Genomic DNA, 72089 nt, shown 5'->3' with positions numbered 1-72089 from the left:
TCTAGATTTCTTTTTTTTTTTTTTTTTAATTTATTTATTTATGGCTGTGTTGGGTCTTCGTTTCTGTGCGAGGGCTTTCTCTAGTTGTGGCAAGCGGGGGCCACTCTTCATCGCGGTGTGTGGGCCTCTCACTATCGCGGCCTCTCCTGTTGCGGAGCACAGGCTCCAGATGCACAGGCTCAGTAGTTGTGGCTCACGGGCCCAGCTGCTCCGCGGCATGTGGGATCTTCCCAGACCAGGGCTCGAACCCGTGTCCCCGGCATTGGCAGGCAGACTCTCAACCACTGCGCCACCAGGGAAGCCCCGCTCTAGATTTCTGTATTGACTTTTCACGACTACTGCAACCCTCCAGGTGCCAACCTATAAATACTTTTGAAAACAGGATTGAGAGTCTCTTTCATATATGTTCTTTTACTCTATTCATACCAATATCATCCAAATAAATAGAGCAGAACTTCAGTAACAAAGCATGCTTTTGACTGTAACAGTCTAAAATTTAACTTTATTATGTACCTTTATATGGTTTTGTATGGAAAGTTGGAGAGGGTTGCCATGACTGATCAATATCTTGTCTCTCTGACATGTTTGATTTATACAGATACTTTCCATAACAATTATATGATTTTTTAAAATTAAACTGCCTTTTTTTCCCAAATGATAGCCACCTTTTTTAGCCCATCTTATAATTTGTCTCTAAAATGCCTATCTTCATAATATGCCGATCGTTAGAGTAATGCATATTTGATGAAAACAGGTAATAAATAACATTTCAAAGTCTGTTTCTAGGCACTGATTGATGTACGTTATTGTTTTTTCTGCTGTGTTTAATGGCCACGTCTTACTTTTTCTAGTTTTTAGCAGCACCCGCTGAGGAGTAAATGAGAGCTGACCTGCTTTGAAATCCTCTTCCAGAAATAAAATTCTCATCCTGTTACTTCTGTGGCTGGAGAGGGAATTTGGCACACATATTGTCATTCATTTGCAAATGCAAAGTCACCACTTGACAGCCTATTCACTCTGAGGAGGACACACAGTCTATCAAATAAGATCAAGGGTACATTTTACAGACTCACAAACATCCTCTTTATGTACATACATAAAAGGAGGTGATAAGAATAGAATTACTCTCACTGGGAAAAGTCCCCTAAGTAAAAATACCCAGTTCTTTGAAATTATTGATCATAAAGGAGAAGTGCTCTAGCAAAAGAGCCACTAAGCGACTTGGGTTGGATTGATACATAACACGTATAGGGCTTGGTACTATTGAGAAACTCTCTTGTGCACCCTTTTGGGAAAAACCAGTTCAGACAAATTCTTAATGAGAACTTTACCCATTCTTACATCACTTTCAGAGAACCACTTGGCTGTTTGCCCAGGGATATTAAACCCCTGGGAAAGGATAAGGCTTTGCTTGGGTCTCAGTCTGCCCGTGCTGTTGTAGCACATGGAATCCTACATGAAGCCCCGGCAGCATGACCCTGCTCACGCTTGGACTCAGACTCCAGTGGGTCCCAGCAGCAGGTCAGTGTGACCACCAGTATGATTATATGTCAGCAAAGTGGAAAACATATCAGTCCTATCAATTGTCTGACCCAATTTTCAACTTTTTCTTTCTAGCACCAACTATTCACTTTTTCCGTATAGGAATAGTCTGTGAGTTCAAGTGTTGTACAGTTGTTGGGTTCACTTGTTTCTTCCTTTCCTGCTGATTTACTTTTTCTTTTTTTTTTTTTTTTGAAATTTAGTATATGTCAAATAGGGGAGCATCGAGATTTATGTTCAGGAAAGGAGAATAAAAAGGATAGACGAGAGGGGAAGAGAGTCAAAGCTCGTGGAAATAGATAACAAGAACGATATATAAATTAAATCTGATAAATGGTCACCTGTATACTGGATTTAAATAGATCATCTCAACAGTGCTTCAAATTCTAAAGTATCTGAAAGCTGCCAAAAATTTTCTACTTTAGTTGGCTGCCAACAATGAGATAGGCAGGTAAGCTTTTTTATTTTATTTTTTCTTTTTGGAAACATGTCCAGTTTCTTAATTCTTATTTAATCCCTGTATTAGATAAAGAATGTATTATACTTTGGTGAGCAAGATGTTGGATATTATTATTCTGGGATCCCAACACGAAATTGTTTCAAAACATGAGTTAATAATGTCCTTTGGTCTCTCTTTAGCCATGTACTATTCTCTTTTTTAGCTACTTTTACTTCTTTGGCCTACAAGCCACTAGAGATATTATAGATTCCAAGGACACTTTTCTTTTCAGCCATCCTAATGTAATGGTTTGAAACAGTCAAATTCACTCTTCGTTTGTTGGTTTTCATTTATTTGCTAACCTTTCTCAACCACAGTCAATTTCCATTATTCAACTAATCCCTCAACCAATCAGATAAAAAAATATGTGTTTACTATTAATACATGTCCAATACTAGGTGATATAATGAATTTCAGAAAAGTCTAACATTGTTCTGGTTTTTAATGGGCACATTACCATATTTGACTCTAATCTGGCCACAGAGTTGATTCTCTGCAAATCCTGAGTGTTAGACTGGAAATTCACAACCATAAGACCTATTCACATTCCTAAAGTGTGCACTATGAGGATTAAGAAATATGCCCATTAGCATATAATTTACTTTTACTGGTCGTCAGTGTGTACTTATAAATGACAGTAAAGATGCAGATGGGACATTTGTTAAAATGGATAATTGTTTTAGCTTAAATAGTGTGAAGTTTAAGAAATTGTTAATTCAGTTACCCCAGAAGAGAAGATAGAGATTTTGGAAAAGTTGGACATCTTTTTTTGTTGTTATAAATTTTAAAAAATGTTTTTAATACCTTAAAGCCCAAATCACTGAGGTTTAAGGTTTAACGTTAGTTATCTCCAGGACATTGGATGCACCATTTTGACTGAAATGAATTTGGTGGAACAACCTAATTCAGTGTGCTAAATAATTCTTTCAATTGTATAAGATTCCTTATAATTTATTACTCCTCTATTATTGTTAAGTTAGAACTACCACGTAGAAAACAATAATTATACCTGCTTACACGTATAACATATATACATACACATATATCTATATATACATATATATAACATATATACATACATATATAAAATATAATTTTATATGACAGATCTCATGTAGTCATCCATAGAAGTTGTCCCATAGAATTATACAATAAAGTTAAAACACAAAATAAATCATTTGTCATGCTGTCAATCTCAAACACTAATTTGAGCAGATGCTTCCTTTCTATCCTAAGAAGGCTTTTTTTTTTTTTTTAATTGTTACACTTTAAGCTTTAAGCATTATTGTTATTTCCACTGAGATCTTGAGAGAAGTATTGCTTTTCCTTACCTTTCGTCTTTAGATCTTGGCACTTGACCTACATTGAGTAAATTATGAAATTTGAATATGAAATGTGAACATTTAGGTATATACACTTATATGAAAATTGTCATCTTTCAGGTCAGAAAGTACATCTCTCAGGACTGGGATACTACATACAATTATTAAACTAGCTGGGGTAAGCCATGTAGAGGAAGAACTGAATACCATCCAACTTGTAATCATTGTCTGGGATAGTACTGTCTTAAGTGGTAAAAAATTACTGGCAATGTTTTCTAGAGCCATTAGGAGCTTGCTGCACCCTGGAGTGCTGTGAGCCGTAAAAGCAGAGTGGAGATAAACATACCCTGGGGTGTCATAAGCTGTGAAGCACAGATGTGTTCACCCATATTATGATAACCATTGCTTAGAGAAATCCTGTTTTCAGTAAAAGAAGACAAAGAAGGAAAAATGCATTTTCCTATTCAATAAAGATCTGTTAATTTAATCTCTCATTTTTAAAGTATGTGGGGCAGCTGGACTGGGAGTTTTTTCATAGATGTATCTTTCCCTTTAGAATCTCCTTTCAAAATTGCAAACGTTCCTCTTAAAGTGAAGTTTTAAGACCCGACTGTACATTACATTCAATGCCTGATTAAAGGAAACCAAACTTGAGCATTAGGGCTTTAAATAGTTACCTGGTTGATAACTATAACCAGACTTCAGTTACTTTCCACTTATAAAAGAAAAATAACAGAGTTCCAGTATATTTTTCTCAATATGGACTTGATGCAGCCTAAGATTTTAAAAACAAAAATGAAACACAGAGATCCCGTGGGCATTTGCCTTTCTATGCAGTGTGTTATTTATATGAACAGTATGAATCTATTTGATTCTTGTTATTTTAAATAAACAGACCTGCTACTATTACAAGCAAAAAATAAGGTGAGTCAAAATAAGGGAGGCTCGGATGATAGTGGTTCTTAATTCTTATCAGTTCTTGAATGTTCTGGCGTTGGAGTAGGTTTCTTCAGATAGCACCTGTTGGGATTTTTTTCCCCCTTTCTTTCTCTTCTTTTCCCTTTGGGTTCTACTTCCTGAGCAATGTGATATTTGTACAGATGACAGTAACCTTAGCAGATCTGGCCTTGGATTTTTGTTGAGGGAAATAGATGTGACTAGATTCAACTTAAAAGGATGTATAGAAGACCTGGGAAGAAGGGGAGAGCAATGTAATAACTACAATGTAAGGGGGGAGAAGGTCTCTAAATACCTAGAAAGTCCATATTTTTTTTCCCTAATGTAATTAGACACAAGTATGTCATCTGAGACTAATATAGCAATGTTCAATGGCCAAAAAATTCTAGAGCAGGATGTTTAAACCATGACCCATGAATCCCCCCGAAACTATATTAAACTTTGTTGTTTTTTCTATCGTGTTGCTGTTTACTCATTATTCTAGAATTTGTTCTGTGGGTTTGTCGTAAAGAGTCTGTGACCCCAAAGTGGTTAAGAACCAGAAGAACTCTAGGACAGGAGGTTTGTGTTGTTTTCTAGGAAAGCACTGTGGAAATTGAAGATAAGCATTCAAGGTAGATCAGAGAAGAGAATTTGATTGATATTTGAATGATTCATTCTATGGATCAAGGGTGTGTTGCAGTCCTGATCCTCATTTGGTCAAATTCAGAGTAGCCAAAGTACAGACAGGTATGTGGTTATGTTGTGGAAGAACATTTTCAGTTTCTTTTGGATATTTCAAATGAAAACAAAGGTGATATTCACATAGCTCTCCCAAAAACACTTCTAAAAGTTGTTGGCATTGTCAGTGTGCTGCTACTTTAATCAGAGAAAAAGTGAGCAAATTTCATGAGGTAGTCATGGTGAAAATATCAAATTTTATGGTTTGTCACAGATTAATAAGCAAATAATATTAAGGCTGTACAAACTCTTTTTCAATAACCTGAGCGATTATCAAAGATTACACGGGGCATGTTTAGCAAAAGAACAAAAACTAATAAATAGGAACATCAATCTGTGAGCTGTGCCTCATTAATTCTTTACACACCAGTAAAACTGAAGTAAAGCAAAAACTATTCATTGTATAATAACCAGGGTTGTGGGTAGAGAAGTAGGTAAAATACTATTTTTCATTAATAATTTAGGAGAATAAATGAAATTGCTATTTCAGTAAAGAGAATTGGTATTGCCTGGACTTGGCACTTAAAATAATGTCGTGCTGTGAGCAATTCACCTTACCCAAAGAGAGTTCTGGCTGCTGAGAGGTGACCTCTAGGTTCCTGGAATGTCCTGCATGGTAGGAGTATCTTTGTTTGCCTGGAGGCTTTGGTCACTGGACAGAGAAACAGTGATTTATGTTGGGGGCTTTGGGCCACACCATATCGGTTCCTTTGGAGATCAGGTATTTAGTCAGGAGCCTAAAGGTATTAGCCTGAACTCTGGGAAGGCTGGAGACCAATGGTCATCCACTTAGGCAGTATGTGATCAAGACCCTCTGGACACCGAAGGCTGGGGTGTGCTTCCTTGGTTGGCAGTATCCAAGTGTGTTGTCACACATCATAGCTGGGAGGAAGTAATGTTGTCCATGACCCCACAGGAAGAGGACAACCAGAAGTTCTGTATTTGTACCCCTCCAGGACTCTGCCTTGGCTGATTTTAACTAGTATCATTTCCCTGTAATAAACTGTAACTAAGAGTATTACAGATTTCAGTGACTTTTGTGAGTTATTCCAGTGAATTACTAAACTTGAAGGTGGTTTTTAGCAATCTCCAAACTTGCAGTTAGTGTCAGAGTGAAGGCAGTCTTGTGGGGAGTATTTCCTTTGACCTTGCAGTTTGGCTAACTCTGGGTAACTGCCTAAAACCAAATATAGAACACTGAAACAACTAGAAAAACAAGATAAAATCAAATACATAACACACTCTCGTATGTGCATACACACACAAGATAAAAATAATGAAATGTGTGTACTAATGTGTATGTGCATGTTAACATGTAGATATTTTGTACACGTGTCATTCTTTGCTTGCCCCAAATCATTTTCCCATTTTTCTGATAAAAAATTCCTTTTACTAATGGTTATCCATTCTGTCCCCACCCATCTCCCACCCCCAGAGTAGACCCATGACCCAGTCTTGGTTAATCTAAATCTTCCTTGGGGTCCTCTCTCCCATAATACAATTATTGTTTTGCAAACTAGACCAATCAAATTCTTCCCTGAGATTTGTCTGTGGGACGTATTATGGAAAAAATCTCTTTTTATCTAGAGTTCATCTGGCTGTTTGTTTCTCCTCCCTCTTGCTGGCCCAGCCCAATTGCCACAGCCCTGTGATGGGATAGCTGACTCCTTCACCCACGCCCCTCCATCAGGAAATGTTCTCCAGTCTTGAACACCATGGGGGACACCATTGGGGCCTGGGCCTGGTGAATGGAGTGTGGGGTCTCGCAGCAAGGCAGTCAGGGTGCAGTTGGAGCCTGCAGGGTGGGATGTGTGGGTAAGTGGGAGGGAGTAAGTGTTGGATCCTGATGGAGGGGCAGGGAAAGGATGGACTGGGATTTGCTGAACATTAGGTTTAGAGATGGCTCAGAGAATTGGCAGAATCAGGCTCAAAGCTCTGTTGCTGCGACCAGTCTTGTGGGATCTCAGGAATTCTATGAGGCCTGGCAGAGGAGGCGTGGGATGAGAAACACCTGGGAGCCTCAGGTGCCAGAGACCCCCTCATCCCAGACTTGTCAGTAAGGAGTCTTACTCATGTCACCTATCAAGCAAACCCCAGTCCTTGTGGGCACCTTGCCCCACCCCCTCAACTCAGAGTCAGAATGTGGTAGTACCTTGTCCCAGTGGCCCAGCCAGGTGTGGGAGTGTGTGGGCTCTGGCCCAAAGGCTGTGCCAGGGTAGGACTTCCCAAGGCCAGAATAGGGAGTGAACTGCAATTGCAGGAGAACAGGATATATATTTGGAATTGCCGGTAGCCATGTAAGCATCTCTGCTACAATGTAAAGAGGTGCTTCTTTTAAGAATGAAGTCCCCATAGAGGAAAGAAATGCCAAGAAATGAATGACATGATTTGATTTATTGGGTCCTGTACTTATTTTGTTTCCTGAATATATGAGCCTATATTTTCTTTCTGTTTTTTACCAGAGTAGGTTGAGCTTTTCTTTTTTTTCTATCACAGACTCATACTGTACACTTCATACATGTATAGGCTTTTTAGTAAGTCTTGAAGTTGGGTAGCTTCAATCCATCAACTCTGTTCTTCTCTTTCAGTATTGTGTTAGCTATTCTTCATCTTTTGCTTCTCCATATAAACTTTAGAATCTGTATAGCACAGAGAACTCCACTTCGCTGTACAGCAGAAACTAACACAACATTGTAAAACAACTATACCCCAATTTTAAAAAAAAAGAAAGAGATCTGGAAAAAAATAAACTTTAGAATCAGTTTCTTGATATCCATAAAATAACTTGCTGGGAGTTGGATTGAGATTGTACTGAATCTGTCAATCAAGTTGGGAAGAATTGACCATTGAACAATATTGAGTATTCCTATCCATGAAGATGGAATATCTCTCCATTTATTTAGTTCTTCGATTTTGTTCATCAGAGTTTTATTATTTGATTCATATAGGTATTATACACACTTTGTTAAATTTGAATCTAAGTATTTCATTTGGGGGGATGTTAACATAAATTGTATTGGGTTTTTAATTTCAAATTCCACTTGTTCATTGTTGGTATATAAGAAAGCAAATGTATATTAACCTTGTATCCTACAACCTTGTTGCCATGACTTAGTTTCAGGAATGTTTTTGTCAGTTCTTTCAGATTTTCTGCTTGGATGATCATGTCACCTGTGGGGGAAAGAAACAGTTTATTTCTTCCTTTTTTTTTCTTGCCTTATTACATTAGCAAGTGTGATGTTCAAAAGGAGAGGTGATAGGGAACTTTCTTTCCTTGTACCTGTTCTTAGTGGGAAAGCTTCAAGTTTCTCACCATTAAATATGATGTTAGTTGTAGGTTCTTTTTATTTTTTATTTATTTATTTTTTGCGGTACGTGGGCCTCTCACTGTTGTGGCCTCTCCCGTTGTGGAGCACAGGCTACAGACGCGCAGGCTGAGTGGTCATGGATCACGGGCCCAGCCGCTCCGCGGCATGTGGGATCCCCCCCAGACCAGGGCACAAACCCATGTCCCCTGCATCGGCAGGCGGACCCTCAACCACTGCGCCACCAGGGAAGCCCTGTAGGTTCTTTTTAGGTAGGGTTTATCAAATTCAGAAAGTTCCTATCTATTTCTAGTTTAATGAGAGTGTTTATCATGAATTAGTTGGATTTCATCAAATGCTTTTTCTGCAACTATTAATATGATCCTGTGTGTATATTCAAAGAATACTTACTTTGAGGGATTAAAAAGTAAGTAAGACAAAACCATTTTTCCTTGTTATGGTAGAGGCATTGATGCCACAAGTAGGAATTTTGGGTGACTTTGGTCTTTTTTCCCTGTAATATCTTCCTACCAAGTTTTCCCAAGTAAACAAAACATATGTGCTCTTGTCTTAAACTCAGCTTTAAGAGTATTCCTAGAACACTAATCCTTATTTATCACTTTGCTAAGACCCCACTATCAAGAATTTCTCAAGTTACCTGTGATTAATATGAACAAGAAATTTTTCACAAACATTCTAAAGTTTGATTTTCCCCCTATATTATAGTTGTAAATATAAAGTTTTGTGGAAGTCATGGGAGCTGGAGGTGATTTCTTCCCAGAGGTATTGGGAGATTTGATGGGATGGCAGACTTCTAGTTGAGTCTTCAAGAATTGGTATGAATTTGGAGAGAGAATTGCATAATTGCATGGAGATAGGAAAATGTCAGCCATATTTGGGGGCAGTCAGTTATTATGAACTTGGAATGTTAACAGGAAAATGGTAGAAAGATGAGCTGGACAACTGAGTTAAGGCCAAGTTACAGTGAACACTAAATGTGAAACCAAGAAATCAAATTTATTCTGCAGGCAATGTGGATTGGTTGAAATATTTTCACTACAGTGATGACATGATCAGGACTGTGCTTTAAGATTAATTTTACAGTACTTTGTATAATGAAAGACAGAGACAAAATACAGGAGGTAGAGATATCTTTGTCATGTCTGATAATATATCTTTTTTTTTTTTTTTTTTTTTTTTTTTTTGCGGTATGTGGGCCTCTCACTGTTGTGGCCTCTCCCGTTGCGGAGCACAGGCTCCGGACGCGCAGGCTCAGCGGCCATGGCTTATGGGCCTAGCCGCTCTGCGGCATGTGGGATCTTCCCGGACCGGGGCACGAACCCGTGTCCCCTGCATCGGCAGGCGGACTCTCAACCACTGCGCCACCAGGGAAGCCCAATATATCTTTTAAGTTCCTTTTCTCTTTAAATGTCACACAGCAACCCTGAGAAGTTTAACTACACTTTGAGGTTGTGATTCCAATGTCAGTAGTGACATTCACTTCTCATTTAATCTACTGATTCATGGTGGAAGCCAGGCTTCAGCTGACAGTGAGAAGAATCACTAAATATGGTCAACATGAAATTCAATTAATTAAGAAGGCAAAGGCTTCTGTTCTATATGTAATCATAGTATCTTCTGGTTATATGTTACCAGTAATAATAATAGTAGAAAGAGAGGAAGAAAGGGATGAAGGGTGGGAGAAAGAAAAGGGAAGAGAGGGGAGGAGGAGGAGAGAAAAAAGGAGAGGACAGGACAGGAAAAGAGAAGATTGTATCAAGTGAATCTAATGGTATGATCCCTGAGAGTTTACTTAGATAAAAAAATTTTCTTTATATTTTCTGTTTATCAAAGTCACAATTGGGAAGCTTTTACATGTCAACGTAAAAGATGTGAGATAATCACTAGTTCTCAGCTTTCTGAGAACAAGGTAGGATTATACTTCCAGACCTATTAAGTTAGGTGGGGCTGTGTGACAGTTCCAGGACAATGAGTTCTGAGTGGAAGTTATATGTCACTTCTGGGCTGGGACATTTGATTGCTGATGTGTGATCCTCCAGGGCTCTCTCTTTCTTTCTGGAACAGATAGTGGCTCTTCCCTCAGCCTGCATCTCTGAGACAGATTGCTTTTCCCCAATTCATATTTGCATCCACAACATAAGAGAACATTGGCCTAATTGCACCCTCCACAATATTGACTAACTTAATATTTTTCTAGTTTTGTAATTTCTATTCTCTATGATGAGTAAAGTACCTCTGCTGACCTGTGATGGAAAAGAGCAAAGAGCAAGAACTAAACATCAGTTTAACACCCTTCAGATTTAACTGTGTTTTCATTTTACTTTAATACCAAGGAGTATGATTTCTGAATTGTATGGCACAGATATGTTTAGCTTTATGAGAAACCACTAAACTGACTTCCAAAGTGGCCATTCTGCATTCCCACCAACAATATATGAGAATTCCCGTTGTTCCACATCCTTACTAGCATTCACTATTGCCAGTAGGTTTTTTTTTTTGGATTTTGGCCATTCTAATAGGTGTGTAATGGGATCTCTGATGTTTTAATTTACATTTCTCTGATGGCATATGATTTGGAACATCCTTTCGTAGGCTTATATGCCATCCATATGTCTTCTTTGGTGAAGTGTCTATTAAGGTCTTGGTTCCATTTTGTTTTTTTTTTAAATCTTTATTGGGGTGTAATTGCCTTACAATGTAATGTTAGTTTCTGCTGTATAAAAATGTGAATCAGCTATATGTATACATATATCCCTATATTCTCCTCCCTCTTGCGTCTCCCTCCCACCCTCCCTATCCCACCCCTCTAGGTGGTCACAAAGCACCGAGCTGATTTCCCCATGCGAGGCAGCTGCTTCCCACTAGCTATCTATTTTACATTTGGTAGTGTATATATGTCCATGCTTCTCTCACTTTGTCCCAGCTTCCCCTTCCCCTCCCTGTGTCCTTAAGTCCATTCTATACGTCTGCGACTTTATTCCTGTCCTGCCCCTACGTTTATCAGAACCATTTTTTTTTAAGATTCCATATACATGTGTTAGCATACGGTATTTGTTTTTCTCTTTCTGACTTATTTCACTCTGTATGACAGGCTCTAAGTCCATCCACCTCACTACAAATAACTCTATTTCATTTCTTTTTATGGCTGAGTAATATTTCACTGTATATATGTGCCACATCTTCTTTATTCATTCATCTGTTGATGGACACTTATGTTGCTTCTGTGTCCTGGCTATTGTAAATAGTGCTGCAATGAACAATGTGGTACATGAATCTTTTTGAATTATGGTTTTCTCAGGGTATATGCCCAGTAGTGAGATTGCTGAGTCATATGGTAGTTCTATTTTTAGTTTATTAAGGAACCTCCATACTGTTCTCCATAGTGGCTGTATCAATTTACATTCCCACCAACAGTGCAGGAGGGTTCCCTTTTCTCCACATCCTCTCCAGCATTTACTGTTTGTAGATATTTTGATGATGGCCATTCTGACCAGTGTAAGGTGATACCTCATTGTAGTTTTGATTTACATTTCTCTCATGATTAGTGATGTTGAGCATCCTTTCATGTGTTTGTTGGCAATCTATATATCTTCTTTGGAGAGATGTCTATTCAGGTCTTCTGCCCATTTTTGGATTGGGTTGTTTATTTTTTTTGCTATTGAGCTCCATGTCCTGCTTGTATATTTTGGAGATTAATCCTTTGTCAGTTGCTTCGCTTGCAAATATTTACTCCCACTATGAGGGTTGTCTTTTCATCTTGTTTGTGGTTTCCTTTTCTGTGCAAAAGCTTTTAAGTTTCATTAAGTCCCATTTGTTTATTTTTGTTTTTACTTCCATTTCTCTAGGAGGTGGGTCAAAAAGGATCTTGCTATGATTTATGTCATGGAGTGTTCTGCCTATGTTTTCCTCTAAGGGTTTGATGGTGTCTGGCCTTACATTTAGGTCTTTAATCCATTTTGAGTTTATTTTTGTGTATGGTGTTAGGAAGTGTTCTAACTTCATTCTTTTACATGTAGCTGTCCTGTTTTCCCAGCACCACTTATTGAAGAGATTGTCTTTTCTCCATTGTATGTTCTTGCCCCCTTTATCAGAGGTAAGGTGACCATATGTGTGTGGCTTTATCTCTGGGCTTTCTATCCTGTTGCATTGATCTGCATTTCTGTTTTTGTGCCAGTACCATACTGTCTTGATTACTGTAGCTTTGTAGTACAGTCTGAAGTGAGGGAGCCTGATTCCTCCAACTCCGTTTTCCTTTCTCAAGATTGCTTTGGCTATTCGGGGTCTTTTGTGTTTCCATACAAATTGTGCAATTTTTTGTTCTAGTTATGTGAAAAATGCCATTGGTCGTTTGATAGGGGTTGCATTGAATCTGTAGATTGCTTTGGGTAGTATAGTCATCTTCACAGTGTTGAGTCTTCCAATCCAAGAACATGGTATATCTCTCCATCTGTTTGTATCATCTTTAATTTCTTTCATCAGTGTGTTATAGTTTTCTGCATTTAGGTCTTTTGTCTCCTTAGGTAGGTTTATTCCTAGGTATTTTATTTTTTTTGTTGCAGTGGTAAATGGGAGGGTTTCCTTAATTTCTCTTTCAGATTTTTCATCATTAGTGTGTAGGAATGGAAGAGATTTCTGTGCATTAATTTTGTATCCTGCTACTTTACCAAATTCATTGATTAGCTCCAGCTGTTTTCTGGTAGCATCTTTAGGATTCTCTATGTATAGTATCATGTCATCTGCAAACAGTGACAGTTTTACTTCTTTTCCGATTTGGATTCCTTTTATTTCTTTTTCTTCTCTGATTGCCGTGGCTAAAGCTTCCAAAACTGTGTTGAATAATAGTGGTGAGATTGGGCAACCTTGTCTTGTTCTTGATCTTAGTGGAAATGGTTTCAATTTTTCACCTTTGAGAACAATGTTGGCTGTGGTTTTGTCATATGTGGCCTTTATTATGTTGAGATAACTTCCCTCTATGCCTACTTCCTGGAGATTGTTATCATAATTGGGTGTTGAATTTTGTTGAAAGCTTTTTCTGCATCTTTTGAGATTATCATATGGTTTTTATCCTTCAATTTGTTAATATGGTGTATCACATTGATTTGCTTATATTGAAGATCCTTACATTCCTGGGATAAACCCCACTTGATCATGCTGTATGATCCTTTTAATGTGCTCTTGGATTCTGTTTGCTAGTATTTTGTTGAGGATTTTTGCATCTATGTTCATCAGTGATATTGGCCTGCAGTTTTCTTTCTTTGTGATATCTTTGTCTGGTTTTGGTATCAGGGTAATGGTGGCCTTGTAGAATGAGTTCTGGGAGTGTTCCTCCCTCTGCTATATTTTGTAAGAGTTTGAGAAGGATTGGTGTTAACTCTTCTCTAAATGTTTGATAGAATTCACCTGTGAAGCCATCTGGTCCTGGGCTTCTGTTTGTTGGGAGATTTTTAATCACAGTTTCAATTTCAGTGCTTGTGATTGGTCTGTTTATATTCTCTATTTCTTCCTGGTTCAGTTTTGGAAGGTTGTGCTTTTCTAAGAATTTGTCCATTTCTTCCATTTTGTCCATTTTATTGGCATAGAGTTGCTTGTAGTAATCTCTCATGATCCTTTGTATTTCTGCAGTGTCAGTTGTTACTTTTCCTTTTTCATATCTAATTCTGTTGATTTGAGTCTTCTCCCATTTTTTCTTGATGAGTCTGGCTAATGGTTTATCAGTTTTGTTTACCTTCTCACAGAACCAGCTTTTAGTTTTATTGATCTTTGCTATTGTTTCCTTCATTTCTTTTTCATTTATTTCTGATCTGATCTTTATGATTTCTTTCCTTCTGCTAACTTTTGGGATTTTGTTTTTCTTTCTCTAATTGCTGTAGGTGTAAGATTAGGTTGTTTATTTGAGATGTTTCTTGTTTCTTGAGGTAAGATTGTATTGCTATACACTTCCTCTTAGAACTGCTTTTGCTGCATCCCATAGGCTTTTGTTCATCATGTTTTCACTATCATTTGTTTCTAGGTATTTTCTGACTTCCTCTTTGATTTCTTCAGTGATCTCTTGGCTATTTAGTAGTGTACTGTTTAGCCTCCACGTGTTTTTATTTTTTACAGTTTTTTTTTTCTGTAATTGATATCTAATCTTAGAGTGTTGTGGTCGGAAAAGATACTTGATGCGATTTCAATTTTCTCAAATTTACCAAGGCTTGATTTGTGACCCAAGATATGATGTAACCTGGAGAATGTTCCATGAGCACTTGAGAAGAAAGTGTATTTTGTTGTTTTTGGATGGAATGTCCTATAAATATCAATTAAGTCCATCTTGTTTAATGTGTCATTTAAAGCTTGTGTTTCCTTATTTATTTTCATTTTGGATGATGTGTCAGTTGGTGTAAGTGGGGTTTTAAAGTCCCCTACTATTATTGTGTTATTGTCAATTTCCCCTGTTATGGCTGTTAGCATTTGCCTTATATATTGAGGTATTCCTAATAAATAATTACAATCATTATATTTTCTTCTTGGATTGATTCCTTGATCATTATGTGGTGTCCTTCTTTGTCTCTTGTAACAAGCAATCTTTATTTTAACGTCTATTTTGTCTGATATGAGAATTGCTACTCTAGCTTTCTTTTGATTTCCATTTGCATGGAAAATCTTTTTCCATCCCCTCACTTTCAGTCTGTATGTTTCCCTAGGTCTGAAGTGGGTCTCTTGTAGACAGCATATATGTGGGTCTTGTTTTTTATCCATTCAGCCAGTCTGTGTCTTTTGGTTGGAGCATTTAATCCATTTACATTTAAGGTAATTGTTGATATATATGTTCCTATTACCATTTTCTTAATTGTTTTGGGTTTGTTTTTGTAGATCTTTTCCTTCTCTTGTGTTTTCTGCCTAGAGGAGTTTCTTTTTTTTTTTTTAATTTTTTTTTAATTAGTTTCTGCTTTATAACAAAGTGCATCAGTCATACATATACATCTGTTCCCACATCCCTTCCCTCATGCATCTCCCTCCCTCCCACCCTCCCCATCCCACCCCTCCAGGCGGTCACAAAGCACCGAGCTGATCTCCCTGTGCTCTGCGGCTGCTTCCCACTATCTATCTACCTTATGTTTGGTAGTGTATATATGTCCATGCCTCTCTTTCGCTTTGTCACAGCTTACCCTTCCCCCTCCCCATATCCACAAGTCCATTCTCAAGTAGGTCTGTGTCTTTATTCCCGTTTAGAGGAGTTTCTTTAGCATTTGTTGTAAAGCTGGTTTGGTGGTGCTGAATTCTCTTAGCTTTTGCTTGTCTGTAACGGTTTTAATTTCCCCATCGAATCTGAATGAGATCCTTGCTGGGTAGAGTAATCTTGGTTGTATGTTTTTCCCTTTTATCACTTTAAATATGTCCTGCAACTCCCTTCTGGCTTGCAGAGTTTCTGCTGAAAGATTAGCTCTTAACCTTATGGGGATTCCCTTGCATGTTATTTGTTGTTTTTCCCTTGCTGCTTTTAATATTTTTTCTTTGTATTTAATTTTTGATCGTTTGATTAATATGTCTTGGCATGTTTCTCCTTGGATTTATCCTGTGTGCGACTCTCTGTGCATTGTGGACTTGATTGACTATTTCCTTTCCCATATTAAGGAAGTTTTCAACTATAATCTCTTCAAATGTTTTCTCAGTCCCTTTCTTTTTCTCTTCTGGGACCCCTATAATTTGAATGTTGGCGCGTTTAATGTTGTGCCAGAGGTCTCCGAGACTGTCTTCAATTCTTTTCATTCCTTTTTCTTTATTCTGCTCTCTGGTAGTTATTTCCACTATTTTATCTTCCAGGCACTTATCCATTCTTCTGCCTCAGTTATTCTGCTACTGATTCCATCTAGAGAATATTTAATTTCATTTATTTTGTTGTTCATCACTGTTTGTTTGCTCTTTAATTCTTCTAGGTCCTTGTTGAACGTTTCTTGCATTTTCTCCATTCTGTTCCCATGATTTTGGATCATCTTTACTATCATTACTCTGAATTCTTTTTGTAGTAGACTGCCTATTTCCTCTTCATTTGTTTGGTCTGGTGAGCTTTTACCTTGCTCCTTCACCTGCAGTGGATTTCTCTGTCTTCTCATTTTGCTTAACTTACTGTGTTTGGGGTCTTCTTTTCACTGGCTGCAGGTTCATAGTTCCCGTTGTTTTTGGTGTCTGCCCCCAGTGGCTATGGTTGGTTCAGTGTTTTGTGTAGGCTTCCTAGTGGAGCTGCCTGGTGCCTGTGTTCTGGTGAATGAGGCTGGATCTTGTCTTTCTGGTGGGAAGGACTGCATCTGGTGGTGTGTTTTGGGGTGTCTGTGAACCTTTTATGATTTTAGGCAGCCTCTCTGATAACAGGTGGGGTTGTGTTCCTGTCTTGCTAGTTGTTTGGCATGGGCTGTGCAGCACTGGAGCCTGGTGATCATTGAGTGGAGCTGTGTCTTAGCGTTGAGGTGGAGATCTGTGGGAGAGCTCTCATCGATTGACATTAAGAGGCGATGGGAGGTCTCTGGTGGTCCAGTGTCCTGAACTCGGCTCCGCCTCCTCAGAGGCTCAGGCCTGACACCCAGCTGGAGCACCAAGACCCTGTCAGCCACACGGCTGTGGCAGGCACCCGACCCTTGAGAGAGCAGAAACGTTTAAAGTCAGAAGAACTGGTTGAAGTGATGCCTCAGTCACTTGCTGGTTGTGGAACCCTGGCATAGCCCAAATCTCCCTGTGCCTGTTTCTCACCTCCACTCAGCCCCAGGGCTGTTCCAACGTCGTCGGGGCTCCGCCTGTCACTCGGGGCTGGTGCACCTCCTCCCCAGCCCTCAGCTGACCTCTAAGACTTATTCTTAATGTAGCTTAAGAATTTTGATTAGTTTAATTAGTTTTCAACCTTGTCTGGTTCACCTTCAGTCCTATTGCGGGTTAGGCCTAGCTTTTTTACTTTACTTTAGCCTATATCACTGTAGGCAAATAAACTATATATATGTTAAAGAAAATGCTCATTCTACAGAACTGACTCTGTTAAGTATGATTTTTGCAATGAGACACTTATATGTTCATGCACTAGGAACATAATAGTTAATGATACAGCTTTGAAAATGTAGCCTCAGTCTTGGCATCAACTTTAGAGACAAAGAAAAATAGAGACTACGTATTTAAATAGTTGAAAATCCACCATGATAGGCTGAAAATGATTATAAAATTAAAGTAAAATTGAAAAAAAAATTAGTGAATTTTAATTAAATTGAATAGAGAACATGAGACAAGAAAATTGTTTTAGTTATTAATACCACTCTAGAAGAGGCTTTGGATAATATAAAAGTTATTTAGATAAGGAGTTGATCAGATTCTGCTGGTTTATAAAGTATCTTTTTGTTTAAAACAAAACAAACTAAAACAAAATAAAAACACATTTGAAAGGTACATGAATTGTTTCAGTACACTAGAGGACCCTCTTGGAATATTATGGCTGTGGGGTACTAAGTGCCATCCTAATGTTACTATACAGATAAGGCAATTTATAAAGTCTTAATGGTCATTAGTGGATATCTTACACACTGGGGGAATATGCTTCCAAATACTTTTTATGAGTGCTGAGCTTCTCTTAAGGATGGACCTATATAAGCTGGATATATTTCTCATTTGAATATCCCACATATCATGCATTTATAGTTCCCTAATGTACCACCTTACTTTTAGAGCAGGATTTATGGATTTCCCAGAGTATGTTAGACCTCAGATCTTTCATTGTAATACTTAAACCTAATACACTGTGATGCAGTAGCAATTCTAATATCTCTTCATCTTAACTGTGCATAGGATAATGCTAAAGGAAAAAAATAATCTAGTAATAATAATTACTAAATAATCTCTAGTATCTATGAATATTTTCCTAACAGCCTTTGAAATTCAATTTACTATGTTTTGGGGGGAACTAATTTTAACTGAACTATGTGAAGGCTAACCTAAATAATCTACAAAACATATATGCTTATTTGTTGTAAATTAAGTTTGAAAATAATTATAATGGGCTTGATGCATTTAGATATTTCATTAAGGCCCTTCTATAATGGGCTTTTAAGATGTTTAGGTATAAGTCAACATAATGCAGACTAATAGGGCACAAAAACATGCATAAGTGATACATTTGTGTAACATTTTTAGGATTATACTCTGGAAAAATATAGTCTATCTTTGAAAATATTGTTATCTTTGCTTCAGTGTGAGAGTAGATATACTTTGAATAGGCTTTTTATAGTTTGTTCCTTCTAGACATCTCTAAGAATAAATTAATTTATTGCTTAAAAAGGGTATTCATATGTTAACAGAAAATATATTTGTCCTTCTTTGAAAGTTAAAAAAAAAAAGAAAATCCTACTAAATAAAATTGCTTGAAAATTGGGTTAAAACTGATTTTCTCAATGGAATACTGATTTTCTTAGGTTCTGTTGAATTTGAGTAGTCTTGGGGAATTTTTAATTCACCTCCAGGAAGATATATTGTCAGATATTTCCATTCTTGTTAATCACACTTTAAAGGTCTATATATAGAAGCAGAGTACAGAGGGGTTTCTTTTTCCTTGCTGCCTCTTCCAACTATTCTGAAATTGACCTGGTTTTCCTACATTTGTGAAGATTTACAGTTGTCCCAGTCCCATGCCGATGTACTTCCTTTCATATTTGTGAGCTCTGACTCCCCAAACATGTACTTCATAATAAAAGAGGAAAAGTTTACTTGTATAAATGACCACTTTTGGTAAATCTACATCTAAGAAAGAATATTTCTGGCATAAATTTTTCTAAAATAATTCTTCACTGTGTCTTGATTCTAGTGACTTCTCATTGAGAAAGAGTTTTCTGGCTGCCTTGCAACCATGTAACTAGATGATAATAAATGTTCAGAGGTTCATTTCTTTTTTTATTTGTATAAAGAATCCAGATAGTATTCTTCTTTGAGAGTGAAAAAAATTCAGTTATCTTTGACACATCTCTGATTTTCCTAGAGGAAAGGCTGAAATTTGGTCCTTTCCAACTGCTTATTTTTTTCTTGTAGAGGAAAAATGAGAGATCTATAATAATTGGCCATCCTGCCTCCTGATAACCTTCCATCTTGGCCATGGAATATTGGCTTAATGCACAGAAAGAAACACAAACTAGTGGAGAAGTCTTATTTTTAATTTAATGTATATAGAACAGTACCTCAATCAGATGAAATGCACTAGGCTTATTAGAAACTGGTGCCCAGGGAACCAGTAAACTCAAGGATCAAGGCCGATGCTTATGGGTCCAGGTTGTATCTCGTTTCTGATTTTTTTCATGTTTGTCAATCAACCTATTATTTGTTTGTTATTTAGTCACTTACTCATCCATTTATCAAATATTTGTAGACCATCACTATTGCTTTCAGTTTAGTGCTAGATGGGAATTAAGTAATGAACAAGAAAGAATAAAAACATTAAATAATTCACTAAAGAGGTTATATATGTTTATAGGTGGCATATGCTAGATAAGCACATATCAAGGGTACTAGTACTAGTCTGGGATTACCAGGGCGAGTCTGACAGAGACCAGACCTTAGAGAGCCCTGCAAGCCAAGAAGTTTAGCTTCTTCCTGGGGGCAAATTGCCATTTCTTTGCTATTGATCATGAAAAACCACTTAGTTTCTAGTCTTCAAGATCTTTCCTTTCAAAAACCATAGCTTTCTACTCTTAGTCTTAGTTAAAATTCTCAAGAAAGAATATGATTGGCTACTGAAAAGTCAATGGATTAAATCTCATTGATACAATCAGATGTGACTGTATAAGTACAGGGGAAAGGATGAATTACAAATATTCATGTGGAATATAAACAGCTGTGAAATTTACCTCTTCAGTGGTGGTGTGTGTAAAGGCCAGATCCAAGAGAATGAATTAGGGCTGGGTGGGCACCATTACATACAACTACCAGAACTTCCTTGAGAACTTGCTCAACCTTTTTCTCATCCATTGATGAAACTCTTGTGTTAAAACTTTGAGGCCTTTGTAAATATATTATCAACATATTTTAGTCCAGTGTTTGGTATCTGAGGGCAATTACTTTAATACATTTCATATGAAATTATTTCAGAGACTAAAAATGACATTTAAAGACCCATCCCAAATCTCTCCAGTCATTCAGCTAGACACAGTGAAAACTCTACTAGCTTTAGACCCCAAATAGAGACAAATAGGAATTATGGAGACTCCGTCCTTGAAGTTCAATGAGCTGATTTATTATTAGGAGTGAGAGTGTAGGGGGAAGCTAAAGAATGGGACTTGAGAAATAGAGTTAGAGATCGCTTGTAATGGTTAATTTTATGTATCAACTTGACTAGGCCAAGGAATGCCCAGACATTTGGTCATAGATTACTCTGAGTGTATCTGATGGGTGTTTCTGGATGAGATTAACCTTTGGATTAGTAAACTGAGTAAAGCAAATTAACCTCCTTAACATGGGTGGCCTCATCCAATCAACTGAAGGCCTAAATAGATCAAAAAAGCTGACCCTCCCCCCATGAATAAGAGGGAACTCCTTCTGCCTCACTGCCTTCCAGGTGGGACAATAGTTTTTTCCTGCCTTCAGACTTGAAACATCAGCTCTTCTTGGTTCTTGATCTTGCCAATGTTTGTAATGAAGCTACGTCATTGGCTCTCCTGGGTATCCAGCTTGCTGACTATACATCTTGGAACGTCTTAGCTTCTGTAATCATGTGAGCCAATTCCTTATAATAAATCTCTCTCTCTCTCTCTCTCTCTGTCTCCAAACACACACACACACACACACACATTCTGTTGGTTCTTTTTCTCTGTAGAACTCTTAATACACTGATGGAACTTTAAGATTTGATGAATTCAAGGAGTGAAAACCTTAAAGATGCATTTCTAAATTGAATAAAGTCTTTTGAGAGTTGTATGAAAAATCCTAAAGAACTAAGGATAATTTTCAATGCAATATTGACCAATAACTTTAAATAATTGTAATAAGTTACAAGCATTTTGTCAGGGCCACCTGCTATTGTACTATTTCCTTAGGTAGCTATATTTTCCCCAGTTTCCTCCTAATCACTCTTGTTGATTAGTCAGACTGAGATTAACCTATATGTGTATTATTTTAGTCCATTTTATAAAAATCTGAATACTGGTGGAGGTTGGATTCTAACTCTAATGTGATCCGTTAATACTTTGCCTCTTAGATTTATGGCATCATTGAATGGTATCCACACCCAAATTAAGGCAAGAAGCAAGGTTTATTAAAAGCAGACACCATTTTTCTTTCCTGTCTCTATCCCTAGAACTTTAGATAGTGCTTGATACTTGGTGATGACTCAACAGATATTTGTTCAGTACATTTTATGCGTTATGCACTGTATGAAGTACTAGAATGTAGGGTCATACAAAGGGACATGATTTCTGCCCATATAGAGAAGAAGAATGAGGGAAACTGTAGTATCTGGAATATTCATTGTATTTCTAGGGCTATGCTAGTGCTTTCAAACATTTCATTTAATTCAGACAACAATTTTATGAACTTTGACACTGAAAAAGAATAGTTGTTTTCTATTTCTCTTGTGATTTCAAAAGGGAAGATGATAAAATCTCTGTTTGTTTATACCAAACTACATATTACTGCTATATTTTCAACAAGATATGGTTACTGTATTTGAAAATCTTTTAGAGTTTTACAAAGATAAGAGAATATTAGAAAAGACCGCTAGTATCATTCAATGATACTATGTTATTATAAAGATAAGCACACTGAAATAAATACCAACTGAACAGTGTGTTACATACGTAATGTGTTACAAAAAGAATATGTTAACTTCTGACAAATTTTCTAAAAAAAAACAAAAAATGGTTTCTGTTCATGGAAAAAGATATTTTTGATAAACTTAAACTTTCTCTCTTTTTTTTTTCTCTTCAACCAGTTCTCAGCTTACTTGTTTACCTTGTAAAATTAATGAGATATGTGGATTGCATAGAATATTTATTTTTAAAGGAAGAGAATAATTTATCTCAGTAAATAATGTTACTGTAAAATACTTTTCTTTTATTGCAAAATACCTTTGGTAAAGGGAATCTAAGCATTGGCATCATGTTAGTTTTGTTTTTTAATGTACAGAGAAAATGACAATGAAGTTAAAATTCAAGTAATTTCACTGAGAAAATTTATTTAAAGCTTTTCTCTTTGATATGAATATAACAGTAGTTTTCCTGTTAGAGAGTAGCTAACTTCCACAGTAGCATCTGATGTTTATAAATGCGGGAGATTTTGGTTAATCACATTTAAAGTTATTAATTACATCCTCCCAGGTATTTGAAATGTTGCCTTATTTCAGCAAATCCTCCTAATGTTTGTTTAAAAAATGGAAACGTTCTCAGTTCTGTGAGTATATAGCTTTTTAATTTTAAATTTTTCCTACACCTTTGGGTTTTTAAAATATGATGCATAGTTTTAAATGAAGAATTTATAGATCACGTAATTGCAGCAGCAGAGGTGGGATCCACAGTTCAGTTGACACAGTGAATGGGTCCATCAGATTTCTTAGAATATGTCATAGAGCATGTGAATATCTTAAAAACATTCCTTTGAAACTATCAGACAACTGTTTGATAGGGTTTTCTTATTTGTTAAGACTCACAAATTCTATTTTTTCTCAGCATGCAGTGTTGAGCACAGTATACAATATTGACTGGCCTTTATTTAGATAAGCTGGAAAAGCATTAGTTTTCCTTGGGAAGCCATGCACATGTAAAATTAATTGAGGAAACCAACTGATCTCTTCTGTCCCAGCCATAATTCAGTTGATTCAAGTTTAAATCAGTGCAGTTGAGAAAAGCCAAGCCATACAAAGCCCTACATTAAAAAGTTGCTATGCACAGAATAAAGTGTTGATTTTACAGCATTGTTAAGAAAATTAACAATTTTCAAATAGAGAAAAAAATTTCCTTTTACTGTAGACTGTTTCTCAACTAATCTGGGGTGGAACAGCCGGTTTCAAAATTCTGCATCGTTTTCTTCTCAGTGTGAATCTGTTTTCAGGAAAGTTATTTTCTCAGTAATAACAATGGTCATTCTAACAAGTTGAATGGCAATTTTCAACCACAAGTGTTCTCCAAATAGTAGTTTCTTTGCTTTAAAGTGATACAAAGCAATAAATGTCTAAGAAACATGATATTTTAGATGAATTAGGTAAACTTTTTTCTCTTTCATGCATAGTTCATGCTCCACTAATCATCAAAAATGATGTTTTGTCAAAAATCATTGAACAATTCATTGAATCCTTTATTGTATTCAAAATAATATTCCCTTTTGTGGAGTTACTCACATTGTTCACTGAGCCTCAAAATTGTTTTTCACCATCTGAAACATGGAAGGCCTATCTGTCCGTAATAATTGAAACTCTGCACTTAACCAAGATCCAGATGATAAGATCTACTATTATCTCCTCTAACCTTGTTGTGTGTGGCTTATTCTAACAGCACGTACTTGAAAAATCTAGTGACTGAATTAGAAGTCTAACTTGTTCTTTCATTTCATTGAGTTTGCTCTTTAACTCTATTTATTATCATATCACAATTTTATTTTTCAAGTCCCTGAAGATATAAGGGAATTTTTCATTCAAAATACTATTTATGTCATAATAAATGAGGTTATGCTTATTGATGGTTAATGCTTAATGCATTTCAAATGGACATATTCAATCCATTGTACTTAGATCAGCATCTTTGTAATTTCCTAACAATTCAGAAAAGAAAAATTTGCCTTTGGCTGACCTAAAGTTTGGCTAACTTGACCAATTCAGTCATTTGCTATAACTTTCCGTAATACACGATTCAGTAGCAAAGAGTTAAAGACCAAATGCTACATCCTCAGAAATGACTCACCAACACATTTCAAGGGCATTTCAACACATTTCAATGGGAACCATTGTGGGGGGGATAATAATCCTTAGGGTAAGGAAATTAGGACACAAATTAGAATCTGGGTTTGTTTCATTTTTGGAAAGAATGGTCAAAGAAGTCATCTGCCAGAAAGCTAGTTGTTTCTCTCTAAAATAACTTGATTTCTGGAGGGAAAATGAATAGAAAATTGTATTGTTTTGAGAGTTGGTTAAAAGGTGAACTCAGAACTACTGCACACTCCAAGGGAATGTTTTAGCGTTGCTCCTTCAAGTCAACTAATGGATTGAAAAAGGACTGGGAAAAGAGGTTACCAGAGGAAACATGATGATCGGCAGCTGCAGCTGAACCAGTGCCAAACTCAAATAATTTAAGATGGAGAGGAGTATGTGAAGCTACATTGGAGGCATCAAGAGCAGTGGAAGCAGCAGCAGAAGTGCCTCTTTCATTCTCCTAGAGAAAAAAGAATGAGAAAGTGTGCATTAGAATAGAGGAAAATATGTGGGAGAAAAAATAAAAACACAGTAAAAAGAGACTGATGGAAGGAATAACAGAACTCTATAAGGTATTTCACAATGAAATCAAAGCTCAGATAAAAATTAAAATTATTGGATGTTAAGCCATTGGAAAAAAGGATCGCATAAATACATTCACACATATAAGCATGTGCCACGAAGAGACAGGAGAGGAACTGAAGAAGACGATAAATATAGAAGTACTGAGACTCTGATCAAATAATATCCTGCAAGATTAAGAATTGATGGGCAACATGAAACATCTACTTATATTATTATAATATATTATAATGTTAAACTATTTGTTAATGCAGTAATAGTGTATACAATTTGCAATATTTCATTTTTAAAAGAAGAAACAGGTTTAATAAGATTAAAGGAGCAAATCTACTCAGTGTTTCTAAGTTAAGAAGGGTCTTACCCAGGTACAGCTTGGGACTTTGCATCTTTATTCAGAAATTAGCTAAGTAAAGTCAATGCAGCACCCTAAAGGGAACATGGGTTTTGGAGTCAGGCAGACCTATATTCTACTGTACATTAGCTGTGTAGCCTAAGTCAAGTTATTTAACCTTTTATGGCTTCATTCTCCTTTCCCATAACATGAGGATTCTAAACTCTTGTTTTAGGGGATTATGAGGATTGCTGTAGACAAAATGTAAAATTCTGAGACATTAAAAAAAAAAAAAGGAAGCTCTATTGTTAGTGCTGTTGTTTTAGTTATAGTCCTGGTCTGTTTGGGCTGCTATAACAAAATTCTACAGACTGGGTAGCTTATAAACAACAGAAATCTATTTCTCATAGTTCTAGAGGCTGGGAATCTGAGATCAGGATATCAGCATGGTCGGGTGAGGACTCTCTTCTGAGTTTCAGACTACTTGTATCCTCACCTGGCAGAAGGTATTAGGGTACTCTGTGAGGTCTTTTTAATAAGAGCACTAATTCCATTCATGAAGGTTCTACCCTCAAGACCTAAGCACTTCCCAAAGGCCCCCACCTCTTAATACATTGGGCATTAGGATTTCAATGTATTAATTTTAAGGGATCAAAAACATTCAGACCATAGCTGTTATTGTTATAATTGTTGAAAAGCTTGTTAAATAATGTGATTATTTGGTAAGACTCAGAGGGAGTGTGTGGAATATGAGGTCATCCTTAAATTATGAGTAGGATATGGACTCCTACAGAAGGGGATATAAAAAAATCTAGCCAGAGAAAGAAGCTTTGGAAAAGACATTGAAGTGAATGTGTATGGAAAATGTCAAGCAGTTTGGTTCATTTGCCCGTTTGGAAGCATGACCAAAGATCTTTCTTTGAGACGCATTATGTGTATTTTACTTTTGTATGGATTGCTGAACAGTCAATTTGATTGCAGTGCTTATGATAAGTCTATAGTCTGCATGTTTTGTGTTCTTGTGGTGATTTTTCATTCTCAAGAATTTTCTGGAAGCAGTGTGTAAATGCAACCTCTTTTGTATTGCAAGGTCTGTCTGTTTCTTACAAATCAGAGTGAAAATCTACATCAAAATATCACTTGACTTCAAAGAATAATCATTTTTCACTTGTTTGTATCAAGGGACAGTGATCATTTGTGAAGGCTTCTATATTTATTTCCAAAATACCTCTTATACCTAGTTGAAAGAGTTGCCCAAATCCTCTGCATATATTTGCAAAGCTGCAGATAAGCTTAGAACATTCCAAAATGATGGTCTTTAGACAAGCATGAATTCTGAATTTCAGGTGGAACAGATTCCCCAAAAGGCGACATGGTTTTTCACTAAGTGGGGCAAATTGGCTTAAAGCAGATCTTGGAATTGTGATGCTTTTGTAAATAAGCTGAACCAAAGCAAGGATTTTGAGATTAGGTTAATGCCAGCCTTAGCTGGAATAATTTGTGCTCTTGAGCATCTGCAGCTGTGAAATCACTACAACATTCTCTACTTGAGTGTGTTTCTCTTGCCCTGGTCCCTGGGACATTTCAGCTCAGAGATCCATATGTAGAAATGGGTCACTGAGGGGCATCATGTACATTTCTGATACCCTCAAAGGACTTTAGATTTACACATCAGCCAATGATTTACAATAAGGCACAGAGAAAATACAATATTTCCATCTGTGGCATGAAGATTTTTGACATTTAAGGGAAAATTGCACACATTTCCATTTTTGGCAACCCTTGACTATAGAGAAACATAAATGATATCTCTGGTAAATGCCAGGATTTGGTTTATGATTTTTCTTATCACCTGTTTGCTAGAAGAGCAAAAGATAAGAATATAGACCCCAATACATATTTTACCATTGTCTTATCCAGTGTGGACTGCTCTAACAGAATGCTAGAGACTGGGTGGCTAATAAACAACAGAAATTTATTTTTCACAGTTCTCGAGGCTGGAAGTTTGAGATGAGGGTTCCAGCATGGGCAGGTTCTGATGAGGGCTCGCCTTCTGGTTTGCAGAGGGTCACGTACATGATGCATTCTCACATGGTGGAAGGGGCAAGGGGCTCTAGAATTTCTTTTATGAGGGCACTAATCTCATTCATGAGGGCTCCACCCATATGATCTAATCACCTCCAAAAGGCCACCTCCTAATACCAACACATTGGGGGTTAGCATTTCAAAATATGAATTTTGAAGGGACACAATGTCAAAAATACTAGCATGCATTGAAAAAAATACTCAGGTTTTAGGTCAGCAAGGAGAAGTTACTAATCTATAATGGAAGGGGAAACTGGTATAGATTTTTCTTGACTAAAAATAACCAACTGAGTTTATGACAATGAAGTGAGTCATCTGTAGAACCCTCATTTTTCATTGTTAGAGTTTAAGCTTTTAAGAATCTATGATTCTGAACTGCAGCTATATGCAACAATGTGTGGATTAATCTCACACGCACACAATAGTGAGAGCTCAACACAAAAGAATATGTATTATACATGAAGTTCAAAAGCAGGGGGAAACTAATCCAAGATGTTAGAAGTTAGAAAAGTGGTTACTCTTAAGGGTTAGAGAATACTGTAGGGTTGCAGGAGGACAGCATCTGGGGGTGCAGATAAAGTTCTGTTTCTTGATCTGGATGCTAACTTTACAGAGGTATACTCATCTTATGAAATATCCATTAAGCAGTACATTTATGATGTGTGCATCTCCATGTGTTTGTTATGCTTCAGTGAAACAGTTTTTAAAAATCTAGGTCCTGTAAAACTCTTAGGTAATATTGTAATTGCATCAGGATCTACTTCAATAGTGAATCTAGTGGCTGTGAGAATATATCAATGGTGACACAGCTCTGTAACTGAAATGTACCGCAAGTCCTTATTATGCCAAAGATACTTGCCTTTCAGAGGCTTAGGATCTTTTTATTAGGAGGAAGCCAAATGTGCATGTTAATAGAGAAAGGAGAAGTAGAAAATCCAAAAGTATCCAGGACCAAGTAAAACAGCCACAAGGGAAGTTTAGGGGCCATTTGGGCAATCTTACCACCTTTCTTTGAAGCCAGAATTTTATGTTTTCTTAAGATTTACACTACAAAGTAAGTAAATACACATCTATATCAGGGAAAACATACAATTCCTTCCTAAAATAAAGTAATTATAGTAAGAACATTGTTGGGAGGCATTTTTCATTCAATACTATTTTTGTTGACAAGGTGAAATGAAAACTTATTTTTAACCTAGAAACATTATATTTGGGGAACGGAAACTGTCCTTTGGAAGCATGGAGCATGATTTTATTTGTGGTCTGCCCATTTCTTTACCTAAAGGGACCATTTCTCCCAGATGTTGAGAGAACTTATATGTATAATTCACTACGTTGTATACATGTGCAGAGAGTCAAAACCCGGTCTCCATTTTACGTTAGGAGAGGATCAAAGACAGTTCCACAGCATAACACGGGTGCTTTTCTACACACAGAATTTGTCAGCATGGTTAAGAGGGCTGTCTTTAATATCAACCCGACCTGAGTCCAGGTGCTGTCACTTACTGGCCAAAGAAAGTCACCTGCTTTCTTTCCATAAAACACCTACCTCCTAGGATTTTTCTGTAAAACTTGTAATGAATGCCTCCTGCACATTAAGTATTTGGTAAATATTTACTTGTAGGAGTAGAAGTACTACCAATGGTGATGATGATGATGATGTAGTAATAGCTAACACTTATACATGCCAGGACTGTTATTAGCGCTCTTTCTACATAGTTGTAACAGTACTGGTGGCTGTAGTTGTATGATTTAGAATCTTATTCCAAATTCAAATTAGGAATCATTTAACTTAACAATGTTTTAATTTCACTCAGTTATATTTATTTTATATAGGCATCTATATATAAAACACAGAAATATAACTTCATAATACTTAGCCCTCTTAATCTTTCCTCAGATCTTCCTTTTATAGGGAGTAAATATTTTCCCATTAACACCGATATACATGTTAAAATGTTAAAAAAAATTTTCCCACTTCTTATTTTAGAACTCTTTCAACAAATAGTTACAACATGTCTGTTACATGTGGGTCATAATCCTAGGCCATAGTGAATAATATGGGCAAGGTGCCTGCCCTCAGGAGACTTACTTTCCAGTGTGAGAGAAAAAAAATACATACATATATACAACACTTGCTGATTTTGATAATTTCTGTGAAGGGAAGACACAGGGAATTGATGGGGAGCAGCAGGCGGCAAGCACTACTTTCGACACAATGATAACCATCATCTCTGAGGGGCTGACTCTTGCATTGAGATCAGGAAAGAGGATTTCAGGAAGAAGGAACAGCAAGAGAAAAGGCCCTTATGTTGAGGCCTGCTTAGCACATCGAAGAAAAGCAGGGTCACTGGGCACGATGCCGAGTGAAAAAGGAGGCGCACTGAAGGGCATGAGGTGAGACAAGGGATGATGATCTGGGGCTTCTAAGAGCTTTACTGGAGGATTGTGAGTGGAGCAAGACACAACTGTGTCGGTTTTGAAAACACCCCTCTGGATGCTGGCTGGGGAATGCCATGTCAAGCACAAGGATGAAGCTGTAGCCCAGATGAGAAATGGTAGATGGTTGGAAGAGGATGGACTCAGTTCAGAGAAGACTATTCCCATTGCAGAATAGCCAGAAGCTGTACATCTGTTCATTAATTTCGGTGATGTGGTTATAGCAATGCAACTTTCCTGTTTTTGTGGTTAGTAACTGTACTAATAACTCAGTATTAGTGACTAGTTACTAGTAACTCTGTCCACGTTAATGATTTCACAACTATTTTCCTTTCATCACAAGAGGGGCATGGATGAATCAGCCCAAGTCCTCTTCTCTGCCAAAGAAGGAATGATAAGATAAAAATCTTTTTTTAATGAGAAAGACAGTGAAAATGAGAAGGGTTAAATAATAAGAATAACACGTTATCCTTTAGTGCAGTGCTTAACTCGTTAAAACACTTTAATATGAGTTAATTCATATAATGAACATAATAACTCTAGGAGGTAAATCCTATGGCAAAGATTACTAGATATTGTTTTCCCACTTTATAGATGAGAAAACCAAGACTCTGAGAGGATAAGTCCTTTTTCAAGTTTCCATAGCTATAAACACATTGCTGAAATTAGATATAAACATTATCTCCTGATTCCCGATATTAAGAGCATTTTCTCTAAATGATGTGTAAACTGCCTCTTGTAGGGATCTAAAGGGATTTTCAGACAGTAGGCTGTACTGTATGGCCTGCATTGGGGCTTTCACTTTCTTTCTGTCCAGGGCTAGTTCTGTTCTCCATGGCCAAATCCAGTTCTTTTCAGCCCATTGTCACTACCTTTGTTATAAAGGAAAAAGTTTGGAAATATAAATATGCACTCATTATAAAATGAGTTCTGATGACCTTTTAGTATTTGTTGTGTACTAACTGTAAGCAGCAGTTAAAAGATGAAAAGGAATTGGCATTGAGCCTTCATAATTATTGTTCCTGTTCAGACCTTTAATAGAGCTCTGGCTCTCACTGACACATCTAAATGAGGTTTACAGAACCTGGAGCTGTGAATTCAGTGCTCATTAACAGAGGACTGACAGGACTGTGGAGTTTTCCTTTTTGCCCTTTTAGAAAAGAAATCATCTCAGATCTCAGATTTAGAAGTTTTATTTTACATGTGGATTTCCTGCTGACTTGGAATTATTGTAAATGTGGTCTTCTAAAGCAAAGCCTAAAATGAGATCATGGAAGCATGGCAAGAAAGAAAATGAAGGCTGTGCTTGGTTAGGCTTTCTGAATTCTGTAAGTCATAACCATTATGACTATTATGAGAACTCAACACGCCATTGTAAATTGTTCTATCCAAGGAGTGTTAGAAGGCAGAGGTTCACAGGCAGAGGTTCACAGGCCTGGCAAATTCCACCTCCCCAGATACCATAGCGTCACCACCCTTTCTAGCTACAGATCTTTAAAACTGGTCTTCTGACCTCTAGGGTGTTCTCATTTTTCAACTTGCCTATATATCCCTGCCAGATTTGATTTCTAAGAGGGGTAGCTCTGGTCATGTAGTGTCCCCAAAATTCTGTTGCTGGTGCCCTGTTTCATAGTGAATTATATATACATTCCTTTTACTGGTTAACAGCTTTCAAATTATGGTGTCAGACCAATTAAGTCAACCAGTTAATCTCAAAAGGCAAACATCAAATTAGTAGATCTGCTTGGTCTGATGTAGTTTGCGTATCTGATGGGCATGACATTCTCATTTAATAGACTTTTACAAGAACCATCGTGGTGTCCATATTTCTGATAAATCTGGAATTTAAGTTTCCTGACAAAAGAAAGTGACTTCTTGTCTCTATTGTGTGGGTAAGAATGAAAAAGTTTATGACAAGAAGCACATAGATAAGAAGTTGAGTTCCAGGACAGAGTAAATGGAAAAAGACATCCTGACTGAGCTAAAAGTACATGGTGGCAGGTACTTAGCCAGCATAGTAGGCAAACTCTTTAAAATACAATTAGTAAAAATCATGCACCAAAAATCTTAACTTCAGGCAACTGCAAAGAGAATAAGGATTTTCTGTAATAGAGAGCTTGACATAAGGAAGCAATTAGCCCTGCACAAAACCATGTGAAATAAGAAAGTATGTGAAGGACCAAAGAAGAATCAGTAAGACTAAAATAAGAGCAATTCAGAACACAGTAAACAGAAATGATAATTTCTTGAGCATGCCTACTTCCTGTCATTAATCCGCTCTGCAGTAAGAATTGTAAATAGATGTTGGAACTATATACTGTAGTCATTCTTCTATATAACTGATGCTTAGGTTTACTCCGTAATTCTTATTTCAGGCATTCTCAACTCATTCTCTCATTCATATAAAATTCCGAGGATGAATACAAATATGGTTAAAAATAGATATTGTGCTCCAAGTGTACACAGAATGGACAAAGAAATAAAGCATGCTTCATGCCTATTACCTTATTAGAGTTTATTTCTATGTGAGTGAGCTAGATGTTACAAATGCATCCTCAATTTAATATTCTCTTTCTTTCCTGTGTGATTGATTTTATTAGGGCCTCCTCATATCTCAAGAGTTTGCCATGGTCTCCTGGCACACAGGCAATGTTCTCACCTTCATACTTCATTCTAACATGATGACCAAGAGAATTAGAGAATGGGAAAATGCTAAAAAGAGAATATTCAGTTAGAAGAAACAGTATTGAAGGTAAATTTCCTTGTCCTGAACCTCTCAAAGACCTTAAGAAGGAAAAGGTCATTTGCTTATTTGTTCACTGAATAAACAGTTTTTAGTGTCTCATATACCATTTATACTGTGCTTGGTCCTAGAGACATTTAGATGAATAAAGTAGAGTTACTGTCTCCAGAAAGTTCAGAGTCTAGCTGGAAGTAGTATGTAAATAAATAATATAATACAAGGGATAAATGCCATAATGAAAAGATGTACAACGTATTCTGATGGTAGATTCATCTAGGGCAGATTGAGAAGGAATTAGTATCATCTTCAGGAAGCAAATGACTTTTGAGTCTTAAGGTTAGACACAGGAAAGGCATTTAGGAATGCAGGAGAGCAACGTAATAAAGAGTATGGATGTGTTACACACACACACACACTCATATGCATCTAAAACATTGTTTTAGATAGTTGGTTCACAGACCATTTGTATCAGGGTCACCTGTGACACGTTAAACATGCAAAGTTGCAGACATCACATCAGACTTCTGAGAACTAAATTACTAGGAGCCACCTTGGAAATCTGCCATTGTAACCAGATGCTAGGTAATTCCAATGCACATATTAAAAATGGAGAAATACTGTTATAAGAACTTAAAACAGTTCTTTGTAACTGGAGCTTGTAGGGAATTTTACATAAATAAGAGATTATCTTAGACATATCATCCTGGCAGCCAGGCAGAAGGTATATTGGAGGTATTTTAAGTTTGTGAAATAATATAAACTGTGGATATGGACCTGGAAAAGAAATAGTAGATTTCATAAACATCTAGAAAAGAAAATGTATAAGATTTACTGCTAGATTGGATTGGGTAGGAAGAGTTCAGGGAAAAGGTATATTCTACATTCTAGGATGACTCACAGGAACCTATGTGACACAAATTATAATAGGGAATTCAAGAAGAGATAATGAGTCTCAGATGCTGATGGTTTATCCAGATGAAGATTAGCAATATGCAGTTGGATAGATTTCTACACTTAGGAGAAAGGCATAGATATTTGGAACTTATAGACCTATTAATGTCAGTTGACTTGATATATGCCTAGAAGGCATATGTATAAGGTGAAAAAGAGAAGATCAGTGGAGCTATCCAGAAGACTAACACTCAAACTGTGCTCTGAAAATCAAGATGGAGTTAGTGGGTACAACTCAAGAGCCAAAGAGAAATGGGAGTGAGGGAGTGGAGGCTTCAGCCCTGCCCATAACTCCACTATCTGCAAAAAATAACAGTAGCACCTTGACCTCGGTAGAACAAGTTGTTGGACAAATATGACTTAATCAAAATGCAACTTTATTTTTGTCTCTAATTACCTCTTTAATATGTATTAAATGGGGGTCCTCTTCTCTGGTCCCTTATTGAAAGCTCCTACAGACTGTTGACTTTTCTTGTTAGTTACAGATAACAGAGAGATATTGGTCAGTATTAAGTCATAAACATAATCTCAATTATGTAATTAGAATGTGAATTCCTTAATCTCTTTCAAAATTCCAAAGTTGATATAGCATCAAAATCTTCTCTCAGCTGGGGTCTGTTTCAGGTTGGAAGCTTGTCGTGGGAAAGGTGACTATTACTGGCTTCTATATTTCTCATCATTGCCTCCCCAAGCCGGCTTCTTGAGGTTCCATTCCCTCTGGGACTGGGAAATGGGAAGGGAAGGATGGGGAAAAAGTGAGAAAGTCTTTGGTGAAGCAATTCCTTGGCAATCTGGCTTCTCACTCTTTGGTCCTAAGACATTAAGAATGGCCTCTTCCTCTGGTCGGGAACTTTCTTCAGCGGTTCCCTCCTGGGACCCTCCAACTGCATTGTTCTCAACCTCCATTGATGCAGCTTCATTTCAGGTGGTTCATTTGCACCTCCTTACCTCAGCCCTTAGCCCATCTCTAGCTTCTTGTTTCCAGGGTTCTTTGGTGACCAGGATGCTCACTCTTGCTCTCCTATGTGTCCCACATGTGGGCAATGGAAAACACATACTCACCCCTTGCTTGCAACTTCTGCAGTTGCAGCCGAACGCTCTAGCTCCACATCTCTACCTTATGCTAGATTCTTCGCTGCGACTTGGCGCCACTCCACTATCCCCATAACTGCAGGGGACAAATGGACAACTCTCCAAGTTGTTTCTTTGAAGGTTCCCGACTGTAGGTCTGAGATGAGGATGTAGAACCCTGTCAGAGCTTTCCCCAAAGGGGTTTTTGATAGGACCTCAAAAATCAAGCAACAGCTATCTCCCCCAAATAAAAAAGTAAAAAAAAAAAAAGGCTTGCAAAAATTTCCTTTACCTTCTATTTTTGGTGATATGGCCTTGAAAGTCCATATCTATTGCATGTTGGTGTCTCAGTTGTAGCTTCAATTTTTATATCCAGTTACGAAGGTTTAGTCTAGGGAGTGCTAATAATAAGATGAAGGGAAGAGAAGATTCTTCAGACTTGTGCAGTTCCAGAACCTAAAAGATATGGCAGAATCAGCTCAGCTCAGGTGACCCTAGCTGAGGGAATACCCTAAACCTGGGTTCCCATCCAGCCTCTTTGGACTCTGAAGTTCTTGAGAGGGATTTAACAGAGATCCAATTGGTCTTCACATTGAGCCCTCAGAAGCAAGACTGATAATGCCAGGACAAAAAGACCAAGTCACAGAGTTCTGTAGGAATCTTGGAACATGTAATACTCATATGACTTGTGACTTACTTTCAATATATCACCATGTTTTCTCTAAGTGGATTGGAAGGTGATGAAGGATGGTGTGTGACACTTGACAGAACGAGCATTGGTGGAAAGTAGAAAATCATGCGGAATGTATACTCTTTCCTTTTAAGGAAAGGTAAACTTATCCCTACATGACTTTTATATACTTGTTTGTTTGTTTATATTGCTGTAGGCAAATCTAGAATATTGCATGATAATATTTTAAAATATATTTTAAGGCCTTAGTTATTGTTGTTTTTCATTCTCAAGGACTAAAACCTCAACCAAGAAATGAGGGCTCTCCCTATTTCCTCCTTTGCTATTGATGCCCTCTGAGGGAGTCAAATAGACCGCAGACTGTTTAATTTTAAGAGACATTTAATTTTCATTTATTATTGGCATTTTGTAAGCCAAGATATTTAAGTTTAGATTGAGTTATGGATTCCAAGGTGATTACTCTGAGGGAATCCTGGACAGATATAATATTTGTTCTGCTCTGAGTCTTGAAACTCTTTCCCTAGGTGTAGCTCTATTAGGGGATATTTGCTTCATGTTTTAAACTTTTTGTTTTAAAAATTAGATTAATTAAGGAGCAATCTTAGTGGTAGTTGGTGAAGTATTGTAGTGATGATGATGATGATATTGACAACTATGATTCATTGAGTACTTAACGTATTGCTAGAGTTGTTCAAATAAATTTACATGAATAGGCTTATTTAACCCTTAGAACAAACCTATTAATATCCCCATTTTACAGGTGACAAAACTAAAGTATAGAAGGGTGAATTGTTTGTCCTTAGCACACTGTGATGGGATAAAGGCAGGATACTAACCCGTAGTTGGATTCCCTGAGCCTAAGCTCTTAACTTCTATGTTATTCTGCCTGGTTTTTACAATACCAATTCTATTTACAATTTTTATTTTGAAATATTCACTATATGGATTTAGAAATTCCTTCAACTTACATTGTTCTCATTTGAGATCTAGGAAACAAAAATGACATTCATTTTTCTTCAGCTACATCTCTGATGAGCAACAAAAGATCATCTTGAGGCTCCCCCTTTCACACCCAGGAGTACTCTGTCAATTAACAGGTTACCCTCCTCCCTGCTCTTAAAAGAAATTATTCTCTTGGCAATTTGGCCAGTGAAGCTTCTGCTTCAAATGGTTTTTCATCTTTAACAATAACATGGGACTCTGGTCTTTGGATACACAGAGGTAAATACTGCCAGTCTCTACTACCATGCTCTTCTGAAGGGCACAATAATTCTAAACCCAAGAAAGGTCATATAGTTTCATAACCCATAAAATTAAAAAGGGAGAAATAATTTTTGAGTGCTTTGTGAAATGATTCCTTCTTTCCTTTTTTCTTCTTTGAAGCTGTGTTTACATAATGCTATGCTTATTAACACCACTGTAATTACCTTGCTCTATCTCTTTATCATTTCATAGTATAGTATATAAATGTCTTCCTTGTTATAATGGATACTTTAAGACCAGTTCATATTGCACAGTAATATCCTTTGGTAGATTAGAAAACAATAATAGTATATAACTGCTTAAACACATTTATATCAACGACTGTAATAATTCAGCTGATACAAAAAGCTACACGTCAATGCATGGCTTTTCCCTTCTCATCCTCTTGCATGGTTTTGTGCTTCTGTGTTATAATAATGAAGGCTAGAAAGAAAATCATCTTTCACTATTTAATACATCATAAATTTGCTACAAAATTGATGCTGTGTCATTCATAGATGGCCTGCTTCTTGGTTAGAATTTGTTAGCAAAGCAAGCCTTTGTTGAAATTTCCTTAAATTTAGTTTGTGATGAAACTTGCTCTGAGCATGGACCAATTTTTCAGTGAGTATCTTCCAATTTGGATGTTCTTTTCTTCTTTCTTGGACAACTTGTTTCTCATTTCATTCTTCTCCCTCCCCCGACCCCCTCCAAAAACAGCAAATATAATCATTTACTAGATGGCAAAAAAGGCCTAAAATTAATTTTTTTAAAGCCACATTATTTTAAATCACAATAAAATAAAACAGTATTAACTGAAATACGAGAAATTGAAAGATAAAACTCCAATCATTTGGAAGTTAAAAAACAAAACAAAGCATACAGTTCTTTCTCATATAACTGTTTTGTCAAAGAGGAAAAACAAATTGCAATTGTGGACTATAAACTTAACGTTTATAGTTTATATATTAACATTATATAGTTTATATATTTGCGGACTGCCAGAATGACTGTGTAAGGGTCTCAGTGGACACAATTAACATGAAAATAGTTAAACAACAACAGCAAAAGCAACAAGAACAAAAACAATTTAAAGTCTCTGGAAAATGTCATAAGGACATGCAGCAAATGGAAGCAGATTTATTCAAGAAAACGAACTAAATCTCTGTAAGAACAGTAAGAGTCCATTGCATTTGAGCACGGCCCTGCTCTTACTCTTCCTCCGCTTCCCTGAACTCCGTGTTATGGCAGCTCTGCTCTGGAACGTGTGGCCAAGAAGATGGAGACTCTCCCTACAACTCCCATCCAGCTCCACGTTTAATCCCAGGAGGGGTAGGCTGCTGATATCACTCATCCCCCCACCACTGCCTCACCTCTGTGTTGTGGAAATCTATTCCAATCAGGCATGGCCAAGAGGACTGGGCTCCTTCTGCCACCCCGCCAGCCCTCAGTGCTAAGGAGGAAGCTCGTTAGGGGATAGCATGTTGGCAGGGGAAGAGAGGAACAACGGTTCATTTGTTTAGGGCTTCTTCTGAGATGATGAAAATGTTCTAATATTTGATTATGGGGAGAGTTACAAAACTCAGTAAATATACTAAAAACTACTGAATTGTACACTTTAAATGGGTGAATTATATGGTATGTAAATTATATTTTAATAAAGCTATTAAAATGCCAACTACAAAAATAGTAAATATATCATAATTCTTATTTTGTCATTGAATATATTAATTAGAAACCTATCTAATCATATACAATAATAGTTATCATTGGACGTTCCTGACATAGAATGATTTCCTTTTTTTTTTTTTGCATTTTTCTATGTTTTCCAAAATTTTCACAATGGATAGAAATTACGTTAAAGTAACTTTTTAAAAACTTAAGAAAATAACACAACGCTTACATTTTCAGTTTTCTTTGAAAACATAGACCTTGTTAAATCTTGTGGTTTCCCTTTAAATTGTAATAAATGTATGACTTTGTTGTGTTGAAAAATTCCTTTTTATTTCTGCTTTAGGAATAGAGATAGTGGTGAAGCAGTGAGATTAGGCAGTCATTCCTTGGTCTGTGTTCCCCATGTCCAGGCTTAGGTAAAGGATTGGGTAATCAGGTTGTTATGGGCCCCAAATGAAGCAGCATTCAAGCCCCCTCCGTCAGGAAAACCTCAAACAAGATTTTGTGTTTTGAATATACAGGGCTCCTAGAAAGCATTAAGCTCCAACTGAGAGAGCAGAGTAGATGGGGTCAGTACTTTTCTGTTTTGAGTGTTGATAAAGAAAGAACCCCCCCACCACCACCAAATCCTACTCCTGGGGTAGGGAAAGATGAATCAGTGGCAGAAAGAGACAGAACATCTCGGTCCTAGGAGTCTGAATTCAGAATCATCCTAGGACAGCGCCTTTTCAGCGTCTGCTGCCTTGAGAAAATGGCCATGTGTTATTTAAATTGAGAGATCTAAGAATAAGGGAATGGTGACCTGGGAATCAGGAAGAAGCATGCTTGAACATTTGGAGCTCAGTGGCTGAGCTATTGTTTTCTGTTAAAGGTAATCAAGGCCTGGCTGGGCAGTAAGTCACCTCACAATATGGCCTTGTAGCAGCTCTCAGCCTCAGGCAGCCCACATTTATCAGCAATGTGGAAGGCAGTGTGAACTACAGCAAAAGAAGGTTGATTAGACATCAGTACTCTGTCTCTTGACTATGAAAATCCAACCAGTTCTTTTCTGCATTGGACTAAGGCTAAGCTGGGAGTGTGTTTTGGGGGAAAATGCAGGGGGTGGAGTTGCTCAATAAGGAGATAACAGGCCAAGCCAGCTAGTCCTGCAGGCAGGAACTTAGCAGTTTTGATTCAGAGAAATTAAAAAAACAGTAATAAAACTGTCCCTGGTGTTCTAGGCAGTGCACATGGGCTACACACACAAGATCTATGTGTAATTGAATGTTACATTTTAAATTTTGCCATTGAAATTTTATAGTGTGAGTTTACTACAAGTTCAGTTGGAAAGAGGCAAAATGAAGCAGGAAAATTGGTGATGTGAGAATGTTCCTTTAAAATTAAATAATTTATATGCACCTCTTTTTTCTTACCAAAAGTAACTATACTAAATGCAATGTGGTGTGCTGCATCCGTTCCTGGAACAGAAGAACAGCATTATTGGAAGAACTGGTGAAATCCAAACAAAGCCTGGAGTTTAATTAACAGTGATGTACTGATGTTAGTTTCTCAGTTTTGACAAATATATTACGGTAAGATGTTAACAATAGAAGAAATTGGGTGAAGGGTGTATGGGAGCTCTCTGTACCATCTTTGTGACTTTTCTGTAAATTTAAATTAATTCCAAAATACAGTTACTTCAAAAGGTAATTATGACTCATGTGTTATCTTCAGCATGCTGTTCCTTTCTAAAATTTCCAGATGAGAATTGTGAAATTTTTAGTGAAAAGCCAAAAAGATTTCATTGATGTGAAATCTTAACCACACCACAGACTCAAAATGTTGGCACATGGTTTATACTAGTGTTCAATCTTGTTGCTGCCTATGCTAAGGAAAACTCGGGAAGCTTTAATATTTCCTATAATTGATTAAGTAGGGACTACAAAGGGGCACGATTAAACCTACAGAGGAAAGGAAATTCATCAGTTAACATTGTGAAATTTGACACACACTGTCAGTTACAAATGAGCTATATATTTGCTGTTTACAATTTATGTGGGTTTCATTTTTCAACTGGAACTTTCTTCTTGTATTATTTTTTATGTGTGTTTTTAAGCAATATTAATTTTTCAGTAATTTTTAATTTAGTGGCCAATCATGCAGAGAAGAGTATCTATGCAAAGCATTCTGTCATGTACTCTGGCACTTTTCCTAAGTCATAATCCAATTCTACCAACAAGATGAAATTTCTAACCTTCAGTCTTCCAGTTTATCTACTCTTGAGGTGAACAGATGCCTCATAAAACTGCCCAGTGGTGTAATTATCACTTCAGTGTTAGAGGGACAACCAGAAAGTGCTAACATTTTACATTAGATACATCATTTTTTGGTAACTGTAAGTTCACAGTGGCCTTTAGGTTTTTGCTACAGTATTAGTAACCATTCATACTTGGCATTTGCCAAGAAATGGAAGGATGTCTTACAGTCACATTTGATAAAGCAAGTATAAGGAGATTAAGAGATGAGTTTAGGGTAAATTGTGTAAATTGTGTGAAAATATCCAGTGCCACACTTCAAGAAAGTGCTGGCAATTTAACATGTTTCATAGTGAAAGATGCTGTTCCAAGTTCAGTAGTACTACCTATTATTTTCAAAGTACATAGTGATGCCCTGAGCAGTCTTTTTAACAGGTGAGCATATGCAGAAGGCTATCTTCCCATTTTTCTATTTATACAAATAGCTCCCAAGACACTTCTAGGTTATCTGATTCAACTGAGCCTAAAAGCAAATCATTAGTATTTGCTATAACTTTTGCTTATCTAAATTATGAAATTCTTGTTTTGAATTAATTTATCCTTACTTTGGAATTTATACTCCAACTATTTCTCTTTACTTTTTGATAATATAGAAAATTACTGAAGTATAGGATTGTTTTGTGAATAAGTGAAGTCCTCATTACTCTTACTGCCATAATCAAATATACTGTTTATGTAGAATCCTTCTCACAATTTTTCCAGATTAAAAAAAAATTAACATCACTATAATCCTATTATGTATTTTGCATTTTTCAATTAATATTGATTATTAAAGTTTTCTGTTTTCACAGAGATTTTATAATTATAATTATAAAATATAAATAATGTTACATCAAGTGAGCTGCTATGCCAGAATTGATTGAACTGTTTATCTACTGTAGAACGTTTCGATTTCTTTCATAATTGTAGATAGCATTGCAACCGGCATCTTTATGTAGCTTTCTTTGTATAATTACCTTCTCTTTTTTTTTTTTGCGGTATGTGGGCCTCTCACTGTTGTGGCCTCTCCCGTTGCGGAGCACAGGCTCCAGACGCGCAGGCTCAGCGGCCATGGCTCACGGGCCCAGCCGCTCCGCGGCATGTGGGATCTTCCCAGACCAGGGCATGAACCCGTGTCCCCTGCATCGGCAGGCGGACTCTCAACCACTGCTCCACCAGGGAAGCCCTGTATAATTACCTTCTTAATATAAACTTCCCAAAAGTGAGATCATTGTCTTAAAAGAGCAGCTATATTATGGTTCTTGAGATACATTTCCCTGTTGTTTTCTAACGTGTTTTATCATTTTGCTATGCCACTTGGATGCACAGACATTCAGTGAAACATTCCATATATGTTGGCACTACTCATGTTTTCATTCTAGTCCCCCAGAATACCATTTGGACAGAGAATATGGGTATGTTTACTTATATGTTTGTTATAGAAAGTGGTGTGCTTATTTTACTTTATTTTTCTTTGAAAGATAGGATACATCTGCCTAGGATATGAGCAAACTTTTCCTTTTGCCTTTCCAGATTTTAAGAATTGTACTGTTACCAGGTTGCACATTTAATACTAGTATTTGATAATAGTAAATTTTGCTGCTTAGCTGTATACTGACATATATAACTTCTCTTTTTTTTCCCTAGAGGAAACAAAGTCTAGTTCGAATGTTTGCAGTACTCTTAAGTTATCAGCTTATTCATACCTTTTATTTTATTAAAAAAGTGACATCTGAAGGATTTTCTGCCAACATTGTAGTTTTTATTTGCTTATTCAAAGCTGTGTAGTGACATACTGAATAACAATAAACATTGTCACATAATTAGTTTAAGGAATCAGTTCAATTAAACTGGATTATAATCATAAAACATTCACGACTACTCTTCTTAGTGAAGCAATTACAGAAACTCTGAGTGTTGGATTAGTCTGATCCTTGAAAATTAAAACGGTTAGATTTGCTTTCATTATTATTAGATAATAATACATTGATACTGATTAATGAGCTGTGAACAATGCAATGATTTAGAAAAAATGTATGACAAGACCAGATAAACAAAAGCATCTATTTTAATTAGAATAATATAATCATTGATACACCCTCAAGGTGTACTTGCTTTCACTTAACTGACCTTCTTCTATCTCAGCATTGCTATATTAATTGGGATGACCTTATTCATAGAGAAAATAATATGCGAGGAGAGGGTGGATTTCTGCTCTCACTCCGCTGTTATTGAGCTGGCTATTGTAGAGGATGTCATTGAACCATTTCTTTGTGTATAAATTTGCCAGTTCTAAAATTCTATATTCATATGGTGAGGAGTAAGTATTAGTATGAAACTATGATCATGGAAAAATTGGAAATGGGTGAAGGCCCACCATTTTCTTGAGGGACACAAAAAAGTTAGTACAAAACAGCTTTCTTTGTGGAGTGATTTAGAGGGTATGTTCAGGTGTAATTTGACCACTCCCTGTGTTCTCAGAGGATTACTCTCTCATCTTAAAATAGATTGCATAATTACCCATGTAGTCACTAATTGCCTTCATTTTGCTTATTTGTTAACAACAGGAAAGATCAGCATTCATATGTAAGTCCTAAGTGGTTTGCCCCTCAACTTTTATATACTGGATAGGACTTCTGGGGTGGGGTACAATCAAAGGCATTTCTCCGTGAAATTAAGCCACTTCTTGCCAGCAAACTAATCTAACGAGGGCTCTAATAAATCCACCTGGACTGAAACTTCCCTCAAATAAAGCAATTGTGTACAATAAACAACTAAAACGTCATAAATCATTTGAGATTGAACTGTCCACGATGGAAATTGCTTGACAACCACTCCTTCCTGCGAACCCCCTCCCAGTGTTTCTACATAAGTCTTGGAAAGAACAGCGAGACGATGCTGGGAGAAAATGAGGGAAGGGTGTGCTTCTAAAGCACTTGCTTTCTCAGTGATGACCTTAGTCATTACCTTACCTTAGTATTACCCTTTTCAGTTTTCTGTGGTCTGGAAACCACAGAAAACTGAATTCGTATTCAGAAATTTTAATTCTGCCCCGTGTTAACATATATTTGGCTAATTTCTTTGTTCAGCACACATTTATTGAGTAATTAATAGATGTCGTGTTGATGGAGGGTGAGTGGGGTGGACTAGATAGGTTGGTATGGACGTTTCCCAGATGAAGCCAGAGGTTGCAGTAAATACTGGTCAGAATTTTTGCCCACAAGCATGGTGTCTTGTCTGGTAGGCCTGCGAGAGACCCCTTGAACTTTCTGTGGGCACCAAAGAACATCTAAGATCTTCTGGGTTACTGAGAATGATGTAGAGTAAAGGTCTCCGTTTCCTTGTTATAAAATGGAGAACTGATGTGAGAATTAAATGAGTAGAAAGATGTAGAATATTCCAAGCTTAGAATAGTGCCTGGCATTTATTATAGTAAGTGATCAGTATGTAGGTATGTATGTATGTATGTATGTGTGTAGTCATAGTATAGAATAGGGGAAAAAATGGACTAAAATTTACCCTAGCTCCACCTTACTATGGGCATTGCAAATACCAGGTTAGGAAAGATTATCAGCTAGCACCAAACCTGCATCTTAATTATAAGTACCTCTGTATATTTTTGTGGTGTATGTGTATGTGCATGTACACCTACAGTTCATTTCAGAGGTCAAAGGTAGCTCTTTGCCAGTACTTGTTAGAGAAACCCTTAGTTATATAATCCATTGAGTCATATTTAAATATAAGTACCTGAAATGGCTTTACTCCTCTGATACTACAGCCGCTAACTTCTTGTAGGTTCCCCAGTTGGGTAGACTCCATTGCAAAGTCTTAGTCGACCGATATCCCAGCAGAAAGCTCCCAAAATACTTAATTGGACATTATTTAATTGCTCTTCCAATTGATGGAGAATAATGCACATTCACTGTCCTTATTTAGTGGATTCCTTCTTTAAAGTAGAGGTCTGAATATTGTCCCCTGGCTATGAATCAATTATTCCTAATAGATCATTGTATATTCCTATTAAATACCTCTTGAACTATACCACAAAATATCTGTCGGTCTACAATTTTTTCTTGAAAAGAAAAATGTGGCATGCGTTTAGTCTGTAAGGTCAATTTAGGGGGTTTAAATGTGCAAAGTTACACATGTCAGGGAAAGAAGAGTGGTTTATGATCTAGAATTCCCTGTTCTCTTTTTCCCCCAAAGATCTTGTATTAGTGTTGCTCATTTTCATGCATTTCTCAAAGTGTGAAAATTCGATTACCAGAATGCCTCTAGCCTAATCATTGTCTTTGACCTCAGCAATGTGTTGTGTTTTGGGAAAGAAAGTGAGACACATTAATGGGGAGTCTGGATTAAGGCTCAGCTTCCTGCCATGTCCATAGGAGTGCCATACTCAACATTCTGCAGAGATGGCCAAGGGACTTTCAGGAGGAGACCTGTCCATGAGTAAAGGCCTAGGATGGAATATGGATGTCATCCTGAAGACATAGTATGTAGTCTGGCTGTTCAAAAGCAGAAATTAATTTTGGAGCAGTGGGATATTTGGGTGGAAAAGAACTGTGGAGGGAGAAAAAATTTAAATACCAAGAAGGTGAATGTGGACTTCCATCGGTGGTAGTGGGATAGAGACTATGGCAGAAATCTCAAGACTTTGAGGAAGGAATTAGTAGTTGATCTAGATTTACTGGTTGGCCATTCCTGTGGTGGGCAACTGAGAAGCTCTGAATATGAGGAGAAGGTAATCTATATGAAAAAATGCAGCTGTAGATTCAGATAATTCGACACTGTTTAGTACAAAATCAAAAATGAAATAAAAATAAAAATGAAACAAAAATAAAAATCCTCAGTGCTCTAGATAACAAACTACAGTAGTTGTGTCAAATCTCTCTGTATTTGCCAAAGAGATAGAGGAACTTCAAGGACAAATACCTAGTGTGTTGCTCTTAAAGGACTATAATATATATTGGCTTGTGTTATGCTTGTAAATGAGAAAGAGAGCAGCCATTTGCAAAAATAAAATGTTATAAATATGCCACTGGTTGAAGAGGAGGAGAATAATGCAGACCCACTGTTTGTTACAGGCCTGTGGCTAACAACATAGTTCTCCAAGTCACTGTGTGACATCACCTGTAAATTGAGGACATTCATCTAATGGGCTCAAGCAAAAGTAAATTGCTGTTTCAGGTAATGCTACATGACTAAAATGAAAAAGAATGAACTAAACTGCCCCTTACTTAGTGACTTGCTACTTCTTACCCCGTCCCCATAATTCTAGAAATTTCTCTATTTCTTTTGGGTTCTGGAAACAAGAAAGTATTAGGTGGCTCTATAAACGTTTAAATGCTTACAATATTCGTTGTTCATAATGCTAAAGGAGCAGTGGGGAGCAAGAATTAGGGAAGAGAGGGAAAGAAAGCCCATATATTCCACATTTCACAGCTCTAAGGAGTCAATAAAGGTGTGAGCATTTATTATACAGTTTCGGGGCAATGCACTTTTATTTGATACATTTCCTATTAAAAAATTAATGAAAGTGTTCTAGGAAAATAGAAAAAGAAGAAAATAATATCTAATCCTATCACCTCTATATTTTGATGTCTATAATTCCATTTTCTTTATCATGTGTGTATGTGTGTGTATTTACAGTGGGGTCAGATGGTACATCTTGTTCTATAATTTGATTTTTTTATATCACCTTAATACTTTTCAAAAATAGACTTTAGCTTTTAGAGCAATTTTAAGTTCACAGCAAAATTGAGTACCACCCTTACTGCAGTCTTTTCTCTTAGGCTCTCATCCTTTAAATGATGCATATTCAAATAATGAGGGCCTCATATTTTATACCAGTTTATCCTTCCCTCAAACAATATCTTCAGAAATACTCTGCTATACTCCATGTCCCCATTTTCTTTTAAATAAACACAATGCATTAATCATGATCCTCTGCTGTACAGAATCCCACCTGGAGCTGTCATTCACCCCAATCAACTAAAAATATTTGAGAGCCTTCTCTTGTGCTCTTCCCCTTGCCCCAACAATTTCATGCATAATCTATGGGTAATTCTACTGTACTTTTTTTATGACTGAATGTATCCCTGATCAGGAAGTAGCAATCACAGAATAATAAGTGTAATCACATCAAGGAGGGCTTTGTTGTTTCGTCTGTGGAGCATGCCTGTTGAAACCCACACCTGCTGCAAATCAGGAAATGCTTTCAGGTTGTCAAATATCAGTTGTCAGTGACTTCCAATGGAACTGTACTAAAAACAGAGTTAATGTGTTTCCTTAAAAAGTTATCCGAATTGGCTTGTCCATAGTTATCCTCAATTGTTTTATAGGGGAGAAATGTATACCATATCACAGAAATAGAAAAGTGAAAATGAGGATTTATATACATCTTTTGCTCCTCTTTCAGTCTAAAGAACAATCTTCTTTTGGTGGGGGGCTGTTTAAAGGAATAACTTGAATATATATGTCAATATTTTTGTCTTTCTGAGTTATTTAATCTCAATATGCTGAGGCTGTTGAAATTTGGAATCCTCACAGAACCTGAAATACTAAAACCAGAGTGGATACGTATTGACTTAATAGCTTTTCTTTGGCATTATTAGAGAACTCTTAAGTCTCATAATTCAAGGTTATCCCCAAAGAATGTTATGTTTTTGTTCTGCAGTGAAGTTAACTGTCTTTAAATGTCAAAACATAAGACATATTTCCTAGGAAAACTGGGCAAAATAACTTCTCATTCTAGTCTATGCAAACAAGACTATGAAATTGTTTTTCAACGTGTCTCTAAATCCTGTTTAATCGATAATTTATGGTACATTACCTTTTGATCCCAAAACATAGAACTATTTTATGTATCATTCACGTGAGATATATTAACGTTTGTTATCAGTTAAGAAAAGAAATGAGATTTAAAATTTGTAAAATGGTTGACTGTTAGATAAAGTTGGTGAATAAGGCAACATTATAGAAATTTCAGAGAAAAGACCCGCTCTCTGTTTAATTCTTCTTTTCAGAGTCTAACTGATCTTTTCCCCTCTTTTGCCCGCTCACATCTTCCTTCACAAAAGCTGCTGTTCAGATTGATGGGGACTCTCCATCGAGGAGACACACAAGGGGTGAAGAGTTGAACGAGGACAGGGTTGATAATAAGCAATCAGAAATCCTGCATAATTAAATGATGCTTTGCTGGCTTCAGCTGAGAGCATTTTAAATGATTCTAATGGGCATTAGAAGTCCTTGATGAGATCTTAGTTGGCTGTGATATTATCCTAAAGGAAGTCTTCTGTGATGTCTGGAGAAATACAGTTTCAGAGATCAGATTGAGTTGCAGCTATGATCATTTTTGTTAGCAGTCAGTTTGCCTCTTTAGATGGCAAATTGGGATTCTTGGACACGGGATTGCCTTTTTCTCATATGGCCTCCGGCATTTTTCACTTTTCTAGGCTGATTTCCTGAGTTTAAAGGATCAGAAGTCAGCTTTTATTACTCTTACGATTCAACAATCATTTATTGTATGCTTGCAAAGAACCAGTCATTGTCCTAAGGCTTAGAGGGTCTAAAACAAACAAACATCACCTGCAAATATTTCATACTATATTGGTAATAAATAAACACTAATTAAATAATAACAAATTATGTAAAAAGTTGGAATTTGTTCTTTACCCGTGTAAACTTGAGTTGGTTACCCATTGTCCACAGGCTGGCATTCATTTTAATGGAGGAGAAATGTGCTGACCAAAAATAGCAAGCGTGTAACTTTTTGTCTGTCCATTTGTCTCATTGCCTATGCTTTGAAAATGATCTTTTTCTATTATTTTATTATAAAAATGCATACCCCCTTAAAGATATCTCATGTATCTATTATGTATTTGAGTATCTTTACTGATAAATATTACATTTTAGTGAATAGTAATTATAATGAAATCTAGCAAAAATAGGAAAGTACAAACTCCTCCAGATATATATGCATTGGACCACTGTTCAGTGGCGGCAGCAGGTGGGAGTTGGTTAGGGGTGCGGATGCTCCACACAGTTGAAAATCTGCATGTAACTTACATAACCCTCCATATCTGCAGTTCCTCCATAAGTAACTGGGTTCTTCAGTTTTCCCAGTTCTGCATCCATAGATTCAACCAACCATAGATTGTGTAGTACTGTAGTATACAGTATTGAAAAAAATCCATATATAAGTGGACCTGCACAGTTCAAACCCATGATGTTCAAGGGTCGACTGTTTATTTGTATGTTTAAAAAAATTGAGATATAACTATAACCCCAAACTTTGCCATTTTAAAAACATCTTTATAAGGTAATATATTACACATTCAGCTTATTCTTTTATAATAGCTGCATCGTGTTTCATTTTATGGTTATATTATGTTGTATAATTTGATATCCTTTTGATAGACATTTAGACTTACTCTCATTTTCAATAACGTTAATATCATTATACATATGCAAGAATTTCTATGAAATATGAAGGGCTGCTGGATGCAAATATATTTTAAATTTAGAGATATTACCCAACTGCCCAACAAAAATTTTATGCCAATTTATACTTCCTCCAATTACATTTGAAAACACCTGTTTCCCCTACTAGAATGTTGGCTTTTTGAGGACAGAGCCTTAGTTGCATCTTCACCACTATTTCTGTTCATATTACTTGTCTACTTAAATCCCCACAGCAGCTTCTCATTGTCTTACACAATCTGCTTCCGGTTCATCTCTCCACCTCATCCCTGCGGTTCCCTTCTTGCCCTCTCTTACTCCAGCCACACTGATTTTTCTTTTAGTTTCTCAAACACACTTGCTCCCCCTTACCTCATGCTTTTGTTCATACTGTGGAATTTGCTAGAAATTACTTTCCTCTCCTCTTTGCCCTGTTTTCTCCTCATTCTTTAAAGTTCAGATCAAATGTTAATTTTTCAAAAGAAAATTCTGCCCTAATGAGGTTAGTTCTAAAATTATTAACTCCCATAGAAACCACAATATCTCCTTTATAGGCATTTTCACTATTTAAATATATATTTTGTTGTGTGTGCTCTAAAATGTTTGTCTCCTCTGCTAGAATGTAAGCCTCATAATGGCGGGAACCACTCCTGTCCTATACACCAGGGACCACCAGTCTTCAGCAAACCACCTCAAACATAGTAGATGCTCCATAAATGTTTGTTGAAGAAATGAATGTACCCTTGGTATCTAGCAAGACACCTGGAACATAGTAAACACTCATTAAATCATTACTGAGTAGAATTATTTATGCTTTTTAATATCTCTTCTCAATACTGTATATTATATTTTAAAAATTCATACCAACCTAATTAAAGGTAAAACATCACAATTTGATTTTCACTACTTTAATAATAGTGAACTCTATTTTCCTGTTTGTTGTTTATAATTACATTTATTTTCTTTGGTGAATTCCTTATTCTTGTTGTTGACCCATCTTTCTGTTAGGATAAAGAACAATGTCTATTCTCCAGCATCAGCATAGATGAAAATGTGAAGGCTGTTCTAGCCTGTAGCTTAGGCTACAGTGTTTCTGCTGCCCTACTCCCACAGCAACTCAGGGAAGAAAAATACCCTCCCATTCCTACCACTATTATAAAAATTACAAACTCTGCTTCTAAAAGTGCTTGAATGGCTTTCCAAAAACAAGTTTTTTACATTTTACTCTGTTGTCTTCATAGGACTCAGAAACAAGCCCTTTCCATGTCTTTGTCATAACAATTTTTAATATCTGAAATGATGCTAGTTATTTATTTATTTGCTTGTGTATTATTTGTTATTCTCTCCTCGCTAACACCAATAAGAAGGAATTGTTTTGAAGACAGGGACTCTATATTTCCTGTTCATTGATGTCTTCATTGGCAAAAATAACAGTGCCTGGAACATAGTAGGTGCTTGATAATTATCCATTGAGTAACTGAGTAGCTGGCCTGTCTAAAGAACATTCCAAGTTACAGGCATCATGATGGTGAAAAAAATCATCTGTCTCTCCCAATATTGAGAGTTTATCCGAATCTGTGCTCCTTGATCATCACTTTCTTTGGGATGAGTTTTCCCCTGGATGCTTCTTAGTTTTTTAGGCAAACAGAACCCATCCAGGTAGCAGACCCAGGCGAGCATAGGCCTACTGTGGTCCTGGGAGACGTTAAAGCAGAGTGGGGATGGCTGTGCCCCCAGGGGGTGAGCTGGGGCTTTCAGGCTTTGGGTCAACCCCAGAGTTAAATGTAGCTCCACTGCATGCCAGCTGAGTAACCTTGGGCAGTTTAGTTAACCTCCTGCTGCCTGGTTTTTCTCAACTGCCTAACTAACTTTACTCAAGTGAACTAACAAGAGTGCCTGCCTCATGTAGTTAGTGTGAGGATTAATAGAGGTAATATATGTAAAGCACTTAGAGCAGTGCCTGACACATAGTAAGTGCTTGATAGATGTTATTATTATTATATTAGTCTGAACTCTTAGCTAGAGTTATGTATCTGTTTCCCTCTCTTGAGGTTAGCAAGGAATCTGCATATATAAAGGTGGTGGCCAAGGTAGATAGGTTTTGTTTGCAAATTACTGCCCGGGAATTATTTTTTTCTAAAGCCCTTTTATGTAAAATGCCAGACAGTTTTAATTTTTATTTTTTTCTACAAGCGCCTGTGATGGGAATAGGTATTATCCTATTTCATAGAAAAGTCTGAGGAATAGAAAGGTTAAATGATTTGCTTAAGGACATGACAAACGAATGGTGACTGAGAGATAGAAATTATATGACTTCTAGTCCACTGCCCCAGACAAGGCTCATTCTATTTAGATGTTATGTTCATACTTAATATTATACATCCAAACGACCTGGACTCATCTCACATTTCCTGTGTCGTAGCAGTATGCAGATGGTGAACATAAAAGGAAGGTTATAAGTCAAATGTTGTATCATGGACAGAAAGACTATAAAATTGAAACACGATCCTTTCTATTATCCCACTTCTATTTGAAGTCTATTCTTTCTCTGTACTCACATGAAAATACTATTTATTCGCTTTGTAGAGAAAGTATATCCTAGTTTGAAATTATTTCTGTCAATTGCAAAATAAAGTTATCAACTATATAAAATTTAAAAAGATCACCTTGGCAACTTCAAAAATAATAAAGTATGCTATCATAAGGGGTAAATTTTTACACTAGCAGCAATTTATAATAAAACATTAAATTTATATTTATTGCGTGAAAAAATAAATTGGATCACATTTGTACCCACTCCTTTATAGCCACATACTATACTAGAGGAGAAAGCTGTAATACAGAATGGAAATACACAAATAGGGAAATATTTCCTAGAGCTGTTTTAGTGACTGAGACCATGGTGAGCTTCTTTTGTTAAAATTGCATGTTGGTATTTCATGAACGGAAACCTGGAGTAGAGACTTAGAGAAGAAAATGGCTCTGTGGGTTTTATCCAGTGCTATGGAATAGAATTAATCAGCCTGGGGGTGGGGAAAAGGAGCAGACCAGAGCACCTGGCTATGGAATCAATGCAGGGTAGCTGGAAACAGATGTGAGAAGTGGCAAAGGCGATACAGTGGGAAGGACAATGATTCAAACATAACAAACAGCAGTGAGGTCCAATAGATGAACAAAGCAAATAGCAGTGTGGGTGTGACACTGCTGACCCGGAGGAAGAGAACAACCTGGTTGTCAGCACCACTCCTGAGAGGTCCACAAAGGCAGCTCAGAGTTGCCATGTGGCAGTTGTGCAAGCAGGGACCAGAGTGAAGGAGCACTCGTGCTGAAGCTGGGGTCTCAACAGTGGGAGTTAGAGAGCCCAGCCATCGGCCTCAAGGGTGGGTAGATGCATTTGAGACATACTCCTTGGGTCTCTCGCTATTCTGGACGAGGAAGGAAATACTGAAAGGGAAAAACATCAAGCAGAAAGAAAAATCAGGTCCCACTTGTAACATAAGATATCCCAGGCTAGTAAAGCCGTGGACCATTTCAGCTCACATAATGATTTTTTTGAGGTAAAACACACACTGCTTCTGTTAATAAAAAGGATACCACCATGTTTTGCAACATACTGAACATCTATTCTATGTCAAGCACTTCTAATCTCATATAACTCTTACAAAGACCCTGCTAGGAGACGTTGTTAGTCTCATGGTAGAGTTGAGGAAACTGAGTTTCAAAAGTGTTATATTGGGCCTCCCTGGTGGCGCAGTGGTTGAGAGTCCGCCTGCCGATGCAGGGGATGCGGGTTCGTGCCCCGGTCTGGGGGGATCCCATATGCCGCGGAGCGGCTGGGCCCGTGAGCCATGGCCGCTGGGCCTGCGCGTCCGAAGCCTGTGCTCCGCAACGGGAGAGGCCACAGCAGTGAGAGGCCCGCATACCGCAAAAAGAAAAAAAAAAAAAAAAGTGTTATATTAATCCCCCAAGGTCACCCACTGGAAGCATCAAGATTCCATCAGGCCTCATGAGTTTTCCACCTGGCTCTACTATCTTTGCCACTTAGGAGACTACGTGTCTTAGGAGCTTAAAATCTAGGTGCAGTCATTAAAGCAATACAACCAATTTGAAAAGGTATCATTTTCTGGAATACAGACTGTTAATTTGTCATACTTGTCTTAAATATTTTTTTACTAATTGTGTAAGCACTTCTTTGCTTGTATCTGTTTTCCCCCTCAGGGCTGGAAATTGCTTAGCAAATTCCTTTTACTGCATAGGAGGGTGCTGACAGTTAAGGAATTTTGTATATCAAGTGAAATAAGACCAAATATACACTGACAAACACAAAAGAGACTTGTTTGTTCAGGTAATGGAATAGTCACTGGGTAGGTCTGGAGCTTCAGCAATGGATTGATTCGGAGACTTTAGTCATGTCACCTGAGCCCCGGCTCTTCCTTTCTGCACATCTCCCAGCTCTCTTCCTTTGTGTACCTGAGGGTGTCCTACTCTTATGGTAGCAAAATAGATGGAGTAGTTCCAGGCCTTAGATTCTTTATACCCAGAAGACATTAGAGTTTTTTTTGACCCTTCATCCCCAACAAGGTATGAGACTCACTGTGATTGGAGAGGCAAAAGTTATCAGAGAGTCAAATGTGGTTTGCTGGTTGGCTTGGGAATGGGCAATGTGAACCATTCCCAAGGCTAGAGTACTTGGCCATGAGCACTGACAGTGGAGGAGTATGGGGTTCCCTTAGATGGAAACTAGGTTTATTTACTAGGATGGTGAACACTGGATACTGGGTAGCAAAACATCAAACATCCCTCTATGGGGGTAAGTCACAAGAAAGATAGAGTAAAAATCTGAACTGAAAAGTCAGTACCAGGCATTTAACTTGGGATTTTTGTGTGGACACTGGAGGCTCCCTCTAATGTTGTTATAAAGAGGTTGATGGGTCCTAAAAGATATCGACAGCATGATGTCCTTTTTCTAAAGATAAAAAACTAATAAGTACATATATAGAATATTTTCAGGAAAATTTTTTATTTTTGCATTTGTGTGTGTGATCTTTCTTCTTTTCTAATATATGCACTTAATTCTATAAATTTCCCTCCAGCACTTCGCTGCATCCACAAATTTTGATAAGTTGTTTTAACTTTCCTTTTAGTTCAAAATATTTTAAAATTTCTCTAGAGATTTCTTCTTTGACCTGTGTGTTGGTTAATCTCATCACTCCACAGGTAGTGTGAATACCTTATAATAATGAAATAATCCTAAATCTTCCTTTTTTTTTTATTTTTTTTTTATTTTTTTTTTATTTTTTATTTTTTTTTAATAACAAATTTAATCAGTTATACATATACATATGTTTCCATATCCCCTCCCTTTTGCGTCTCCCTCCCACCCTCCCTATCCCACCCCTCCAGGCTGTCACAAAGCACCGAGCTGATCTCCCTGTGCTATGCGGCTGCTTCCCACTAGCTATCTACCTTACGTTTGGTAGTGTATATATGTCCATGCCGCTCTTTCACTTTGTCACAGCTTACCCTTCCCCCTCCCCATATCCTCAAGTCCATTCTCTAGTAGGTCTGTGTCTTTATTCCTGTCTTACCCCTATGTTCTTCATGACATTTTTTTTCTTAAATTCCATATATATGTGTTAGCATACAGTATTTGTCTTTCTCTTTCTGACTTACTTCACTCTGTATGACAGACTCTAGGTCTATCCACCTCATTACAAATAGCTCAATTTCATTTCTTTTTATGGCTGAGTAATATTCCATTGTATATATGTGCCACATCTTCTTTATCCATTCACCCGATGATGGACACTTAGGTTGTTTCCATCTCCGGGCTATTGTAAATAGGGCTGCTATGAACATTTTGGTACATGTCTCTTTTTGAATTATGGTTTTCTCAGGGTATATGCCCAGTAGTGGGATTGCTGGGTCATATGGTAGTTCTATTTGTAGTTTTTTAAGGAACCTCCATACCGTTCTCCATAGCGGCTGTACCAATTCACATTCCCACCAGCAGTGCAAGAGTGTTCCCTTTTTTCCACACCCTCTCCAGCATTTATTGTTTCTAGATTTTTTGATGATGGCCATTCTGACTGGTGTGAGGTGATATCTCATTGTAGTTTTGATTTGCATTTCTCTAATGAGTAAAGATGTTGAGCATCCTTTCATGTGTTTGTTGGCAGTCTGTATATCTTCTGTGGAGAAATGTCTATTTAGGTCTTCTGCCCATTTTTGGATTGGGTTGTTTGTTTTTTTGTTATTGAGCTGCATGAGCTGCTTATAAATTTTGGAGATTAATCCTTTGTCAGTTGCTTCATTTGCAAATATTTTCTCCCATTCTGAGGGTTGTCTTTTGGTCTTGTTTATGGTTTCCTTTGCTGTGCAAAAGCTTTGAAGTTTCATTAGGTCCCATGTGTTTATTTTTGTCTTTATTTCCATTTCTCTAGGAGGTGGGTCCAAAAGGATCTTGCTGTGATTTATGTCATAGAGTGTTCTGCCTATGTTTTCCTCTAAGAGTTTGATAGTGTCTGGCCTTACATTTAGGTCTTTAATCCATTTTGAGCTTATTTTTGTGTATGGTGTTAGGGAGTGATCTAATCTCATACTTTTACATGTCCCTATCCAGTTTTCCCAGCACCACTTATTGAAGAGACTGTCCTTTCTCCACTGTACATTCCTGCCTCCTTTATCAAAGATAAGGTGACCATATGTCCGTGGGTTTAACTCTGGGCTTTCTATCCTGTTCCATTGATCTATCTTTCTGTTTTTGTGCCAGTACCACACTGTCTTGATTACTGTAGCTTTGTAGTATAGTCTGAAGTCAGGGAGCCTGATTCCTCCAGCTCCATTTTTCGTTCTCAAGATTGCTTTGGCTATTCGGGGTCTTTTGTGTTTCCATACAAATTGTGAAATTTTTTGTTCTAGTTCTGTGAAAAAAGCCAGTGGTAGTTTGATAGGGATTGCATTGAATCTGTAGATTGCTTTGGGTAGTAGAGTCATTTTCACAATATTGATTCTTCCAATCCAGCAGCATGGTATATCTCTCCATCTATTTGTATCATCTTTAATTTCTTCCCTCCCATTCTTTGTATCATTGCTGTCATCCACTTCACTTATATACAAGCATAAATAAATAAATACATAAATAAATAATATATATAATAAGCATACATAATCAGATACACTGCTGGTACTATCATTTTGAACAAACTGTTATTTGTAATTAAGAAAAACTAAAAGTTTTTATTTTACCTTCACTTAATCCTTCTTTGATGTTCTTCTTTTCTTTATGTATTAATAGATCTGAATTTCTGGCGTATGCTATTTTCCTTCCCTCTAAAGAACTTCTTTTAATATTTCTTTCAAGACAGGTGTACTGGCATCAAGTTCCCTCAATCTTTGTTTGAGATAATGTTTATTTCTCCTTCACTTTTGAAGGATAATTTCACGGGGTACAGAATTCTAGGTCGGTGGGATTTTTCTCTCGGTACTTTATATATTTTACTCTACTCTCTTCTTGCTTGGATGGTTTCTGAGGAGAAGTTGATGAATTTTTACCTTTGTTCCTCTGTGGGTAAGGATTTTTTGTCCCAACTTCTTTCAGGATTCTTTCTTCATCTTTATTTTTCTGTAATTTGAAAATGATATACCTGGGTATAGTTTTTCTGGCAATTATCCTACTTGGTGTTCTCTGAGATTCCTGGATCTTGGTGTCTGACATTAATTTGGAGGGAATTCTCAGTCATTATTGTTTTGAATATTTCTTCTGTTCTCTATTTCTTCTTTTTCCAATATTCCCCATTATGCCTGTGTCACACCTTTTGAGCTATCCCACAGTACTTGGATATTCTGTTCTTTTGGTTTTTAATTTTTTTTAGTCTTTGTTCTTTTTGCTTTTCGGTTTTGGAGGTTTCTCTTGAGATATCCTTAAGCTCAGAGATTCTTTCCTTAGCTGTGTCCAGTCTACTAGTAATCCTATCAAACACATTGTTTATTTATGCTGAGGTGTTTTTGATCTCTAGCGTTTCTTTTTAGTTTCTCCTTAGGATTTCCATCTTTCTTCTTATTCTGCCCATCTGTTCTTGCATGCTGCCTACTTTATCCATTAGAGTCCTTAGCATATTAATCATACCATTTTAAATTACTGGTCTGATAATTCCAACATCCCTGCCATGTCTGGATTTGATGCTCTGTCTTTTCAAATTGTGATTTCTGCCTTTTGGTATGCTCTGAAAATATCCCAACAGGTTAGGCTCTGCTTAACTAGTTTCCTCTGAGGGCAGGCCTTGTTTAGAAGAACAGAGTGCTCTGGTATATTTCAAAATGATTCCTCCCCACTCCCCCTACCCCCCTCCACCTCTGCTGGAAGCACTAGGGCATTTTTTCTCAGATATTTACTGTAAGAACCTGGCCAAAATCCTGGAGGTAAATTTCACAAAATTGTGGGACCCTCCCTATGACTGGGTCTCCCTCTGGTTGTTGACTCTCAGAGCTGTCTGCACTGAGCATCCAGTAATGTGTCATTATAGTTCAGATTTTCCTACCCTGGCCCTGGTTTCTGCAGCATGCAGTTAACAGTTGTCGGTCTCTGTTCTGGTAGATTGTTATTCTCTATATTTACCTGTAGGTCTTCCAGTCTTGGGGGTAGTAGTTTGCTCTGTGTCCTCTCTTCTTTTATGTATTGCAGAAGTGTTGTTGACATTTCAGTTTGTTCAGCTTTTTACTTGTTGATAGGATGTTGTGGCAGCTTCCAAGCTCCTTACATGCAGAACCAGAAACTGGAAGTATTGTTGTATTACTTTTTCATGGCTGCTGTAACAAATTACAAAAAAACCTAATGATCTAAAGCAACACAGGTTTATTATTTTATGGTTCTGGAGGTCAGAAGTCTGAACGGGGGCTCACTGGGCAAAAATCAAGGTGTCAGCAGAGCTGTGTTCCTTCTGGAGGTTCTAGGGACAATCCATTTTCTTTTCTTTTCCAGCTTCTAGAGGCCACCTGCATTCCTTGTCTTACAGCCCTTTTCTCCATCTTCAAAGCCAGCAATGGCTGGTTAAGTCTTTCTCACATCACATCACTACATTAAGTCTTCCATCCACCTCTACTACTTTTAAGGACCCTGTGATTTCATTGAGCCTGCCCAGATAATCCTGGATAATCTCCCTATTTTTCAGTCAGCTCACTCACTAGCAATCTCAATTCTGTCTGTCATATAAATTCGCCCTTGCCATATAACAATATACATTCACAGGTTCTGGGAATTAGGGGATGGGCATCTTTGGAAGGCTATATCCTGCCTACCACAGCAATCACATAACTTGTGACTTTGAAGACAGCTTTTCAGAAGACCAGTGATGCTTATATAACTAGCTACTTACAATGGTAGAGATCATACTATGTCTTCTGTTCTCTATTAATATTGACATAAAGATATTCTATTTTAATTGTTTAGCTTTCTGCTATGAGTCATATGAATCTTAATTTACAAAACTGAATCCATATTTGTGTTTTAATTCATCCAGTATGGTAGCTTCTTAATTTTATTAAGGTCTCCAAAATAAGTCAAAATAGTAAATACATTGGTGGTTTTAATTATATTCACTCCCTTGGCCACATCTGTAACATTGGTCCAATTTGTCAGATGAGCAACTTCTGTATGTGGAAGTTTCACTGCTATATGTTCAGATCAAAAGCAAATAGAGAAAAGATTGCTAATACAAAACCAGTATAAAATTTAACTGGCATTCAGGTAAAGTAAGTAAATAGCAAAATATTTTTTGTAGTTTTTATTTAAATTTTTATTGTTTGATTAAATTTGATTATATTTATACTCAACAACATTTTGGGGAAAATAACTGTTAGAAATTACATTCTATTTATACATGATTGGGATATTTCTAGACACTCACCAGTTATTTCTAGAGGCAAAATCAAGTACAAATACCATTTTAAATTATACAGTTTAAACACTTAAAAAATTATTAGCTTTTGCAATTTTCTATCCTGGACATTATTTTGTTTTCTTTCATAGCTTACCCTTGTTCTCAAATAGTGGTTGCCACTGGCTTAATTTTTTAATTTAATTTTACTGAAATTATCAATACATTTTATAATTTGCAATGACCTATGTTTAACAAGCAACAAAATATATAGGCATAGCAATTTTTGTCTTAGCAGCTACCAGATGACTGATCCCAACTGCCACCAGCTGTTACAAATACAAGTCATAGGAGGGTAGCAATGACCTTTTGGAGCCTCTTCTTGTGTTAATCTCCAGGAATCCACATTATATATGTATGTTTTTATGTTGAAGCTGCAAGATCTCAAAAAGCTTTAGAGAAAGCATCTTCAGAACCAAAAAGGAGTGTATTTTATTTTAATTAATTGTCTTCCATTTGAAAACCAAATCCAGAACAGAATATCAGGACCTGAATGTTTACATAACACAAACCCTATTTCTCTCATGCTCCATTATTTATGTACTGTATTCTGCCATCACTGGTTAATTAACTCTCTTTGTCCTTGGTATCCAGGTGAGTGTTACTACCAGTCACATTTTACTGGTAGGCACCTTGAGCAAATCAGTATGTGAACCATATGCCTACACACATTCTGCATACAGATTCTGTTGAATGCCATGAAAAGGAAAGCAGGATGTAAGGCAGAGCTTCCCGAATTAGATAAGAGACGTGAGGAAATGTTTTAACCAGTGTCTTGAACTCAGTTTGTTAAATATAATTGAATGAACCTGGGTTAGAAAAGCAAATATTCTAAGGTCTGCGGAGGATACAAAGATAAATATGATGCAGTTCTATCTCTCGAGTTTAAAATCAAGAGAGGCAGGTGGATTTGTAACTAACTGTAACACAGTCAGAATGTTACAATAGAGGGAAGCGAAGAAGAGATTAATATCAGTTTTGATTTCATTTTTGAGGTAGGTTGTGAATTTTGTTGTTGCTTTTTTTTTTTTTTTTTTTTTCAGTATGCGGGCCTCTCACTGTTGTGGCCTCTCCCGTTGCGGAGCACAGGCTCCGGACGCGCAGGCTCAGCGGCCATAGCTCACGGGCCCAGCCGCTCCGCGGCGTGTGGGATCTTCCTGGACCGGGGCACGAACCCGCGTCCCCTGCATCGGCAGGCGGACTCTCAACCACTGCGCCACCAGGGAAGCCCGTGAATTTTGTTGTTTTTTAAACAAACTTTTTGTTTTGAAATAATTACAGACTCATAAGAAGTTGCAAAAATACCATGAAAAGATCCCATGTACTTATTGCCCAGCTCCCCACAATGGTACCATCTTATATAACTAATACATTAATGAAAAGTAGGAAATTGATACAATTTCATAAGTAGACTATAGACCTTACTAAGTAGTCTTTTAATATACAGAAATGGAGGAGGGAAGTAGAAAGCCATTCTAGTTGAGGAAGTAATATTTGGTTGAGGATAGGTCATGGGAGACTTTGGATTATTCAAGAAATCTGCTGAAAGGGATTTTAACAGAGGCCAACCCTCTACTTTATAAATAAACAAGTGAAGCCCAAAGATATTAGACAACTTGCTTATTTCATTTTCTTTCCTTGGTTAGTGACTGAGTTTAGGCATATTTAAAGACCATACACCTAAGTGTTGGTCTCCAGGATCTTAGTCCAGGTATATATATTCCATCCCAAACTATGTTTTCTTTGACTGCATAAACACATGATTATTCTTTTGAAACCTTTATCAGATCCCACGTTAAGCACAGTTTTTCCTCTGAGTCCCTAGAGCCTAGTGCAATGTCTGGCACACAGTAGATGCTCAATAAATATTTACTGAATAAACGAACCAATGAATTTCTTTTTTTAACTCCTAGACACTGGAAGAGAGGCAGATCAACAGAGGATAACAGAAGGATAAATCATGCCCACAATTAGCCCACTACAGTGGAAACTCATTACTAAAAGTCAGTTTGCAGTTGGGCAAAATGACAGCTGCAAGGAGAAAGTTGGGCAGAGAAACACATTTTATTTGAATTATGATGAATTTAAAATGCACACAGGTAATTACCCCTATTTCAGCTATGCTGTGCAATAAATATGTAAATAAAAGGTGTGAGTATCCAACATGCAGAACAGTATATCCTCCTATTCTGCGTTTTGAACACACACATCAGACATCCCTTCATAGGGATCATCATAGTTTTTAGTTTAATTCCAAGCTTTAAAACAGAATCATCACAAAAATGCTGCTTTCCTTATTGAGCACTCTGTAGGATAGCTTGTTGCCAAATTAAGCTGCACACATCACTTGTTAACTTAATTATCAACCTAATGGCTGAAACTCAGCCTGACAAAATGCATGTTGCCTTGGATGGAAATTGCAATGAAACTATGGCCACTTCAAGAGAAACACAATCTGCAGATATTTATTTTCCCTTTTGGGTTAGAGGAATACCTGATTGCCTGGGAATATCTCCCACTTCCTATTGAAGTCCAAACAGGGCTACCAAGAGTCAGCACCTTATAGGACTGTGAAACATGCCTTTTTCAAAGGCTGCATGCAGGAGAACTCCCAAAGGGCTAATGGATATATGTGTGCTTCCTTCCATTAATAGCACAGAAAGCAAACTAATTAATTGGAGGACCCACTCAATGAACTCCATTTATTAACAAATGGCCCAAGTGATAAATTATTTCAGAGCTTATTGAAAACAGGAACCAAGAAGGCAGTCGCCAAGGATTCAACCTAGTGTGTTTATGAATATCCCCAGGTTAGCAACAAGGCTTCTTGCTGGAAATGAACATGGAAATTTTATGTGATAGAGGGTCTGTGTAGGTTGACTCACCAAGAGATCTTAAATTTTGTATGGTTATCTCTCTTTTGATGCCCCTCTAGCTCAGATGTAACCTGATGGAAATAGTCCTCCTGTTTCTGATTATTTAAAAACAGAGGCTCAGTTTTGATATGCTGGTGAAAATGGGCATAGGCTTATTCCTGATGTTACTTTAGCATCTCAAAATGCAAGATTTTCTGCCTGCAGGCTGCTATGTACTTTGAGTGAAAATAGTTCACTTTGAATGAACTGTGAGACAGAGATAGAGAGGAGAGAGACCTTGGAGCAGTGAAGACCACTGTAATTGATTATATACTGAGAATATCTAGTTGATGGGATTTTTAGAGATTTACCTAATGTGATTAATTTCTATGACTATTTCATATATATATACACTTTTATATACATATATATATATATGTATTTAAAAATTTCTCCATCATCCATTTCCTTTTTGCCATGCCTCCAAGGACTCTGGTATATAGAAGAAAAACAATAGTACATAAGAGTAAATGAGTTTTCCTGACAGATCACTTGTTCCCATCTTCTCTCTTATTTTCTTTGACCAAGGCTCCTTTCTCTTATAACCATCATGTCACTGCATTTTGCCAGGGCCTTAGAAGCCCACATCGATTCTTTTCTCACACACACACAAAGGCTGACCGGGCTACAGTATATGTTGTACCAGTAAACACTTTGGAGACGGCTTTGTAAAGGCAGGAGAATGCTCTTGTAAGTGGCTCACCCAACCTGATTTCAAGACTTGTGTGAGAACATTCATCTGTCTATAAAAGCCTTCTGCTTGTCTTAGAAGTTACATTTGCTGTTACCAAACTTAAGAAAAATGTTCCTAATAATTTGGGGAGTTGTTTTATGATGTTTACTTATGGGGTAAACATGCTGATTTTGGTATGTATTACAACCTGAAAAAATGAGATGAGATGGTCCCTGTGTGAGGAGAACACAAATCTCCTGTGTCCTCCATTTCCTATTTCATGGCATTTTGTGTCCATCTTGATATAACCATTGATACTTTTCAGGGCATCTTCATCTCATGTAACAACTCAGCTAGAATGTGACTTCTTTGGTAATAGGGACCATGTCCTTTACATTGTATTAATTCAGTATTTCCTGGGTACCTGGCACTCTAGAACCTGGTGATAGTTTTGCTAATTAAATTAAAATTTCTCCTACTCCCTGTGTATCCTGAAAATGGCATTTGATAATATACTTTCTTTAAGTCAATTTTTATTAATTGAATCAGAGTGAAGCATGTGTTTCTGGGTATGGCAACAGATGTGGTCTACTAAACAGGGCTCCTTTGGCCATGGGTATGGGGCCAAATGGAAATGGCCCATGTCATAGCAACACCCAATTTAGCTTGTGCCTTTTTTTTTTTTTTGGCCGCACCTTGCCACTTGCTGGATCTTAGTTCCCTGACCAGGGATGGAACCCGTGCCCTCGGGAGTGAAAGCGCAGAGTCCTAACCACTGGATCACCAGGGAATTCCCACTTGTGCCTTATTTTAAGGAATAATTCTAATTTGTTTCCAGCATGCCTCATGGTACCACTAAAATTGTTTATAATGATATTACGGAGGTGACATTGTATAGTGAAAATTACTGTGGTTTAAGGGTCAGTGGATTAGGGCCCTATGATTCTGTCATACTTTAGTTTCATGATTTCGAGAAAGATTCTTAACTCTAACTTTCAATGTCTTCATAAGTCTGAAAAGAATGTCTTTGTATCTTCTTAAAGCATACCTTCTTATTCATTGTTTGGATCTTCATTTTGTTTATAACCTTATTTGGCATGTGATTTGTGGTGTGAACAATAGAGAAAAGTGAAGGAGATTATCAGCACAAAATCCAGTGTATATGGCCTCTCGTGTTTTCCACATGGGTATCAGGTTATTTCTAAAGAAAATAATCACAGATGTGTTCACAGCAGAGCTCTGCAGGAGTCATAGGTAACACTTGGATTAAGTTTTAGGCTGGATTGTCAACTTCTGAAAGGTTTAATGGTGGTTGTTTTGCTCATTACATCCCACCTCTGTCTGTACTGCATTTAGTGCAAAAAAAAAAAAAAAAAGTCTCCTGAGCTAGACAGTCTCAGAGAACCAAGGCTGACGTGGTATCAGCATCACTCTTACTTCCCTCCAAAAGACCTAATCTGAGCCCCAAGTATATTTTGAACCCAAACCATCTGGATTTTCACTCTCAATGTCAGCATCTTTTTCTGATTGAATATAAGGAAACAATGTTTGATCACCAGCAGCTTGTGTCTTTTTATAAACCAGAATTATGTACAGGCATACCTTGGAGATATTTCAGCTTCAGTTCTAGACTACTGAAAAAAAAAAAAATCCCAATAAAATGAGCCACACAATTTGTTTGGTTTCCCAATGCATATAAAAGGTATATTTACATTATACTGTAGTCTATTAAGTGTGAAATAGCATTATGCCTAAAAAACATACACACCTTAATTAAAAAATACTTTTATTGCTAAAAAATGCTAAACATCATCTGAGCCTTCAGCAAGTTGTAATCTTTTTTCAATAGTGATCTTTTTTCCACATCAAAGATTACTGATCACAGATCGCCATAAGAAATATAACAATAATGAAAAAGTTGGAAATAATGCGAAAATACCAAAATGTGACACAGAGAAACGAAGTGAGCAAATGCCGTTGGAAAAATGGCGCTCAGTTCGGGGTTGCCACCAACCTTTGGTTTGTAAAAAACACAGTATCTGTGAAGCGTAATGAAAGAAAGCACAATAAAACGAGGTATGCCTGTATTCTTTAAAAGCTGATTTCATATAAATGTTAGGGATTTACCATTTCAATCGTTATCTGATATTTTTGTATTTGTCTTTTGGATGTACATTTCCATAGATTTATTTTCTATAGATGTGACAAACTGCTGTCCTTAAATTTTTTAACCTATTCCAACAATTAAGCTATCGGTTTTTTGCCTCAAACTCACCCTTCTGTGCTCTGCTTCGTCTTGCTGGAGCTGGTACTTTGCAAACTGCATTTCTGCTTTGCAATTATCTTCTTGTAAGACTCTGCCAATCAGGGCACTAGAGGGAGACTGCAAAGCTGGAAGAGGAAGAAGGGACTTGTTCCTTTTTGGTCCCTGTTTTTAAAAAAATTCTTTTTCAATTGAGATATAATTGACATAAAACATTGTGTAGGTTTAAGGTACAAAATGAATTGATTTGATACATGTATGTATTGCAATATGATGACCTCTTTAGGGTTAGCTAACACCCTATCACATCACATAATTATCATTTCTTTTTTGGGGGTGAGAACAATTAAGATCTAGTCTCTTAGCAATTTTGGAGTTTATGTTACAGTATTGTCATCTATAATCACTATGCTGTGCATTAGAACCCCCGGCCTTATTTATCTACTAGCTGCAAGTTTGTATCCTTAATTAAACAACATCTCCCCAATTCCCTCAGTCTTCCTTCTTCACCCCAACAGCAGCATTTCTTTGGAGAAGCAGCAATTAACTCCATTTTGGAATTTATGTAACACTTGCAAAACCAGCCTCAGAGACACAGCCACCAGCCAGCCAGTGTTCCCTCCTGAAAGGTCTAGTTTTTGGCTCCTTGGAGCCCCTCTCCAGGTACCTTCTCAGCGTGTATCTGTTTCCTGCAGGCGCTACTTCCGTCCTTTCTCAGTGTTTTTGTTTTGCATTTCTAGTTTATATAGGTAATAATTCTTTATACTGACTTAGTTCTGGATATTAAATCTTCTCTGTTAAAAGAGCTATTATGATTTCTGTCTCTTGATTGCATTGTTACTGACACAGACCCTTCAGTCATTTATCCTGGCATATCCATTCCTGAGTCCCTTCTTGAAGCCAGTCCTGGAAAATACTCTGTCCTGTTTTTCTGACCTTACAAGAAGGAGGCCTAAGCAATTGCTTTAATGGGTTTTGGTAAATACCTCATGAATACATGTAATGAGTCTCAGTCCTTCAATAAAAGGTCACATTTCCCTTACTGTCAAGGCTCTGAAGCCACTCACATCTCTAAAGAAAAACACTCATCGTTGACAGCATTTCCTCACATTTTGTGTTTAGTCATCTTTTGCACAACCTCATTAAATCATAGGACTTGGAAGGAAAATTGAGAAATCATTTAGTTAATTTGCTTGCTTCAGGCAAGAACAAATCTTGATACTTGCATAATTTAGTTTTTCCATCAGAGCCTGACACTAGACATTCATAAAACGAGTAGGTGAAAGAATTTCACAATCTAGGCATTATAGATTAGAATGACTTGATAAGAAATTTCTTATCTGGGTGGATGATTTTTACCCCCCCCAAATTTCTTTCTAAATTACCTTACATTTCTACCATTTCCTTGAGTCAACACACATAGTCTTTTGTTTCTATCAAATACTCAAATATTCTAAAAGGTATGAAAGAAAGTACTGTGAAATTAATATTAAAATCTCTAAATTATTATGTGAAATAGACTATTTACATTTTGCTTGGCATTTTATAATGTACATAGGTATCTGTATTCATAACTTTTATTGTTATTTGTAGACAAGTCAGTGTAAGGACACCACAACTTAGATGTACAAAGTACAGATCATGAATTTTCCTATAATGGACTACATCTTGCTCTCAAGCACACATTCATGTGATTGTCAGAAACCACTTAATCTTTTTAATTAAAATGTCTTAGTCTCTTCTGCTTTAATAGCCTTGTCTGGGTCATAACTCAGAAGGTAACCCACTTTTCAAGGTGTCTCCCTTGCCCTTCCTCCTTCCCAAGACACTTCCTGGGTGCAGGGAGAATCTAATAAAACCTCCGGGCACGGGGAGGGGTGGCTGTGTATCTGGTCTTCACACTGTCCTCTGGTCGAGATGCTCTTCCTTCTGGTTTCTAGCCATTGGCTTTCATCCTCAATGTATCAATTTATGTGACCCGGTTTGTTTGTTCATGCCTTTCCTGCCTTGTCTTGGCTGACTTGAACTGGTCTGAACTTTGGTATATGATTTGGCAAATGATACAAGTTATAGTTTTTAACCTTGAAGAGAATATAGTTCTGTGATGAGACTACCTTCTGTTTATCTTTTCTCTGTTACCAGTCTATAAGACCATGTTATCTGCTTCCTACCTCAGTCCTTAATCCTGTAATTACCCTATGAGTTGTATACCCAGACCTAAGGTCTAATTCAGGAATTTCTGGTATTGGACTTCTAGCTATGCCAATAAGGCCTAGAGTTTTTTGATTTAGAATAGGGACTCTCCATAGGATGCAGATGTCCTGTATGCAAGTCTTTACCAAAAATGGTTGGGCTACACCCTACCACAGGTGTCCTATGGGCCTTGCTAGTATCATTGCCTCTTATTGTGAGGTTCCCAAACATGATGAGCTTTGATCAGACTCAGGCTTCTTGCCATTCGCTAGTCTTTCAGAAATTCCAGACTCTCCTTGGTTCTGGAAATTCATAATCAGTGGAACTCAATTTATTTTGCTTGCATACCCCCTAAAATAATTTTGAAAATCTATTTACTACTCACCCATTTTTAGCTTCATTTCATCATAAGTTCAAATAGTTGCAAAGGATATAAGTTTAATTGTAAATATTGACATTTAAAAATAGAACTGCTGCATTACTTTTAAAATGTATCCAGTGTAATCAAATTCATAATGATTTGATATTCACCATCATCTCCATATTAAAAACATTGAACAAACTCTTATTTAAAAATCACAAATTCTATCTTGGTCCTTTACCTCTGCAGTTTATATTTGTATTTGACTTTCCCTTTAGAATTTGTTCTGTATATTTTAATGTTTTCAATTATCACCCTGTAGTAGTGCAAAATGGTACTGATGCTTCACCCATCCCTTGCCATGTAACCTCCAGCTGGTCCAGATGAAAGAACAAACATATGCTTATTTCTGTATGATACTGAGGTTTTGTGTTGCTTTTTATGCAGCATTAGTGTCATAAAATCTAACTGATTCACTCTACCATATTTTTTCTATAAAATGAAATTAATTTTTTTTGGCTTTCTGTGACCATAGGCTCCAAATGATAAAAAACGTGTTTCTTTATGTTTATAAGTTCCAGTATTAGTAGTACCTAGTTAAAGAACCCAAATATATTACAAAATTTAGGTAAAATATTGTTTAAAATCCACTTCATAATAAGGAAGGCAGGTTTATCCAATTATTTTAAGAATTTATGGGTGAATATTACATATTAGAGAATGAAACAAGACTAATAATCAATTCTATTCATTAAAAAAAGTGTTTGCAAATGTAAGTGTTCAGAAATCTTGTACACACAAGATTTCACATTTTATGGAAATGACAGTGGTTTTATTGTAGTAATGCCATTCAGTTGTTTTATGTCTGCCCTGGTTATATGTCAGATTTCACAAAGTGATCTTTAATCAAGAGTATTTTTAATAACCTAACAGTTGACAAAACTCTATAGATTCTACCTGAATTTTTGAACATAAAAACTGGACAACCATCTGATTTACAAAATAATCTTTTTAACCCAATTATTAGAGGCATTTAGTTTCTCAACAGGAATTGCTAGTCATTCAAATTGTCTTTGTTTTGTGTCCCATGAGTTTTTACAACTGGGGCAATGTACCAAAGAATATGTTCTTGTTTTGTAAAGTGGAAGGATTATTGTAAAAAGATAAGGAGTGAGTTCTTAAATGAGTTCTCACAGAAGCACAATTTTGGAAGGAATACCTTTGGAAGTAAACCATCTGAAAATTAATTTTACTTAAAGTAAACCTTCAAAAATGATTTCCCTTGGAAAATATATGTGTACTCTCAGAAGCTAGCATACCTGGGTGTTTAGATTACTGTTTTTGTGTAAACAAAACCAGAGAGGGAATGCTGTTTCCAGGCTCACCTACCCCAAATCTTTTTTTTTCTTTTTTTATAATTTTATTTATTTTTTAAAATTTATTTTTGGCTGTGTTGGGTTTTTGTTGCTGTGCGTGGGCTTTCTCTAGTGTGGCAAGCGGGGGCTACTATTCATTGTGGTGCGCGGGCTTCTCATTGCAGTGGCTTCCCTTATTGAGGAGCATGGGCTCTAGGCATGTGGCCTTCAGTAGTTGTGGTACATGGGCTTAGTAGTTGTGGCGCACGGGCTCAGTTGCTCTGCGGCATGTGGGCTCTTCCTGGACCAGGGTTCGAACCCATGTCCCCTGAATTGGCAGGCAGATTCTTAATCACTGCGCCACCAGGGAAGCCCCCTACCCCGAATCTTAATCAATCATTTCTCCTTTCATTTTCATAGCATGTTGTATGTAAAGCTTCAAATTTAGAATTCCTCTGAAAGGCTTTTAGCTATTCTAGGCTAGGCTTGGAGAGCAGGTACACCAGTCTGATGTCCTCAGGTTCACCCAAACTTATCTGGATAGACTTTTACTCCTTAGTGGTGATCGTGACTCTTCCGTCTCAAATCTGTCTTTCTCGTCACTCCATTTTGACTAGCCCCCACTCACAGTTCCAGAGGAATTTCCTTTTTCCCGTGGGTTTGAGCTTTCTCTTAAATAACATAAAAAACATCCTGCTTTCCCCGTCCTATTTCAGCATTGATTCTTTGGGCAACCCTCCAACCTTTGTTCCTAATATGGAAGTCAAGAGGTCTCTCTTTAGACTGGATATGAAAAGTCATTAGGGGTTTCTAAAAGCCTGGTAAAGACTAAACTACTTCACTGCTTTGGCCGAATCCGTTTTCCTTTTTGAAGGGTAGCACGCTTCATGGATCTATTTTATGTGAAATAATTGAAGGAGGAAAACAAAACCTCACATGAAGCTAGAAAACAAGACAAACACTATACAAGAAGGGGAAAATTTATGTGATATTCCAAAACATTGTCCACACTGCGTATAACCTTTAACTATAGTAAGGTGTTTACGCTGTATTTTGACCTATGATGTTCTGAAGTATACATTTTGCACCCGTTTTGTGACACATTCTGGTTAATTATGCGCTCATAAACATGCCTCATGTCACTGGCCCCCACAGTGAGGCTGCTGGAGCAATTTTCAGCACACCATCAATATTGCCTAGAGTGTGATAGGAGGCAGGGGGGAGGGCCCAGAAGATGCTGCTTCAGTGGCTTTTCATCCTCCACAAACTAAAGCCTAAATTACTTAGTGTGGTATCTACAGCCTGCCTTAATATATTGCATCTAGCTCTTATGTAAAAAGTAAATCTGACCTAAACTAATGTATTCAGCCTCTCTTATTATTCTCTTTGAAACCTTCTACTCCAGCTAAGCTAATCTCCTCATAAACTCTGAAATGGGGTGCACATCCATCTCAGTATCAAGAACGTTTGCTTCCATCCTTTATATGTTTCTTTCAAGGCCCACATCTTAAGTTCCACATCTTGAAATCTTTGCCTATCACACAACCAAAATTCTTTATTCCTTCTATACTCCAGTTGTTTTCATTGCCTATAAGATTTCTTATAAACTGAACACATTCTACTTGGAATTATTATTCATGTACCTATTACTTTGTCCAGTCTCGCAACTAAAGAGCAAGTTGCTTAAGAGGCCAGGAACCATGTCTCATGCTTCTTTGAATCCATATTATTAAACCCTGAGTTGTGTACATAGTGGGTGTCTAAGTGTTTGTCAGCAAGTGTCCAAATCCCCTTTCACAATTCTTGCCTCACTGTCAACACACAACATTGCCTTCAATTTCTCAGAGACAATTGAGGTAATCATAGGGGACCTCACTAACATGTTAGTTCTCTATGTCTACACATTCACCTATAGCTACCACATGCTTGCCTCCCTACTGCTAGCCATCAAAGAAACTGACACAAGCTTTACCCAAGACCAATTAAATTAGAAGTCTCTAATTAAATCAAGACCAATTAAATCAGAATAAGGAGAGGGCCTAGAAATTGAAATTTTACAAAGGCTTCCTATGGTAGGTAATCTGTGTTTTCAACTTCTAGAATAGATTCTACGTTCTCCCACCTTCAAGAATTTCTCTTTCTAGTACCTTAATCCTATTTCTGTATTGATTATTTTCTTCAGCGTACTAGAATGCTAAAATTTTTTCCTCAAGCGAAAGCAAACCAAATTAAAACTAATACCCTTGATTCTTCTTCCATCTGTCCTATTTTAGTTTTAGTACTTTCTTAGCTAAATTACTTTTGGAAAATATATTCAGATAAGCTATAGTAGTCCACGTCAACTCAGGAGATAGAAACCACACAGCAGGCTAAACAAGGGAAGTTTAATATAAAGAAGTACTGACTATGATAAGAGTATGGTGTAGAATGAAAGAAAACTCTATATGGTTTGCTAGGGCTAAGGGAGAGTACCCAAGAAAGGACAATTTGGAAGGGGTTCAGACCTAATTGGAGGAGGTGTGATTTAGCCCATCAGATAGCAGAGAAGTTTGCTTATTTAGCCAGGCCAGAGTTCGTCTGGAGTTTCTAGGACAGCACTAAGCCACTGTGTTGGGCAGGATAATGACCGCTTAAAAATGTCCACATCCTAATTCCTGAACCTGTGAATATGTTACCATACATGGTAAAAGGACCTTTAAAGATGTGATTGAATTAAGGACCTTAAGATGGAGAAATTATCCTGAATTATCTGGGTGGGCCCAATGTAGTCATGTGGGTCCTTAGGAGTGGAGAATCTTTCCCACCTGTAGCCAGAGAGAGATGTGGCTACAGAAGAACTGTCAGAGACATGCAGTATTGCTAACTTTGAACATGGAGAAAGGGACCATGAGGCAAGGAATGTGGACAGCTTCTAGAAGCTGAAAAAACAGACAAACAAAAAAACCCCCAGAGAAACAGATTCTCATCTAGAGCCTCCAGAAGGAATCAACCTTGTTGACACCTGGATAATCTGCAGAACTTCAAGATAATAAATTTGTGTTTTAAGCCACTCAGTTTGTGGTTATGTATTACAACTGCAGTAGAAAACTAATACACTCACTCTACAGAGTGCAGGAGGGGAGCAGGTCATCAGCAATTGGTGGCATAGATGATTAGCAGTGAGCAGTGGGGGTTCTAGAGCTGGTGACGGTAAGAGGCCCTCAGAGCTCATAGGACCCTGGTTTCTGAGGACAGTGGGCTACAGAAAGGTTATTACTAGCCAAGGCTACAGGGTCTCAGAGGGACACGTTCTGGGCCCATGGAGGGAGCCGGCTTCACTGGCTGTCCTCATACCCACATAGCCCACTTATGGATCCTGAAAGAAATTGTAGGAGAGTTCCTTCCTTTTTCAATGTCCCTCCAGTGTCTTCTACTGAGAAAATTTAGCATCATTCTCACTGTAAAGGAGATATAATTAATAAATGCTGTTGTTTATTTCAAAGCATATATTGAAAGGAGTGAAGCTGAGAGGCAATAAATTGATAACTGACTTATATTGTATCTCCAAATCATGGTTATCCTTTTATTATAGACCCTGGTAACTTGATATCTGCA

The sequence above is a fragment of the Mesoplodon bidens genome (assembly GCF_964165515.1).
Source record: "Mesoplodon bidens genome assembly, chromosome: 13".
Taxonomy (NCBI): Eukaryota; Metazoa; Chordata; class Mammalia; order Artiodactyla; family Ziphiidae; genus Mesoplodon; species Mesoplodon bidens.
This window is presented reverse-complemented; position numbering follows the sequence as displayed.